The sequence below is a fragment of the Diaphorina citri genome, unplaced genomic scaffold (genome assembly GCF_000475195.1).
Source record: "Diaphorina citri unplaced genomic scaffold, Diaci psyllid genome assembly version 1.1 scaffold1290, whole genome shotgun sequence".
In the NCBI taxonomy this organism is placed as follows: Eukaryota; Metazoa; Arthropoda; class Insecta; order Hemiptera; family Psyllidae; genus Diaphorina; species Diaphorina citri.
Genome location: NW_007378719.1, coordinates 233 through 72,321, shown reverse-complemented (window position 1 = coordinate 72,321; position 72,089 = coordinate 233). Strand labels below are relative to the sequence as shown.

The 72,089-nt window shown below is 39.9% G+C and overlaps 3 protein-coding genes across 3 annotated transcripts in view; all 3 read left to right on the top strand.

The window, feature by feature from the left end:
• The window catches only part of LOC103515180, a 1,127-nt gene extending 104 nt beyond the window's left edge, over window positions 1-1,023 (top strand). The window contains exon 1 of the mRNA XM_008480108.3: window positions 1-1,023. This exon is cut by the window's left edge and continues 104 nt beyond it. Coding sequence (XP_008478330.1) covers window positions 267-923 — 657 coding nt within the window. The 5' untranslated portion in view covers window positions 1-266 and the 3' untranslated portion in view covers window positions 924-1,023.
• Window positions 1,024-3,100: 2,077 nt separating this feature from the next.
• On the top strand, window positions 3,101-5,242 carry LOC103515183 (retrovirus-related Pol polyprotein from transposon 412). Its single transcript, XM_017446536.1, has 2 exons — window positions 3,101-4,592; window positions 5,214-5,242. The coding sequence occupies exons 1-2, from the start codon at window positions 3,101-3,103 to the stop codon at window positions 5,240-5,242; spliced, it is 1,521 nt and encodes a 506-aa protein (XP_017302025.1).
• A 37,203-nt stretch (window positions 5,243-42,445) lies between these two features.
• LOC103515181 (CD109 antigen-like) lies at window positions 42,446-70,777 on the top strand. Its single transcript, XM_008480109.2, has 21 exons — window positions 42,446-42,595; window positions 45,593-45,818; window positions 46,769-47,003; window positions 47,590-47,640; window positions 47,998-48,128; window positions 55,506-55,724; window positions 55,982-56,183; window positions 56,678-56,682; window positions 57,068-57,289; window positions 58,101-58,295; window positions 59,005-59,192; window positions 59,655-59,759; window positions 59,831-59,874; window positions 61,774-61,952; window positions 62,468-62,641; window positions 63,599-63,829; window positions 64,475-64,822; window positions 67,325-67,493; window positions 67,602-67,744; window positions 69,963-70,124; window positions 70,580-70,777. The coding sequence occupies exons 1-21, from the start codon at window positions 42,465-42,467 to the stop codon at window positions 70,775-70,777; spliced, it is 3,558 nt and encodes a 1,185-aa protein (XP_008478331.2). The 5' UTR covers window positions 42,446-42,464.
• Window positions 70,778-72,089: the final 1,312 nt, after the last annotated feature.

Sequence of the window (72,089 nt, the reverse complement as noted above, 5' to 3'; positions counted from 1 at the left end):
TAAGTCGATAAGAAAAAGGAAGAATTTTTTGATGAAAGTTTCGAAATTTGCATAGGTAATTATTAATTAAATTAATTACCCACACAGAGTTATTTGTTTCGCCTGTGTTTTTCTCTGCAGAATCCTAAATTGAAGACGTATTTGTCATACATAGCCGAAAATTCCAGTTTCTTCTCATTCAATTGACAAAGGTAAAAGTTAATTTTTCACTCCCCCATGTCCTATTCAAGCTGCTCTTAAACCTTAGAACTGAAGTTCCAATAAAAATGGTAACAAGGACCTCCATCCTCTCTAGAAATCTCCTAAAATCTGTATTCAGACCACAGAATTACAGTACAGCTACTGTTACAGAGGCTGTTGTCAAGGAAGTTCCAAACAAAACAGGAGATGTGAAAACAACAAGGGTAGGAAAGTGGATTCAGTACTGGAAGAATGTGTACAGGGACTACAAGACAGTCTTTATGGACATTGGAACTCAAATGAAAGAAAACCCCGGGAAATCTTCATTGAAAATACTTGGATTAAGTTCACTTGGATATTGTACATGGGCCAATCCTGATGCAGATAATTATTTCACTCAAGTGTTAGAGAACCACTTACGTCTTGTCATGGTACCCAACTCAATCCGCAATGCAAGTTCCGAAAAGTACATTCACACATTAGAAACCTATCACAATTTAAATCTCCTTCGTCATCAGACTTTTGGGATTTTTAGCATTGTATTCAAAGAAGATTTTAGTGATCACTTGGAAGTGTATAAAAAACAATGTGATTACTTGCATCCTAGTTATTTGGCTTATTTAAAAGAAAGAATAGTAGATGTAGGGTTTTTGAATCATTGGTATTTTATGGCCAAAGCCATGGAAAATTATGATGTCAATCCTGAAGAATGGAAGTCTACAGAATCTGAACTGGGTTCTTGAGAAGAAATTGATTTTGAAGAAGCTGTTCAGTTTCTTTCATATTTCACTGTAGATTGATGTACGTAATATCTGGAAGAATGGAAATCTACAGAATCTGAACTAGCTTCTTGAGAAGAAATTGATTTTGAAGAAGCTGTTCAGTTTCTTTCACGTACATCTTCTCGTACAACTCATTCTGAGGGAGAGGAAACGACAACGAAATTAACAAATGTAAGGTACAGTAGAACCTCGATTATTTCAACTAATTGGGACCGGGGGTAGTTGAAATGATAACTTTCTATACGATCTTTTCCTATAATAAGAGAGGATATCTTTTGAAAACAATGGATTTTGGAGTTGAAATAATCGAGGTTCTACTGCACTTTTTCCACTCTAGAAATTTACCTGCGCTGCGTTGAAGCATTTTTAACGATTAAATTTCCTTCGTTTTGAACGAATTTTTCCTTCGTTGTATTTCTGAGAAGAAGGAAAAAAAAAAAAACTTTTTCGGACTCAGGGAGTTTAAAAAGGGATATTTCCACTCTTTTCCCAATTTTGAAAATTTGGAGCAGAATCGCATCAGTTCATTTTTCCTTTGTTAGAACTGTACGTCCCCCCCAAGATTTCTGAAATACCTATTATGTTAGGGCGGTCTCTTCCTGATCCCTTGTGTGCCGCGTCCATTTTAGTTTGGGACTATTGCACGACTCCGAAATACGTCGCTACTGTATTATTATTGTTACTATTATTATTATTTTTTTTCAAGCAACTCACCCTTTCACTTCGAGTGTACATAACATTAGTGGAACTCGGGAGTCCACTTCTTTAGCTTCCGACAGGATGGGAGCCATGTTCCAGATGACAACACGCCCCGAGTCCTCCCCTGGAAAAATATAGAAAAAATAGGAGGAATTATAATAATTAAAAAAAAAAAAGAGCTATTGATAATAATTTTATATGAAACTGCAATTCTCAACTATGTACTTACTTATTGTACATTTATTTTTCACTTAAGATTTAAGTTCTCATATCTTTAGGTGTGCTTTCTTGCAGAGCATTAGTTAAATAACAGATCCTTGTTATTTCAAGATCAACTTACCTTGACCTCCAGTTGCAAATCGTGAACTATCAGGATGAATATCAACTGAAAATATGGCACATGACTCTATTTTCTCTGTAACATTAGAATAAGGACAGAATGAAATCAGTCAATTAATAGAAAAGAAGCTAATAGTCTACACTGGTAATAAAAGTATGGCAGGATTGTACTACGAGTAAACAGTTAGACACACAGTGGTGGACACTTCAGGCACAAGAGTTAGGCCAGCCATTCACTATCAGGTAGATCTGACGGGTTGACTGAAAGACTTATTATTGCTGCAATACTCTATCAGGTAGACCTGATGGGCACATTGGTTCAGGCCTACCTGATAGGAAATGGGAAAAAGATTCCATTTTGTTCTCAACCAAGGCGTAACAGCAGAGCTGCTGAAAGCTCCTACAGTAACAACCACTGATAAGGTCAGGTACTAGTGACAGTCAGTGCAATATTAGTCCTAAACTAAAATGGACACGTCACACAAGGGATCAAGAAGAGACTGCCCCTTAGCCAAATTTTGGATTGCCTTAATTTTGGACTTGGATTGCCTGATGCCTTGGATTGCCTTAGCCAAATTTTGGATTGCCTTAATTCTGGACTTGGATTGCCTGATGCCTTGGATTGCCTTAGCCAAATTTTGGATTGCCTTAATTCTGGACTTGGATTGCCTTAGCCAAATTTTGGATTGCCTTAATTCTGGACTTGGATTGCCTTAGCCAAATCCCCTTTAGCCTTAATTCATGGGATTTTTTTTTTTTTTTTTTTTTTTTTTTCAAAAAATGAGTGAGCGTTGTGCAATATGCAGTTAACCATAAAATCGAAGTGAAATAATTATCGAACTAGGGATAGCGATGATTGAAATCGATTTTTTCAATCAAAGTTAAATATCGATTATTGAAATCGATTTTTTTTTTAAAGAAGAGGCGGCAATCGGTAAAAAATTTCCAACAAAAAAAAATAAAAAATAAAAAAATCAAATTTCAGTTTCAGTTCAGCAAACAGGACAAACTTCTTTTGGGAAAAAAAAGCCCAATTGACAGACAATGAATTACAGGACTTGCTGGACAACAAAACCGTACACAGCCTGTTCCTCTGTAAAATGCACATGGACAACATTGAACTGTATTGCGATACATCAACCGGTGTACCCCGTCCATATGTGCCATCCAATTTCCGTCGCGCCCTGTTTTCACAGCTTCATGAGCTCTCTCATCCAGGTGGACGCGCCTCTGTTCACCTTGTTTGTTCAAGATTCGTGTGGCCGAATATGAAAAAGGACATCAAGTTATGGGTTAGACAGTGCCATAAGTGTCAGATCTCAAAGGTACACAAGCACGAACGTTCACCTTTGGTTCACTTCCTAGTACCAGATGAACGCTTCGCACACGTTCACATAGATATTGTTGGACCGCTTCCATCCTCTAAGGGTTATACCTACCTGTTAACATGTATAGACCGCTTTACCAGATGGTTCGAGGCCATTCCCCTCACTGATCAATCTGCAGAAATAGTGGCACAAGCATTTTTCAATGGTTGGATTTCTCGATTCGGCACTCCAGTTTATCTCGTAACTGATCAAGGACGCAATTTTCTCTCCTTCCTATTCAAGGAGGTGTCTGCACTTCTTGGCATTGAATTAAAACATACAACAGCCTATCACCCTCAGGCAAATGGCCTGATAGAAAGGTGCCACCGTACCCTGAAGGCAGCTCTAATGTGCCGCATAGACTTCAGCACAGGTTCCTGGTTCAACGAACTTCATGTAGTTCTACTCGGCCTGCGAACCATGTTCAGAGAAGATATCCAGACTTCCTCGGCCAACTTGGTCTATGGGACAAGTCTAAGGCTTCCAGGCGAATTCTTTGACTCCAGTATTGTCAGCACACCTATAAGTGACTATGCCAAAAAGCTTCACTCTGTCTTTGAACGGCTCCGCCCAAAACAAACTGCTTGGCACACACAGCTCAAGTCATTTTGTCATCCTGATCTGGACAAATGCACCCATGTCTACTTGCGAAGAGACGGTGTTAAACTGGGTCTCCAACGCCCATACAGTGGACCTTACCAAGTTCTTTCCCGCAGCAAGAAAACAATCAAGTTGTTGATTGGTTCCCGGGAGGTCGTCGTCTCTCGTGATCGTGTGAAGCCGGCCTTCACTACTGAAACTGGTGAGAGTGATGAAATAACCCCACCACCACAACCAGACTCGGTTCCATTACCTTTGGAACCATTACTGCCACCTCCATCATCAGCTCCTTTGGTACCACTACCTCTAGTACCCTCAGCTCCGCCACTGGTACCTCCTCCAGTACCTACAAGCCCGGTACTCCAACAAGTTCCTGGTACTCCTGGTACCTCAGTCCCTTCTTCAAGTTCATCGGCAAGGCCGGTCACAGGTCCTCAGAATCCGCCACTGGTCCAGTCCGGTAGTCCTGTAGCTGTCCCACTCAAGTCACCCAAGAAGGTCACTTTTGGTCCGATCCGGGCTGCCAAGCCAAAGAGGCATGCTCTCCAGGACGCATCATACACGGTTGGTTCTCCCGTACCTACTAGTGCTTCTCAGCAATCCATAGTCAAATCGCCTAAACCAGGTAATAATATCCAGCCAAGCAAACCCACTGGTTCTGCATTCAAACCTTCAGTTGTGCCATTGTCTCCGGGTTCGAATCCCGCTACCAGCCACCGAGGTTCAAAGCCCGTAGTCAACCACCCGGGTTCGAATCCCATTACAAACCATCCAGGTTCGAATCCTGTTACCAACCACCTGGGTTCGAATCCCATTGTCAACCGTCCGGGTTCGAATCCCGTCGTCAGTTCAAAATTGTCTAAACCGACCAGTAATAATTTACCTATTAATAATGTACCCCAGCAGGGAAAAGCTCCCAATGTTGAGCCTAGATTAAGTTCTCGTAACCGTAGATCACCTTCTTACTTGAAGGATTATTCATGTAAATAGTTAATCTGATAAGATACAACTTGTAGTATTGTAAAATTTGTACATAACTTTTAGGTCTTTATTCTGTTGTTCAAAGCTACAGAAAACATACTTTCTTTTCCGCAACTTTCATTTTATTCAATTTTCAAAATTAGCATATTCTTTGTAAATTGCAACCTATACCTAGGTTTATATTTTATGTTTATATAATATTGTTACCCAACTAACGTAATTTTTCCTTACTAGCCGAGGGTTCGAACCCCTGATCTCCTCACAGAAATGCTAAGTGCCAAGCATTTTCCGTAAGAGGGGGAGTGTGTGGTGACCGTCGTGTGTCACCATCTTTTTGTCTTGTGTCCGCGGCTTATCGCACCGTGTGACACCATCTTATTACCACAGCCTATTGGTTGTTTGTTTACATTTGAAATGTTGCTAGCTTCACTCCGGTGATTTCCCCTTTTCTGATTTTTCCTTTGTTCAGAACTTCTGAGTAGCTTTTCCGGAATTCCGGCGTCCCTCGAGTTTTCCCTAGGCATTTACTATACTAGGCGCTTTTCCTGGGTTTTCCCAGCGTAATTTGTATTTTTCCACATCTAGTGCGTATAACAATAAACCAAGTTCGTTTGTATCTACTGATTTACTTGTGTTTTCCATTCAATCTCTTTCTCTTGGTGTCCGGGGTGTATCCAACAGAGTCACATACACACACTCCCGCCAAAGTTTTTTTGAAAACTATCGATAACTATCGATGGCGCCGACTATCGATAGTTCTCCTCCTCTATAAAAAATATTTCACTGTAGATTGATGTAATAGGTATCTGACAAGTAGTAATTAAAATAATAAAACTATAGTCTGGCTAAACCTAATTAAGCTTCTTTTTTTCCTGTTCCATTTCCACAATGGCTATTTAAGTATTATTATAGAAAAAAGTTCAATACTTTTTGCTTATAAACGTTACCACTTTATGTGTTATGTTACATGTGTATAGTACTTACCTTACCTAATGCCTACCTTCTTTTATTTGGGTTGTACTAGAGTTTATAACCAAATTTTATTTTCAGTAAAAGAAAGAAAGGGTAAATGGTTTTTGACACCCATCCATCCTTCCATGTTTTTTTATTATTATTATTATTTTTTTTTTTTTTAGGAACATCAGAGAACCCATCTTATCGAATCCTGAACCTCACTTGCCTCATTAGGACTGGGAAAAACCAGCAGCATGCAACTGCCCAAATGGTCACCCATTTGCATAGCAACCATGCACAACGTTGCTTAACTCCAGTAGTGCAACCAATATTCAATGTGTTACTGTTACTGCTACAATGGCAATAGATGGAGTATTTTTTTTTTTTTTTTTTTTTTTTAGGGGGGACTTTTTTTAATATTGAGGGAAAAAAATGGGGGTTTTTTTTTTTTTTTTTTTTTTTTAATGAGTGAGCATTTTGCAATATGCAGTGAACCATAAAATCGAAGTGAAATATCGAACTAGGGATAGCGATGATTGAAATCGATTTTTTCAATCAAAGTGGAATATCGATTATTGAAATCGATTTTTTTTTAAAAAAGAAGAGGCGGCAATCGGTAAAAAATTTCCAACAAAAAAAAATCAAATTTCCGCAAACCAAACAGGACTACAGGACAAACTTCTTTTGGGAAAAAAAGAAAAAAGGAATGTGTTAAACCGATTTGAGCTCTATTACAGTGGTTTGAATTCAAAGGATTACAATGAAGATATTCAAACCAGCTTGGGTCAGTCATGGACATCCCAAAGATGGTAAGTTCTCTTCGTTAACAACCATCTCAGACCTATTGATTAGACAAGCCTATGCCGTTACAGGACAGTAGCTATTTTACCACTTTCCTATCTTATGGGTACACAAAAACCCCACTCCGAGACGTAGGTGTAGGGACAAACAGCCCTAAAGGTTGAGATATGTTTACACAAATCTTCCCATCTCTTGTAGTTATGAAGCAGTTATTGCTATCTTAGATTTAATACAGGCCTGTGTCATAGCATGCCCATACCTTAGGCTGACTTTTATCAGATTGAGGAAGAAAATACTTCCTATTTGAGGGCTGGGTCAACCCTAGGATGCCAAAGAGTAACCACCTGCTCTGAAACTACTACCTGTTAAGGCAGTCTCTTCTTGATCCCTCGTGTGATGTGTCCATATTAGTTAAGGACTATTGCACTGACTGTCACTACTACCTGACCATATCAGTGGTTGTTACTGTAGGAGCTTTCAGCAGCTCTGCTGTTATGCCTTGGTTGAGAACAAAACTGGTAGGTACCTTTTCCCTGTTCAGTTCAGGACAAGCCAATTTAATATGGCTAGAGACTATCACCCCGGTGTATAGCAGATACAAAAAGATATCTTTTCTTTATTCTGCTATTGCCATTTGGTGAAAGCTAAAGCCACGAAAACAACAACAACAACAACACCACCAATAATAAGTCTCAGGCAACCTGTCAGTTCTACCTGTAATGAATGGCTGGCCTAACTCTTGTACCAGAACTGTCCAATCCACTGTATTTCATAAGAGACTTGTTGTGTGTTTACTGTTTACTCACAGTACTTAAGTCACAGGAAACTCTCATAGGTAATAAAGGTCATATTTATTACAAGTGTGCACTTTTAGTTTCTTTTCTATTAAATGACTGATTTAATTTTGTCCCTTATTCTAATGTTACAGAGAAAATAGAGTCATGTGCCATATTTTCAGTTGATATTCATCCTGATGGTTCACGATTTGCAACTGGAGGTCAAGGTAAGTTGATCTTGAAATAACAAGGATCTGTTATGCTCTGCAAGAAAGCACACCTAAAGATATGAGGAGAACTTAAATCTTAAGTGAAAAATAAATGTACAATAAGTATGTGAGAATTGCAGTTGTTTCCAGTTCCAGGGTTTTCTTTATTTGATAGGGAGAAGACTACTAAGTTTCATATAAAATTATTATCAATAGCTCTTTTTTTTATTATTATAATTCCTCCTATTTTTTTCTATATTTTTCTAGGGGAGGACTCAGGGCGTGTTGTCATCTGGAACATGGCTCCCATCCTGTCGGAAGCTAAAGAAGTGGACTCCCGAGTTCCACTAATGTTATGTACACTCGACAATCATCTGGCTTGTGTGAATGCCGTACGTTGGAGTAATAGCGGGAGATATCTAGCTTCAGGAGGAGACGATAAGCTCATTATGATATGGACCATATCTAAGAGTCAAGGTAATGAACTTGCTCTGTTGTATGTATAGCCCTCCATCTCTTTATACTCATTTTCATAGGTCTGGTTCTGCAGACTACTACATGCTACTCAAAGTTGCACGTCTATGTGTGCAGTGTGAGACCAGCCTCAATCTATCCCACACTCATATTGTCTCTTTCATTCACAGCAGGTTCCACAATATTTGGACTACTGTACCTTACATTTGTTAATTTCGTTGTCGTTTCCTCTCCCTCAGAATGAGTTGTACGAGAAGATGTACGGGACATGTGTTAAGCTAAACACATCACTAGGGCCAACAGGTGGTGGTGCGGGCAATCTACTTATAGAGAACTGTGAACTACTACCGGAAGCAGAACTCAAGACAGTGTCCAGTAGGAAAGATCAGGAGAGAGAGAAATCGGCTGTTGGCTAGCCACCGCCTCCGTAGATAACAACATAATCATTTGGAATGTGGAACGCTTCCCTGGTAAGTTATTAAGATAGCAACACACTACTGTCACATCACGTAACGTCACGTGACTTGATAGTTGTGTGGCTGTCCTGAACCAAATTACGCAAAATATTATGGGAAAACTTTGAACTAAGTACGTCTTTCTGCCCCGTGACGTGATGGTAGTGTATTTCTACCTTTAGTATTCGTAGAAATAATTCCTAATCAGAGTATGTTGCTAGCAAGCCTAGTTAGCTTGAAGGGTACCTGCCTTGTAAGTGCTAGGTCGCGGGTTCGAATCCCACTCGTGGAGCGAACGTTATCCTAAACTGGTCAGATTCGTTCTCTGAACAGCTGGTTTTATTTATCCTGCCCTCAATCTCTCTTTGATTTTGGTACGATCTTGGCTCATGGCAGTGCGCCAGGCCAAGTGCCAGTAAGCATGCCTCTGTATCTTTACACGAACCGATTTGACAGGTTTTCACTAGCTAGTGCTGAGATAGAAACTAATGATGCGGGAGGGATCAGTGAGATCTATGAAATTACTGGCTAGAACATGGCAAAATTTTTGGTAACTTCAAAATGCACAAAAAAATAAATTTAAACCAGTTATAAAGACAAAAAAAACTCATTCCGACTTCCGACTACAGTCATTTGTGAATCAAGTATTTTCTTACAACCTGCTGAATTTTGTTTCTACCTTTGAAATTTCGATCCCGCTTCCTGCTCCAGAACTTTATCGTCAATTCCTGCTGTGAATTTTGACCATTTGATTTGATTTGAACATCCAAATACCTCAAGTGTAAAGGTCCTTCCGTATTTGAAAAGGAACGAAAAGAACAAAAAGCGAAGAAAAAGAAAGTTTGTACGTGCAGAAGATAGATCCGATTCTGTTGTAGATTGCGTAGGTATTGGAAAATGCTATTTAAAATCGCCAAACTCATCCTTCCAACAATTGGAATGGGTTTCGGTGAACTTTTCCGGATTGCCACCAACAAGATAAAAATAGCCATGATGATCGCCAACATTCGGAACGGATAGGCACTCAAAGAAGAAGAAGCTCTCATCTCTTCTTTCAAAAATTGTGACATAATAACACAAAGACATTGCATTTATTTTGGTTTCCAGAACCTCCCAACGGTCGTGAGGAAGTCAAGCCAGTATCCATACCAGTGGTGGATATCGATAGGAGTAGAGAGTCAGTGCCGGACGAGGTGCTAGAGAATGGGGTACTCGTGAGAACCTCGTCGTCCTCTTGCAAATCCTATCCGTCCCCCACTCGGAAACAAATAGAGACGCGCACCTCGGATGGAAGGAGAAGAATCACGCCCATCTATATACCTCCTACCCCGGATCAAGTGCACTGTGTACAGGTACATTTGTGTGTGTGTGTGTGTGTGTGTGTGTGTGTGTGTGTGTGTGTGTGTGTGTGTGTGTGTGTGTGTGTGTGTGTGTGTGTGTGTGTGTGTGTGTGTGTGTGTGTGTGTGTGTGTGTGTGTGTGTGTGTGTGTGTGTGTGTGTGTGTGTGTGTGTGTGTGTGTGTGTGTGTGTGTGTGTGTGTGTGTGTGTGTGTGTGTGTGTGTGTGTGTGTGTGTGTGTGTGTGTGTGTGTGTGTGTGTGTGTGTGTGTGTGTGTGTGTGTGTGTGTGTGTGTGTGTGTGTGTGTGTGTGTGTGTGTGTGTGTGTGTGTGTGTGTGTGTGTGTGTGTGTGTGTGTGTGTGTGTGTGTGTGTGTGTGTGTGTGTGTGTGTGTGTGTGTGTGTGTGTGTGTGTGTGTGTGTGTGTGTGTGTGTGTGTGTGTGTGTGTGTGTGTGTGTGTGTGTGTGTGTGTGTGTGTGTGTGTGTGTGTGTGTGTGTGTGTGTGTGTGTGTGTGTGTGTGTGTGTGTGTGTGTGTGTGTGTGTGTGTGTGTGTGTGTGTGTGTGTGTGTGTGTGTGTGTGTGTGTGTGTGTGTGTGTGTGTGTGTGTGTGTGTGTGTGTGTGTGTGTGTGTGTGTGTGTGTGTGTGTGTGTGTGTGTGTGTGTGTGTGTGTGTGTGTGTGTGTGTGTGTGTGTGTGTGTGTGTGTGTGTGTGTGTGTGTGTGTGTGTGTGTGTGTGTGTGTGTGTGTGTGTGTGTGTGTGTGTGTGTGTGTGTGTGTGTGTGTGTGTGTGTGTGTGTGTGTGTGTGTGTGTGTGTGTGTGTGTGTGTGTGTGTGTGTGTGTGTGTGTGTGTGTGTGTGTGTGTGTGTGTGTGTGTGTGTGTGTGTGTGTGTGTGTGTGTGTGTGTGTGTGTGTGTGTGTGTGTGTGTGTGTGTGTGTGTGTGTGTGTGTGTGTGTGTGTGTGTGTGTGTGTGTGTGTGTGTGTGTGTGTTTTTTTACAAGTAATAATTTTGTTTTTAATGATTTTTAGACCTTAGCAGTCACAGTTCCCTCTACCAAAGCACCTAAAAGGGAAACATATTTATAATATGTACCTACTTATCTGTACCTACCTATTATAAATAGGATTCCTATCATCAAGTAAAGGAATGAATGTTTGCAATGTTGCAGAAGTGGTGACTGTATTGCGCGGTCACACTGGTCTAGTCAAGGGTGTCACGTGGGATCCAGTGGGTAAATATTTATCTTCCCAGGGTGATGATCGAACCCTACGCATCTGGCGAACCGCGGATTGGCAGTCCGAAGCAGTCATTGAGGTCATTTTTTAAAAAAAAAAAAAAAAAAAAAAAAATGTTCTTTTGGGAGGGTAAGTGGGAGAGCGCAGGTTCGAATCCTCACTCAGGCATGGGATTCATCATTCTACTTTATAGTATCTCTAGTTCTTAAGTTAGCTCTTAAGTTTGACTTGTGTTTAAAAATTGTATGTAAATAACTCATCATCATCATCATCATCATCATCATCATCATCATCATCATCATCATCATCATCATCATCATCATCATCATCATCATTGGTTAACAGCCATTAGGCTGGTTTGCTGCAGTACGCCATGTTTCCCTGTCTTTTGCCTTCCTCTTGAGATCGTAGTAGGTTGTGACGTTCATATCCTCCAACAGAGCTGCGCGAACGACCTATTGTTGGTAGTGTTGAAGAGCCTTGAAGATATAAAATAACAAAGGTCTTATCATCCCGAAATCGAAGAGAGAAAAAAGACAGAATAGGAGAAAGCCAGCCGTTCCGAGAACGAACCTCATCTGTTGGGGAAAAGTTCGCCCCAGACAAGCATCGAACCCACGATCTGACAATTCAGGCGCTACTTTCCAAGTTTACTAGGCTTGCGGGTGTGACTTTGTTTGTTTGATGTTTCATAATTATAATCAACTATATCCTTGTATTTCACAGTTTGATGTTTCATAATTATAATCAACTATATCCTTGTATTTCACAGTGATGGCCCAGCTCCGTTCGGTTCAGAAGCTGTCTTACAAATCGGAGACCGCAAAACCAGCCGGTTCAGTTCGAGCAGTAGTATTGTTATTGAGAGACATACGGACATTACAGTACCACCTAGTGTAACCGGTGTATAGCAGATACAAAAAGATATCTTTTCTTTATTCTGCTATTGCCATTTGGTGAAAGCTAAAGCCACGAAAACAACAACAACAACAACACCACCAATAATAAGTCTCAGGCAACCTGTCAGTTCTACCTGTAATGAATGGCTGGCCTAACTCTTGTACCAGAACTGTCCAATCCACTGTATTTCATAAGAGACTTGTTGTGTGTTTACTGTTTACTCACAGTACTTAAGTCACAGGAAACTCTCATAGGTAATAAAGGTCATATTTATTACAAGTGTGCACTTTTAGTTTCTTTTCTATTAAATGACTGATTTAATTTTGTCCCTTATTCTAATGTTACAGAGAAAATAGAGTCATGTGCCATATTTTCAGTTGATATTCATCCTGATGGTTCACGATTTGCAACTGGAGGTCAAGGTAAGTTGATCTTGAAATAACAAGGATCTGTTATGCTCTGCAAGAAAGCACACCTAAAGATATGAGGAGAACTTAAATCTTAAGTGAAAAATAAATGTACAATAAGTATGTGAGAATTGCAGTTGTTTCCAGTTCCAGGGTTTTCTTTATTTGATAGGGAGAAGACTACTAAGTTTCATATAAAATTATTATCAATAGCTCTTTTTTTTATTATTATAATTCCTCCTATTTTTTTCTATATTTTTCTAGGGGAGGACTCAGGGCGTGTTGTCATCTGGAACATGGCTCCCATCCTGTCGGAAGCTAAAGAAGTGGACTCCCGAGTTCCACTAATGTTATGTACACTCGACAATCATCTGGCTTGTGTGAATGCCGTACGTTGGAGTAATAGCGGGAGATATCTAGCTTCAGGAGGAGACGATAAGCTCATTATGATATGGACCATATCTAAGAGTCAAGGTAATGAACTTGCTCTGTTGTATGTATAGCCCTCCATCTCTATATACTCATTTTCATAGGTTTGGTTTTACAAACTAATAACACGCTACTCAAAGTCACACGTCTATTTGTGCAGTGTGAGACCAGCCTCAATCTATCCCACACTCATATTGTCTCTTTCATTCACAGCAGGTTCCACAATATTTGGGGGCAAGGGTAAGGTGAACATTGAGCATTGGAAGTGTAGTCATACATTACATGGACATACAGGAGATGTGCTTGATATAGCTTGGTCCCCACAGGATGCTTGGCTAGCCACCGCCTCCGTAGATAACAACATAATCATTTGGAATGTGGAACGCTTCCCTGGTAAGTTATTAAGATAGCAACACACTAGGTACTGTCACATCACGTAACGTCACGTGACTTGATAGTTGTGTGGCTGTCCTGAACGGAATTACGCAAAATACTATGGGAAAACTTTCTGCCCCTCCATGACGTGATGGTAGTGTATTTCTACCTTTAGTATTACAGTTTTTTTTTTTTTTTTTTTTTTTTTTTTTTTTTACATCAATTATATCATAGGTACATATTATGTAGGTTACATAGCAGGAGGAAGCAGTTAATGGGACATAACTAGCCAGTCGTAGGTATTTAACAACTGCTAGTCAGCTCCCATGGTGTAGTGGTCACTGCGCTCGCCTTGCACGCAGGAGACCTGAGGTCGAATCCTGGCAGGGTCAAAAAATTGTATCATGCAAATAATTGATTCCGTGACTGGCTGTAGCGGGGTCCACTCAGCCTCGTGAGGGAAATGAGTACCTAACTATGAAATATAAATGCGCATAGCGACCGTTGCCAGCATGGTAGGTAAATAAACATTGTGTGTTAGGATTATTGAGATATTTGGAAAATCCTGTAATGCTGCAGGGAGCACCAAAAATTGTGACATAATCTTCTTCCTTCTAACCTTTTCCTACTTATATAGGGTCGGCGTTTCTTGTCAGTCCTTTCCAGGCAGCCCTATTGTGTACCTCATGTCCTGTTAAATGTTTCTCACCCAGTTCTTGATTCACACAATCTTTCCACCTTTACTTCGGTCTCCCTCGCCCTTTTCTCCCCCTCACTTCCATTCTCTCCACTCTTTTCCCTTATGTAGCTCTCATCTTATTGGTTATCAGGCTAATTCTCCTACGCGCGTCCCAAAATTTTCTCACAATATCTCGACTAGCTTCCACGGTAAGACAAAAAAATGATGATGAAATTTTAACGCCTCAGCTGGGATTGAACCGACGCCCTCCTGTTAACAAGGCGATCATCTTGACCACTACACCAACCATGCAGGTTTCTGTCATTGTTCAGTTTATTCCACCAAAACTGTTAACATAATGGGAAACCTTGTTCTAAACTGACAGTGTAAATTAAGAACTAGGTACTTAATAAGTAGTACTTGTACTTATTTTGTTAATTATCTATTGCAGGTTACCTAATGGTGATAACAAGCATAGGTGAATGTTATGTATGGAATGTTAACACACACACTGCCATCTTGTCCAAAGTATCTCTTGCTCCTCTCTTCAGTCAATGTTCTATGGATAAGAAACACACGGGTAAGTCGAACTAAATAGAATTCGTTCTTGGAACGACTGGGGTTCTCCTATCCTATCCTCTTTGATTTCGGGACGATAAGACCTCGGTTGTTACATCTATCGTTCAGTTTTAGTTATTCAAAATCAAATCCTGAATTTATTTATGTTTAATCAGAGTGTTTTGACAACTTTTGTAAATATCACAGCATTACCAAGTTCCTCCTTTTGCAATCAATTTCCATATTTCAATAATCTTTTTACACTGGTAATGCCGCCACTGGTCGCTACTCGATTAAAGTAGCTACTCAATTGTTCTCACGAGGCTGAGTACACCCCGAGCTTCAAGCACTGAGCCGAAAAAACTTCGACCCCGCCGGGAATCGAACCCGGTCCTTCGGTGTGCAAGCCTAGTGTGATATCTACTCAGTCACTGAGATCGTTCAGTTATTTTTATTTTATTTTTCTTCTTCTTTTTTCTTCTCTTTTTTTAAGATGAGTGTTTCACCGCCGTTTGCCTTTTCATTTTGATTTCAGACACAACCTCTATTCGTATCAAGTACGGCACGCTATCAGATGAGGGTATTCCGATGATAGCTCTGACCACAGGCAAGGCATTTGTATACAGCCAGGCATTTCAATGCTGGAGTCTGGTGGTAGATAACAACAGTGGTGTGGTGAAGAATATGTCACAGCAAATCAAACTGTCCAATAGTAGCAGAGTGAATTTGCCTTTGAGCACACTGCATGCTAGTTGTCAGAACAAGTAAGTTTATTCTTAAAGGTAAATTATCTAATGGTGGATTTCATCAATGACTAAATGGGAGATTTTTCTAATGGGAAAATTTTTAATGATCCAAATAGGAGTTTTAATAATCAAAAAAAGGAGGAGTTTTTAAAAACTCCTTTTCAGCTTATTAAAAACTCCTTTTTGGAAAATTAATAACTATTAGGGAAATCTCTCATTAAGTCATTGGTGAAATCCACAATAGCTCTTGATAATATTGTGAAGCTCCATACCAACAGTGTAGGAAATGGTAACTTTATCTGCTTTACTAAAAACTGTATGACTTGCGGACTTAAAATAGGGAGTAGACCGCCTTAAATCTGGCTGGGGGACTTTAAACAGGGAGGATACCAGCCTGAAATTTTCCTTGGTTGGTTGGTTGGTTGGTTGGTTGGTTGGTTGGTTGAATGCGAAAGGCATCCATTCACTCGTGAAATTTTTGTAGCCAAAACCAAATGTCAGCCCAGAAGCAGTCATTGAGGAACCGTTCAAACAGGTACGTGTGAAAGTCATCATTACTGGGTGTGTACTCTGGAGGTCCCGGGTTCGATCCCCGGCCGAGTAAAAAAAAGGCTCTTGTTCTTGGACTTTGACTTGTATTTTAGCCTCGCCTCGTGAAGAGTTGAGAATTAAGTACTTTGAAAGAGTAGCGACCTGTGGTGGCATTTTATGTGACAATTTTTTACTTCTTTAGAAATTTTAAGGAGTTGTATTGGAGGCACTTAATAATTCTCTGAGAAGTCTGAGATTTACGAAAGTTAAGAATTAGTTTCCTTCCTATTGCATATAGGGTAAGGAAAGTGAAAAACTTTCGAGCTTCATCACAAATAAATCAATATTTAGATTTCTGGTTAATTTTAATGTGCCAGCCTATTTAGCGTGTGCTTTGTAAGCGCTAGGTCGCGGTTCGATTCCCGCCCGGGGCAGATCTTATCCTAAACGGATAAGGTTCGTTCTCGGAACGGCTGGCTTTCTCCTATCCTATCTTTCTTCGCTTTCGGAATGATTAGACCTTAGCAGTTGCAGTTCCCTCTATCAAACCTATTGAAAAAAATGCTAATAAATAATAATAATTTAATAATCTAATGTTGCTCCTTGTCGGTTGTCGTTCTCCAGTGTGCAGGTTCTACAATCATGCTGCGCTGTGCCTGGTCTCCGGACGGTCAATACATTGTATCCGCACATTCTCTCAACAACGGAGGCCCTACTGCTCAAGTCATTGAGAGAGATGGTTGGTCTTGTGATAAGGATTATGTAGGACATAGGAAGGCCGTGACAGCAGTACGCTTCATACCTAACCTGGTGAAGAGGAAGTGTGGCCTGGGAAACCATCAGAAGGTAATTTATATACAGGATGTTTCATTTGGTGACGAAATTGAAGGGTGTATTGATGCACTGGGGAATAAATTAGTGATTGGCTGGCACAAGTTCGGGTGGAAGAACTCTATTATTGGGTTAGAGTTCCGAAACCCAGTCATGGGCTTCTCTAGTTTTTTCTCAGTGTGGGACAGATTTAGGGGTAGATTTTTTTCTGTTACTAATTAATTTTTAAATGAGTATGATCTGACCACTCTATGGAGTGAACACATGTCCGAACATGCTTCCTGTTGCCATTTACTTACTTGTAATTTTAATTCCTGCTCTTCGAATATTATTATTTTTATCACTTTTTGTAAGAATTTTCAATCAAATTTGCTGAAATTCTGCACTCTACAGATTGGTAAATTGACTCTTATAACAGATTTGAATAGACCATCACAAGAGCATGAAGATTTGAACTCAACAATTTATCTGATTTTATTCACTTCATTACAGACTCGGCACCTCAGTGTGTTAGCTATAGGGTCACGTGACCACGGTGTTAGTGTATGGTTAGGTGGCTACCCGAGACCTCTAGTCGTCATAGAGGACCTGTTTTCTTCCACGGTGCTAGATTTGGCGTGGTCCCCCAATGGCCTTGCGTTAAACCGATTTGAGCTCTATTACAGTGGTTTGAATTCAAAGGATTACAATGAAGATATTCAAACCAGCTTGGGTCAGTCATGGACACCCTAAAGATGGTAAGTCCTCTTCACTTACAGCCATCTCGGACCTATAGATTAGGCAAGCCTATGCTGTTACAGGACAGTAGCTATTTTACCACTTCCTTATCTCATGGGTACACAAAAATCCCATTCCGAGACGTAGGTGTAGGAACAAACAGCCCTAAAGGTTGAGATATGTTTACACAAATCTTCCCATCTCTTGTAGTTATGAAGCAGTTATTGCTATCTTAGATTTAATACAGGCCTGTGTCATAGCATGCCCATACCTTAGGCTGACTTTTATCAGATTGAGGAAGAAAATACTTCCTATTTGAGGGCTGGGTCAACCCTAGGATGCCAAAGAGTAACCACCTGCTCTGAAACTACTACCTGTTAAGGCAGTCTCTTCTTGATCCCTCGTGTGATGTGTCCATATTAGTTAAGGACTATTGCACTGACTGTCACTACTACCTGACCATATCAGTGGTTGTTACTGTAGGAGCTTTCAGCAGCTCTGCTGTTATGCCTTGGTTGAGAACAAAACTGGTAGGTACCTTTTCCCTGTTCAGTTCAGGACAAGCCAATTTAATATGGCTAGAGACTATCACCCCGGTGTATAGCAGATACAAAAAGATATCTTTTCTTTATTCTGCTATTGCCATTTGGTGAAAGCTAAAGCCACGAAAACAACAACAACAACAACACCACCAATAATAAGTCTCAGGCAACCTGTCAGTTCTACCTGTAATGAATGGCTGGCCTAACTCTTGTACCAGAACTGTCCAATCCACTGTATTTCATAAGAGACTTGTTGTGTGTTTACTGTTTACTCACAGTACTTAAGTCACAGGAAACTCTCATAGGTAATAAAGGTCATATTTATTACAAGTGTGCACTTTTAGTTTCTTTTCTATTAAATGACTGATTTAATTTTGTCCCTTATTCTAATGTTACAGAGAAAATAGAGTCATGTGCCATATTTTCAGTTGATATTCATCCTGATGGTTCACGATTTGCAACTGGAGGTCAAGGTAAGTTGATCTTGAAATAACAAGGATCTGTTATGCTCTGCAAGAAAGCACACCTAAAGATATGAGGAGAACTTAAATCTTAAGTGAAAAATAAATGTACAATAAGTATGTGAGAATTGCAGTTGTTTCCAGTTCCAGGGTTTTCTTTATTTGATAGGGAGAAGACTACTAAGTTTCATATAAAATTATTATCAATAGCTCTTTTTTTTATTATTATAATTCCTCCTATTTTTTTCTATATTTTTCTAGGGGAGGACTCAGGGCGTGTTGTCATCTGGAACATGGCTCCCATCCTGTCGGAAGCTAAAGAAGTGGACTCCCGAGTTCCACTAATGTTATGTACACTCGACAATCATCTGGCTTGTGTGAATGCCGTACGTTGGAGTAATAGCGGGAGATATCTAGCTTCAGGAGGAGACGATAAGCTCATTATGATATGGACCATATCTAAGAGTCAAGGTAATGAACTTGCTCTGTTGTATGTATAGCCCTCCATCTCTATATACTCATTTTCATAGGTTTGGTTTTACAAACTAATAACACGCTACTCAAAGTCACACGTCTATTTGTGCAGTGTGAGACCAGCCTCAATCTATCCCACACTCATACTCATTGAGAGAGATGGTTGGTCTTGTGATAAGGATTATGTAGGACATAGGAAGGCCGTGACAGCAGTACGCTTCATACCTAACCTGGTCAAGAGGAAATGCGGCCTTGGAAACCATCAGAAGGTAATTTATATACAGGATGTTTCATACGTTTGGTGACGAAATTGAAGGGTGTATTGATGCACTGGGGAATAAATTGGTGATTGGCTGCCATAAGTTCGGGTGGAAGAACTCTATTATTGGGTTAGAGTTCCGGAACCCAGTCATGGGCTTCCCTAGTTTTTTTCTCAGTGTGGGACAGATTTAGGGGTAGATTTTTTTTCTGTTACTAATTAATTTTTAAATGAGTATGATCTGACCACTCTATGGAGTCTATGCTATGAATACATGTCCGAACATGCTTCCTGTTGCCATTTACTTGTAATTTTAATTCCTGCTCTTCGAATATTATTATTTTTATTACTTTTTGTAAGAATTTTCAATCAAATTTGCTGAAATTCTGCACTCTACAGATTGGTAAAGTGACTCTTATAACAGATTTGAATAGACCATCACAAGAGCATGAAGATTTGAACTCAACAATTTATCTGTTTTTTTTATTCACTTCATTACAGACTCGTCACCTCAGTGTGCTAGCTATAGGGTCACGTGACCACGGTGTGAGTGTATGGTTAGGTGGCTACCCGAGACCGCTAGTCGTCATAGAGGACCTGTTTTCTTCCACGGTGCTAGATTTGGCGTGGTCCCCCAATGGCCTTGCACTACTCGCTTGTTCGTACGATGGAACTTTGGCTTGCTTCCTATTCACACAGTCTGAGATTGGACTGCCCATCAGTGGGAGTGAAAGGGTGAGTTGCTTGAAAAAAAAATAATAATAGTAGCGACGTATTTCGGAGTAGTGCAATAGTCCCAAACTAAAATGGACGCGGCACACAAGGGATCAGGAAGAGACCGCCTTATGGAAGAGACTTCCCTGGTAAGTTATTAAGATAGCAACACACTACTGTCACATCACGTAACGTCACGTGACTTGATAGTTGTGTGGCTGTCCTGAACGAAATTACGCAAAATATTATGGGAAAACTTTGAACTAAGTACGTCTTTCTGCCCCGTGACGTGATGGTACTGTATTTCTACCTTTAGTATTCGTAGAAATAATTCCTAATCAGAGTATGTTGCTAGCCATGGACATTGGAACTCAAATGAAAGAAAACCCCGGGAAATCTTCATTGAAAATACTTGGATTAAGTTCACTTGGATATTGTACATGGGCCAATCCTGATGCAGATAATTATTTCACTCAAGTGTTAGAGAACCACTTACGTCTTGTCATGGTACCCAACTCAATCCGCAATGCAAGTTCCGAAAAGTACATTCACACATTAGAAACCTATCACAATTTAAATCTCCTTCGTCATCAGACTTTTGGGATTTTTAGCATTGTATTCAAAGAAGATTTTAGTGATCACTTGGAAGTGTATAAAAAACAATGTGATTACTTGCATCCTAGTTATTTGGCTTATTTAAAAGAAAGAATAGTAGATGTAGGGTTTTTGAATCATTGGTATTTTATGGCCAAAGCCATGGAAAATTATGATGTAAATCCTGAAGAATGGAAGTCTACAGAATCTGAACTAGGTTCTTGAGAAGAAATTGATTTTGAAGAAGCTGTTCAGTTTCTTTCATATTTCACTGTAGATTGATGTAATATCTGGAAGAATGGAAATCTACAGAATCTGAACTAGGTTCTTGAGAAGAAATTGATTTTGAAGAAGCTGTTCAGTTTCTTTCATATTTCACTGCAGATTGATGTAATATCTGACAAGTAGTAATTAAAATATATTCTGGCTAAACCTGGTTAAGCTTCTTTTTTTTCTGTTCCATTTCCACAATTGGCTATTTAAGTTTTATTATTGAAAGTTCAATACTTTTTGCTAATAAAAAAATGTTACCACTTTATGTGTTACATGTGTATAGTACTTAACTAATGCCTACCTTCTTTTATTTGGGTTGTAGGTACTAAAGTCTATACCAAAATTTAATTTTCAGTAAAAGAAAGAAGGGATAAATCCGATAAATGTTATTGGACACCCATCCTTCCATGATTTTTTTTTTTTTTTAACAGAGAACCCATCTTATCAAATCCTGAACCTCACTTGCCTCATTAGGACTGGGAAAAACCAGCAGCATGCAACAGCCCAAATGGTCACCCATTTGTATAGCAACCATTCACAACGTTGCTTAACTCCAGTAGTGCAACCACTATTCAATTCAATGTGTTACAGCAGGCATGTCAAACTCAAAATGTATAGAGGGCCATTTTTGATATTTGTTGAACATTGGCGGGCCGCAGGTATTCACCCCCCCCTCCCCAGTAAAAAAATTGTTGTAAAAAAAAAATCATGGGATTCATTTGATTTTTAAAAAGAATACTGTGTGAGGGAGTCTCCAAATCTTGTACGTCTGAATTAGACCCAGCGTGCTAGTGATTTTAATCCAAATTTTTAGTATAAGTAGATACCCCCATACTCATTTTTTTTTTTTTTTTTTTTTTTTTTTCACTCAGTTTGGCAAAGTTCAGCAATAGGTCTATCGGGGAATACGTCCTGCGTAGCTCAGAAGGTGCAGTTTTCATCTGAGCGCACGGCATCGGTAGTCCCAGGAAGAACGTCTATGTATAAATTTACACGAATTCTTTCGCCTGGTTTTTCCCACCTTCATAGATTGGGTTCTTCTAAAGATAAACGTTTGAAATTCCGGATACATAGTTTTCATGTAAACTCTTTTTGATACGGCTCAGACTGCCACAGCTGGTTCAAAAACTGGCCAAGTATCAGGCCAGTGAAACAAAATCACATTGTTTCTCATTGAAGTGGAGAGAAGTGAGACCAGGGACAACTCAGTGATCAGACTTGGCCTTAATGCATGATAATATCACTACATTCATAGGCGCACTTTTTGAGGAGTAGGTCGCGGTCGGGAACTTGGCCCTTTGTGTGTGTGTGTGTGTGTGTGTTTTTTTTTTACAAGTAATAATTTTGTTTTTAATGATTTTTAGACCTTAGCAGTCACAGTTCCCTCTACCAAAGCACCTAATAGGGCAACATATTTATAATATGTACTTATCTGTACCTACTTACCTATTATGAATAGGATTCCTCTCATCAAGTAAAGGAATGAATGTTTGCAATGTTACAGAAGTGGTGACTGTATTGCGCGGTCACACCGGTCTAGTCAAGGGTGTCACGTGGGACCCGGTGGGTAAATATTTATCTTCCCAGGGCGATGATCGAACCCTACGCATCTGGCGAACCGCGGATTGGCAGTCCGAAGCTGTCATTGAGGAACCGTTCAAACAGGTACGTGTGAAAGTCATCATTACTGGGTGTGTACTCTGGAGGTCCCGGGTTCGATCCCTGGCCGAGTAAAAAAAGGCTCTTGTTCTTGGGCTTTGACTTGTATTTTAGCCTCGCCTCGTGAGGAGTTGAGAATTAAGTACTTTGAAAGAGTAGCGACCAATGGCGGCATTCTATGTGACAATTTTTTACTTTTTTAGACATTTTAAGGAGTTGTATTGGAGGCACTTAATAAATCTCTGAGAAGTGTGAGATTTACGAAAGTTATGAATTAGTTGCCTTCCTATTGCATATAGGGTACGGAACGTGAAAAACTTTCCAGCTCCATCACAAATAAATCATTATTTAGATTTCTGGTTAATTTTAATGTGCGAGCCTATTTAGCGTGTGCTTTGTAAGCGCTAGGTCGCGGTTCGCCCTAGTGTAACACAACCTACCACTATTGTATCTCAACCTGTGAATAGTGGAAGTGTGTTTGTCACTAGTACACCTACCAAGTAAGTAAGATTAAATCTGAAATTCTTAGTGGTAAAACAGAGCCTTTTCACAACTTTGGTGAATATCACAGCAATACTAAGTGCCTCCTTTGCAATCAATTTTCATATGTACAAAAAAAAAAAAAAAATCGAGTTGAAATTTATAACTCAATTCGCTCACTCAACTTCGTTCACAGAGAATCCTCACAGGCCCTGAGCATCAAACCCAGTCTGAAGCGAACCTCGGATTGTCAGTCCACTAGAGAACCGCACACTCAACTATCCAAGAGACAAAGACTAGATGATTTGGAGTCAGTGGTGCCCAAAATGTGTCAGGTGGAGAAAGAGGAGATTGTGACCGTAGTGAAGGGGGATGTGGGCAGTATTAATCTTCTGCCCCCCATGAGTATACAGTCCCTGCATGAGTTCAATGTAAGTCCCTCTCTAATATGTAGTGTTGTTGTCCAAGAAAATGTACATAAATACTTTTTTTTTCTAAATTAATTCTCAAAAATGAACTCTTCTATCCAACTACATTGTTAGTAATCTATGCCCCGACATTTTGTAAATGTTTTATAACATAAATAAGTGTATGAAAATATGTAGGTATTTATAAAAGATCTTTTTGAATTCGAAATGAGGTCTCTCCGTTGTTGAAGGAGGCGCCTAAAATGAACTCCAAAAATGCCCAAAGTCAAGATTTTTCTGATTTTAGAGCGATTCTTTTTCAACTTTACTTGGAATTCCGAGTGCACTTAATTCAAAAAGGAGGAATTTTAATTGTGTTAAGCATAAATGCTTCTTGTCACTTATGTCGTTCCCTGCTTAATACACTACGCTAAATTTCATGACTTGACTTGGACTCGAACCACCAACCTCCAGATCCGAAGTCCACCGCGCTAACCACTACACCACTGAGGTTGGTACTGAATTCAAATATAAAATATCGAATGTATTGTCTTTGTTGACAGGTATCGCCCGGAACTCAGCTGATCATTGATAACAAAGCATATAACCTACCCAAGGGAACCATAGTGTGTGTTAAACTTAGAAAGAATGGGATTGTGATATGGGAACATGTGTTTGGTAAGTGAAACAACATCTTTATATGCATTCGTCTTCAGTACAGAACATGCTCAATGACATATTTCAATTGAATTTAGGCTCTAGGGATCTCAAAACGTGTTTTGGCATTAAAAATTGACCATCAAAAATTTTGGCATACAAAAAAAAAGAAGAAAAAAATAAATGGAATCTGATACCTTCAGAAAGTCCAAATCCTTGATCCACAAATTCCCGCACGTTGCGGATTTTATCCTAAACAGATAAGGTTCGTTCTCGGAACGGCTGGCATTCTCCTATCCTGTCTTTCTTTTCTCTTCAAACTCTGAACGATATTAATTATTTTTCATTTTCCAGGTTACAAGATAGTGGGTGCCTCAACCTCAGACAAACTAGTAGCACTGGCACTATTAGACACATCGGTCTATGTACTGGACATACAGAAGGGTACATTCAAGATACCCACCCTGTATTTAGGAGCTCTCGTTACCCATATAGTATTGAACAATTCAGGTAATGAAATATCTTAATATCCAGGTTTGATTGCACTAGTCTCTTAGTATAGTCAAACGTGGATATTTTAGAAAATGTTTTCCCTTAATTTTTGTGCAAAAACTTCTCTAAATAAGTATTTACCTCTGCATTTGAGACAAAATACTCAAGCCCTTGAGTTCAAATTGCAAATTCCAAAAAATTTTTTTTTTTTTTTTTTTTTTTAATGGCTTTCTTTTAAATGGCAGGGTTCTTCTGGAGGAGCTCTTCCATCCAAGTTTTTCCTTTAAGGTGCATTATTTAAGACTTGATAATATTGTGAAGGTTCATACCAAAACAGTGTAGGAAATGATAACTTTATCTGCTTTACTAAAGACGGCATGGCTGGGGGACTTTAAACAGAGTGTAGACCAGCTTAAATCTGGCTGGGGAATTTAAAACAGTTAGTAGACCAGCCTGAATCTGGCTGAGGGACCAGCCTGAATCTGGCTGAGGGAGAATAACAGCCTGAAATTTCCTTCGCTAAAGGAATAGCAAAGGTTGAGTGCGAAGGGCATCCACGTGAAATTTTTGTAGCCAAAACCAAATGTCAGCCCAAAGCAATCACCCCAGGGCTGATCGAGAGGCTGACCAAAAACGCCGACCCCGTCTGAACACGGATGCTACGACACAGGCCACAAGCGTCTAATGTAGCAGTTGTTCCATTGCTACGAAATAAAAACGGCGGTGGAACACTCATCTTTTTAACAAAAAAAAAAAAAAATGTTCTTGTGGGAGGGTAAGTGGGAGAGCGCAGGTTCGAATCCTAACTCAGGCATGGGATTCATCATTCTACTTTATAGTATCTCTAGTTCTTAAGTTTGACTTGTGTTTAAAAATTGTATGTAAATAATTTATAAACATTAAATGAATATTTGATATTTAGTAACAGAGGTGCGCGAACGACCTATTGTTGGTAGTGTTGAAGAGCCTTGAAGATATAAAATAACAAAGGTCTCATCATCCCGAAATCGAAGAGAGAAAGACAGGATAGGAGAAAGCCAGCCGTTCCGAGAACGAACCTCATCTGTTGAGGATAAAATCCGCCCTGGACAGGCATCGAACCCACGATCTGTCACTTACAATTCAGGCGCTACTTTCCAAGTTTACTAGGCTTGCAGGTGTGACTTTTTTTTTTTCCTAAGCAGGGGAAAAGACCCACTTTGGCCAAACTTTGTTTGTTTGATGTTTCATAATTATAATCAACTATATCCTTGTATTTCACAGTGATGGGCCAGCTCCATTTGGTTCAGAAGCTGTCTTACAAACCGGAGACCGCAAAACCAGCCGGTTCAGCTCGAACAGTAGTATTCTTGCTTGCCATGCAGAAGGTCCCGGGTTCGAATCCCACCATCGACTAAAATTTGTGCTCGTTTTTCGATTGCAAATACTTCAACGGGTTACTTTCTGGTGTTCTCGTGTTGACCCAGCACCTAAATGGGAAGTATTCTGTTTTGACCATTTGATTTGATTTGAACATCCAAATACCTCAAGTGTAAAGGTCCTTCCGTATTTGAAAAGGAACGAAAAGAACAAAAAGGGAAGAAAAAGAAAGTTTGTACGTGCAGAAGATAGATCCGATTCTGTTGTAGATTGCGTATTGGAAAATGTTATTTAAAATCGTCAAACTCATCCTTCCAACAATTGGAATGGGTTTCGGCGTAAAAATCTACGGTACAGCTAAATTTGATCAACATGTTCAAGAGATCAATGCTGCCGTAGAGAAAATAAATCAAGATAAAAAATAAAAGAGGAGTGAGAAATGGGAGATTGAGGACAAAAATGGACAAATTGTTATTGAGGGAAGAGTTGTTGAAGAAAATTTGGAAAATCAAAATATTGTTGGGAGATTTGCTGGCAGGGTCAAAAAATTGTATCATGCAAATAATTGATTCCGTGATAGGCTGTTGCGGGGGCCCACTCAGCCTCGTGAGGAAAATGAGCAGCTATGACATATAAATGCGCATGGCGACCGGTGCCAGCATGGTAGATAAACATTGTGTGTTAGGATTATTGAGATATTTGGAAAATCCTACAATGCTGCAGGAAGCACCAAAAATTGTGACATAATCTTCTTCCTCCTAGGCTTTTCCTACTTATATAGGGTCGGCGTTTCTTGTCAGTCCTTTCCAGGCTGCCCTATAGTGTACCTCATGTCCTGTTAAACGTTTCTCACTCAAGTCTTGATTCACACAATCCTTCCACCTTTACTTCGGTCTCCCTCGTCCTTTTCTCCCCCTCACTTCCATTCTCTCCTCTCTTTTCCCTTCTGTAGCTCTCATCTCTTCTTTCAAAAATTGTGACATAATAACACAAAGACATTGCATTTATTTTGATTTCCAGAACCTCCCAACGGTCGTGAGGAAGTCAAGCAAGTGTCCACACCAGTGGTGGATATCGATAGGAGTAGAGAGTCAGTGCCGGACGAAGTGCTAGAGAATGGGGTACTCGTGAGAACCTCCTCGTCCTCTTGCAAATCCTATCCGTCTCCCACTATTTACCAGGCGAGCGCCTTGACCACTACACCACCGAGGTAGGTATTCCATACCTCGGCTGGGATTGAACCCACGCCCTCCTGTTTACCAGGCGAGCGCCTTGACCACTACACCACCGAGGCAGGAAAAGGCGAAGAAGAAGAAGACGTTTCTTTTTTTTTAAGATTGTACCTTCCAGGCACATTCTTTTACATCTATGCCTATCCAAGAACGGAAAAGTCTGGATAGAAAATTTCCGTCCTGACCGGGATTCGAACCCAGAACCTCCAGGTTGAGAGTCAGTGCTCTTGACCACTCGGCCATAGAATAACTGACCCTCTTCTTATTCCTCAGTTCCCGCGCTCTCTCAATTCACAATTCAGAAGTGTCTCCCCTCTGCACGCAATCTCTACTGGAATCTCAACTCAACGCCTGTATTACCCTGGGATCTCCATCTGAGTATCGCCAGTGGCTATTGACCTCCGTACATTATTATCTACAAGCTGGGGCAGAACACCGGCTCAGATGTCTCTGTGAAGATCTGTTAGGACCTAGTCATGGCTTTGCCTCGCTGTCTAGTACTTGGGACCCGAACATTATGGTAAGCATAAGAGAACAACTGTTAAGTAATATCCTCTTGGATTTTTTTTTTTTTTAGGGGGTTTGATAGAGAGAACTGTGTTTGTCTATTGACCTCCGTACATTATTATCTACAAGCTGGGGCAGAACACCGGCTCAGATGTCTCTGTGAAGATCTGTTAGGACCTAGTCATGGATTTGCATTGCTGTCTAGTACCTGGGACCCGAAGATTATGGTAAGCATAAGAGAACAACTGTTAATATATCTTCTTGGATTTTTTTTTTTTATTATTATTTATTTTTTTTAGGGGGTTTGATAGAGAGAACTGTGTTTGTCGCGGGGATTCCAACCTACGGTCAAAACTACCTGATTATGGTCAAATCCCAAGGGTTGACATCCAACCTGCGGTCAAGAATTTTGGGTCGGGTGAAAGCGACATCCAAACTGTTCTTAGATCTTATCGTCCCGAAAGCGAGAAAGAAGACTGGATAGGAGAAAAGCCAGCCATTCCGAGAACGAACCTTATCTGTTCAGGATAAAATCCGAGAACAACTTTCATCTGGTTACTTTCTTTAGGATATAGTTCGCCCCGGGCGAGAATCAATCCCAAGACCTGACGTTTATAAGGCAGAAGTTAGCAACTCGACTATTGAATAAGACCTCTAAATTCATGTTCAATGATGCAGTTTGTTTAATAAAGTATTTGTGTCAAAAATAACGATATACACTTTCTGTTTAATGAGACAAAGGCCATTTTGAAGGTCAAATTCAAAAACAAGCTATGTAATTCCTCTTCCTCTTGATTGCAGGGTTTGGACAAGCACAGCCTCCTAGATGAGATCCTAACTGAAGTAGGCAAGTCCATCCACTGTCAACGCCTGTATACAGAGTTCCGAGATCAGCTTACACACCTACAAGCCATGGCCAGTAAGCGTAAGCCCGGCTCCGAACCTATCAAATCCACCTATACCAGGAGTTACTCCGCTAATATTGCCAACATAGCGAATTCTGTGGCTACTACTGGGAGCTATTCCACTAATATTGCCAACATAGCGAATTCTGTGGCTACTACTGGGGCCTATTCCGCTAACATTGCCAATATAGCCAATTCTGTGACCACTACAGGGGGCTACTCTCCTAATATTACCAATTTAATCGATTCTGTGCCCACTAAAACGAACATAACTAGTGGGGCCTACTCCACCAATATATCCAACACACCCAACCCAATGGATATTAGTGGAGTCTCCTCTAACACAGCTAAGATACCGGGTACTGTAGGTACCACTGGCGAATTGACAGGGTCTACAGTACATCCGGGTATGCTAGGAGATCACATGAGTACAGTATCGGCACCTACAGGTGATGGTTCTAGGACACTGGTAATGCCGCCACTGGTCGCTACTCGATTAAAGTAGCTACTCAATTGTCCTCACGAGGCTGAGTGCACCCCGAACTCCAAGCTCAGAGTCGAAAAAACTCCCGACCCCGCCAAGATGTGAACCCGGGACTTCCGGCGTTTAGATTTTATTTTTACTGTGCATTATATTAATAAATATATAAATGCATGGTACAAAATCAATGTAAAACTTAAAACTTATTCTTTGATTTCGTCCACAGAGAATCTTCGCAGCCCGTGAGCATCAAACCCAGTCTGAAGCGAACCTCGGATTGTCATTCTACTAGAGAACCGCACACTCAACTATCCAAGAGACAAAGACTAGATGATTTGGAGTCAGTGGTGCCCAAAATGTGTCAGGTTGAGAAAGAGGAGATTGTGACCGTGGTGAAGGGGGATGTGGGCAGTATTAATCTTCTGCCCCCTATGAGTATACAGTCCCTGCATGAGTTCAATGTAAGTCCCTCTAATATGTAGTGTTGTTGTCCAAGAAAATGTTCATAAATACTTTTTTTTTTCTAAATTAATTCTCAAAAATGAACTCTTCCATCCAACTACATTGTTGGTAATCTACATTTTATAAATGTTTTATAGCATAAATAAGTGTATAAAAATATGTAGGTATTTATAAAAGATCTTTTTGAATTCGAAATGAGGTCTCTCCGTTGTTGAAGGAGTTGCCTAAAATGTGACGTCATCGCCTACGGGAGCGTATGCCGTGACGTCAAACTTCACGATTTACCTGGAGTCTCCTCTAACACAGCTAAGATACCGGGTACTGTAGGTACCACTGGCGAATTGACAGGGTCTGCAGTACATCCGGGTATGCTAGGAGATCACATGAGTTCAGTATCGGCACCTACAGGTGATGGTTCTAGTAATGAACTCCAAAAATGCCCAAAGTCAAGATTTTTCTGATTTTAGAGCGATTCTTTTTCAACTTTACTTGGAATTCCGAGTGCACTTATATCAAAAAGGAGGAATTTTAATTGTGTTAAGCATAAATGCTTCTTGTCACATATCTCGTTCCGGATACGTCCGTAATGGAGGTTGATAGCGTCCCTCAGGCACAAAATATAGCAGATACCACCAAAATTGTTGGACCTTTGGGAGATAATGTCACAGCTAAGATACCGGGTACTGTAGGTACCACTGGCGAATTGACAGGGTCTGCAGTACATCCGGGTATGCTAGGAGATCACATGAGTACAGTATCGGCACCTACAGGTGATGGTTCTAGGAACGATACGTCCGTAATGGAGGTTGATAGCGTCCCTCAGGTACAAAATATAGCAGATACCACCAAAATTGTTGGACCTTTGGGAGATAATGCGACTAAAACCATTGGACCCAGTGTTGAAACTATCGCCACAAGTGCTAAAACCATCGCACCAAACGCTGTAATTGATGGAGGATTCATCGCACCTAATGTAACTAGCATTGTGGAACAGGGTACAAAAATTTCATGACTTGACTTGGACTCGAACCACCAACCTCCAGATCCGAAGTCCACCGCGCTAACCACTACACCACTGAGGTTGGTACTGAATTCAAATATAAAATATCGAATGTATTGTCTTTGTTGACAGGTATCGCCCGGAACTCAGCTTATAATAGATAACAAAGCATATAACCTACCCAAGGGAACCATAGTGTGTGTTAAACTTAGGAAGAATGGGATTGTGATATGGGAACATGTGTTTGGTAAGTGAAACAACATCCTTAGATATTTGTCCTCAGTACAAAATATGGCCAGTAAAAATGTTGATACATGTTTAAATTGAAATGAGGCTCTACGGATCTCAAAACGTGTTTTGACATTAAAAATTGACCATCAAAAATTCGGGCATCATAAAAAAAATGGATTTTGACACCTTCGAAAAGGTCAAAAACTTGATTCACAAAAAGGAAGGAATAAGGAACTTAACCAGCAGCTCGTCAATTTCAAACTATGTATCCTATCTCAAAGGGCGGGTCATTCCAATAGGAAGTTTTTCTGTCAGCTAGGAGGGTAGCGTGTCTGCCTTGTAAGCGCTAGGTCCCGGGTTCGATTCCCACCCGGGACGGATTTTATCCTAAACAGATAGACACACTGCCATTTCAACAAACGTCCAAAGTATCTCAACCTTTAGGTCCTAAGCCAATTCAAGTATCTCAAACTTTAGGTTCTAAGCCGGCTGAACAAAATTTCAAAGTATCTCAGCCTATAGGTTCTAAACTTGCTGAATTTCAACCTTTAGGTTCTAAAACACTTGAACCTCTGGGTTCTAAACCAGTTCAAATTATACACACTGCCATTTCAACAAACGTCCAAAGTATCTCAACCTTTAGGTCCTAAGCCAATTCAAGTATCTCAAACTTTAGGTTCTAAGCCAGCTGAACAAAATTTCAAAGTATCTCAGCCTATAGGTTCTAAACTAGCTGAATTTCAACCTTTAGGTTCTAAAACACTTGAACCTCTGGGTTCTAAACCAGTTCAAATTACAAACAGATAGGGTTCGTTCTCGGAACGGCTGGCATTCTCCTATCCTGTCTTTCTTTTCTCTTCACACTCTGAACGATATTAATTATTTTTCGTTTTCCAGGTTACAAGATAGTGGGTGCCTCAACCTCAGACAAACTAGTAGCACTGGCACTATTGGACACATCGGTCTATGTACTGGACATACAGAAGGGTACATTCAAAACACCCACCCTTTATCTAGGAGCTCTCGTAACCCATATAGTATTGAACAATTCAGGTAATGAAATATCTAATATCCAGGTTTGATTGTACTAGTCTCTTAGTATAGTCAAACTTGGATATTGTAGAAAATGTTTTCCCTTAATTTTTGTGCAAAAACTTCTCTAGATAAGTATTTACCTCTGCATTTGAGACAAAATACTCAAGCCCTTGAGTTCATCATCAAATCTTAAGTCGTTCCGTCCAAGGGTACTGGTCGGCTGTGTACAAAGCCCTAGAGTTCAAATTGCATATTCCAAAAATATTGTTTAGGGACGAAAACAACTTGGTTATCAGGCTAATTCTCCTACGCGCGTCCCAAAATTTTCTCACAATATCTCGACTAGCTTCCACGGTAAGACAAAAAAATGATGAAATTTTAACGCCTCAGCTGGGATTGAACCCACGCCCTCCTATTAACAAGGCGATCATCTTGACCACTACACCAACCATGCAGGTTTCTGTCATTGTTCAGTTTATTCTACCAAAACTGTTAACATAATGGGAAACCTTGTTCTAAACTGACAGTGTAAATTAAGAACTAGGTACTTAATAAGTAGTACTTATACTTATTTTGTTAATTATCTATTGCAGGTTACCTGATGGTGATAACAAGCATAGGTGAATGTTACGTATGGAATGTTAACACACACACTGCCATCTTGTCCAAAGTATCTCTCGCTCCTCTCTTCAGTCAATGTTCTATGGATAAGAAACACACGGGTAAGTAGACCTCAATAAAAATTGTTCTAGGAACGACTGGGGTTCTCCTATCCTGTCCTCTTTGATTTCGGAACGATAAGACCTCGGTTGTTATAGCTCCCTCTATCGTACAAACACAAGGATGTTTTCACAACTCCATGGTCTATGGATATCACAGTATTACCAAGTGCCTCCTTTGCAATCAATTTCCATATTTCAATAATCTTTTTACACTGGTAATAATCTTTTTACACTATTAATGCCGCCACTGGTCGCTACTCGATTTAATTAGCTACTCAAGCGTTCTCATGAGGCTGAGTGCACCCCGAGCTTCAAGCACTGAGCCGAAAAAACTTCGACCCCGCCGGGACTCGAACCCGGGTCCTTCGGTGTGCAAGCCTAGTGTGATATCTACTCGGTCACTGAGATCGTTCAGTTATTTTTATTTTATTTTTCTTCTTCTTTTTTTTTCTTTTTTTTTAAGATGAGTGTTTCACCGCCGTTTGCCTTTTCATTTTGATTTCAGACACAACTCATAGCTAGATAGGTATTCCATTTCAAAATACACGCGAAGTTTACTTGTTTCTCTGAAAATTTATTGAGTTGTGTATTTCATATTTCGAGTGGGTATCACACTAGGCTTACACTCAGGAGCCCCGGGTTCGATACATACATACACACACACAGCCCTGTCATTTCTCATGATGGTATTTCTGTGTAGGTATTTTGTAAGTTTGCGTGATGTTGGTTTTTTACCCCCGTTCATTACCTTTGTTTCTTTTTACATGACTGGAATTTGCGGTGACATTTTACATGACTGGAATTTGGGGTGACATTTTCGTGTCGTTTTGCGTTGCCTTTTGAGTGGAGGTTTCCGATACGCTGGTTGACGGGTACTAATGTCCAATTTTGGGGGCTACGAACAGTTTTATTAGTGATCGGGGCAACACCAAGACCGCCATTTACGAATTCGGAGTTGGCTTCAATTTTGGTTTGAACTGGGTATTAGAGGGGAACAAAAAAAAAAAAACGAAAAAAATAGAAAGTAAAAAAATATTCATGCCCAAAGTTTGGGTTGCCAAAATGGCACCAGCATACTACTCAGACAAAAATTGTTACACTAAATTGTACTCTCAATCCTAGATTAGCCAGCCTAGTTAGCTTAGTTGGTAGTGCGTCTGCCTTGTAAGCGCTAGGCCGCGGGTTCGATTCCCGCCCAGGGCGGATTTTATCCTGATGGGATAGGTATAATGTTCGTTCTCGGAACGGCTGGCTTTCTCCTATCCTGTCTTCCTTCTCTCTTCGATTTCGGGACGATAAGACCATAGCAGTTACAGTTCCCTCTGTCAAACCTCTTAAAAAAAATCCTAGATTGATCTTAATTCTAATTTGGTAAACCCCGCTCTGGTTCTGATTTGAAACCTAGGGCTTACATTTAATAAAAATGTCTTCCGGCGGCACACCTTAGTTACCCTCACAAATCTCGCAAGCTTCACCCCCTAGTGTAACACAACCTACCACTATTGTATCTCAACCTGTGAATAGTGGAAGTGTGTTTGTCACTAGTACACCTACCAAGTAAGTAAAATTAAATCAATCAAATCTCGAATAGATCAGTTGCGCTTACTTGGGTGATATTTCAATCTCATAGAGCAGGAAAAATGAGGAGCAAGGGAATTTTTCTTTTTCTTCTACGGCTTCTAGATACCGAGTTAAATCGATTTAAAAAATACCGGTAAATCGTGAACTTCGACGTCACGGCATACGCTCCCGTACACGATGACGTCACATCAAATGTCCCGAGCAAATCTCCCTCGCAGGCAACACATTAATGTGTTTGTGCGACCAAACTGTTCTTAGATCTTATCGTCCCGAAAGCGAGAAAGAAGACTGGATAGGAGAAAAGCCAGCCATTCCGAGAACGAACCTTATCCGTTCAGGATAAAATGCGAGAACAACTTTCATCTGGTTACTTTCTTTAGGATATAGTTCGCCCCGGGCGAGAATCAATCCCAAGACCTAGCGTTTATAAGGCAGAAGTTAGCAACTCGACTATTGAATAAGACCTAAATTCATGTTCAATGATGCAGTTTGGTTAATAAAGTATTTGTATCAAAAATAACAATATACACTTTCTGTTTAATGAGACAAAGGCCGTTTTTAAGGTCAAATTCAAACAAGCTGTTCTGCTCCTCCGCAAGCGTGCTTGCATACTGGCGCTACCTAGCGGACGAAAAAAACAACTGCGTAAAGTCTGACGTCACACATTTTTAAACTCTTTCATTAGAACGGAAAATAAAAATTGAATTTTCGACTTTTTACATTTATTTTTTCGGAGTTTTGACCTCGGATTTGGATTTTTCCCAACTTTTTTACATAGGAATTGACAATTTATTTATAATTTTTACCCATTTGCAACTGCTCCATTCTTTGTGGTAAAGCTGAGCTTTTTCACAACTCTATGGATATCACAGCATTACTAAGTGCCTCCTTTGAAATCAATTTTCATATTTCAATAATCTTTTCACAGCCTCCTAGATGAGATCCTAACTGAAGTAGGCAAGTCCATCCACTGTCAACGCCTGTATACAGAGTTCCGAGATCAGCTTACACATCTACAAGCCATGGCCAGTAAGCGTAAGCCCGGCTCTGAACCCATCAGATCCACCTATACCAGGAGTTACTCCGCTAATATTGCCAACATAGCGAATTCTGTGACCACTACTGGGGCCTACTCCCCTAATATTGCTACAATGGGGAACTCTGTGGCTACTATTGGTGCCTATTCCCCTAACGTTGCCAATATGACAAATTCTGTGACCACTACTGGGGGCTACTCTCCTAATATTACCAATTTAATCGATTCTGTGCCCACTAAAACGAACATAACTAGTGGGGCCTACTCCACCAATATATCCAACACACCCAACCCAATGGATATTAGTGGAGTCTCCTCTAACACAGCTAAGATACCGGGTACTGTAGGTACCACTGGCGAATTGACAGGGTCTGCAGTACATCCGGGTATGCTAGGAGATCACATGAGTACAGTATCGGCACCTACAGGTGATGGTTCTAGGAACGATACGTCCGTAATGGAGGTTGATAGCGTCCCTCAGGTACAAAATATAGCAGATACCACCAAAATTGTTGGACCTTTGGGAGATAATGTGACTAAAACCATTGGACCCAGTGTTGAAACTATCGCCACAAGTGCTAAAACCATCGCACCAAACGCGGTAATTGATGGAGGATTCATCGCACCTAATGTAACTAGCATTGTGGAACAGGGTACAAGTGCTGTTAGTGAAGCCATGGAAATTGGTGAAAGTGTTACTCCAGATGAGGCCAAAAGTCAAACTCAAATAACAGAAACTAGTGCTGTAGAAACAAACGGAAAGAGCATTGTTGAAGAAAAAACTGCTGTTGGAACAAATACAGGCAGTAAAGTTGATGAAGAAACGGCTGTTAGAACAAACACAAAAATTGAAGGAACAACTAGTGTAAATACAAGTGTTATGGCTATGGATGTTAGCAAAGATGTAGTTGTCAGCAGTGAAAAAGATACAACTATCGGTAAACCCACCGAGGTAAATGATGGAGTCAACAAAGAAAGCAAACTTGTCAGTCTGCCTGCAGAAACTGCCAATGTAAATATTGTAAAGGAAGCCAACAGACTTGGTGGGGAAAATAGACAACCTGCTGTAGAAACTGGTATAGTTCAAGACAAATTAGATAAACCAACGTCTAAAGAGATTGAAGATGCATCTAGTGCTAAATCCAATGAAAAGTTACCAAGTCAGAGTGTAAGTAAGCCTTTAGAAGAAGTTAATATTAAAAGTAATAGTCATATTACAGCCATAAGTGATGGTCAAAATAAGACCAACCCTATCAGCACAAGTGTAACCGGTAAACCTGAAGACATCAGGAAACCCACTGATCTCAATATCCCCACTAGAATAACTTCCAGTGGAAGTTCTTCTAAATCTAGTACAACTACACCGATAGAATCTGTTCCTAAAACCCTGCCTGCTCAGAGTGAAAAAGTCATTCCCAAGGAAACGCCTCAAGTAACTCCCAACACACTGCCATTTCAACAAACGTCCAAAGTATCTCAACCTTTAGGTCCTAAGCCAATTCAAGTATCTCAAACTTTAGGTTCTAAGCCGGCTGAACAAAATTTCAAAGTATCTCAGCCTATAGGTTCTAAACTTGCTGAATTTCAACCTTTAGGTTCTAAAACACTTGAACCTCTGGGTTCTAAACCAGTTCAAATTACACCTTTTAGTTCTAAACCTACTCAAATTCTACCTATTAGTTCTAAACCATCACAAGGATCTCAAACCTCTGATGACAACTATGAAACAGTTAAGACGGCTAAAAATGTTGATTCGTCTGCGTTCTAAACCTACTCAAATTCTACCTATTAGTTCTAAACCATCACAAGGATCTCAAACCTCTGATGACAACTATGAAACAGTTAAGACAGCTAAAAATGTTGATTCGTCTGTACAGACATAGAGTACTTACTATTCTTGGTTTCTCCAATGATTCGCTGCAGCTATTGCACGTTCAGCAAGACATATGGCGGATTTCACCAACGCCTTAATGAGAGATTTCACTAATGGGAGAATTTTCAGTCATCCAAAAAGGAGTTTTAAATAATCCAAAAACGATTTTTTAACTATCCAAAAAGGAGCAGTTTTTTAAAAACTTCTGTTAAGATCATTAAAAACTTCTTTTTGGATCATTGAAAATTCTCCCATTAGTGAAATCTCTGATTGAGTCATTGGTGAAATCCTCCAATGGAGTGATGGAGCTAGATTTCCTTTAGGTTAAAGTGGATTTTTCCTGCCCAAGAGAGGGATGTTTAGGTATCTCGCCTTAATGAGAGATTTCACTAATGGGAGAATTTTCAGTCATCCAAAAAGGAGTTTTAAATAATCCAAAAACGATTTTTTAACTATCCAGAAAGGAGGAGTTTTTAAAAACTTCTGTTAAGATCATTAAAAACTTCTTTTTGGATCATTGAAAATTCTCCCATTAGTGAAATCTCTGGTCATTGGTGAAATCCACCAATACTACCAATAGAGTGATAGAGCTAGATTTCCTTTAGGTTAAAGTGGATTTTCCCTGCCCAAGAGAGGAATGTTTAGGTAATCTCAACTCTTATTGGCTGACAGAGCTAGTTAACTTTTCCTAACCTCGCTCTGGGAGCTGATCCACCAATCAGATTGTTCGATTGGTACGGATGACTAGTCGCTGTCTAAGAAAAATTTGGGAGTACCTATTTTTATCTCATGCCCGCCATACATGTTCAAAAATGCTTGATCATGTGTGGTGGGCACTGACCGGCAGATTGAATGATCAACAGGTGTTATTCAGGCAGCCTGAAATAGAGATAATAAAATAAAAAATCTCAACTCTTATTGGCTGACAGAGCTAGTTAACTTTTCCTAACCTCGCTCTGGGAGCTGATCCACCAATCAGATTGTTCGATCGGTACGGATGACTAGTCGCTAGTCGCTGTCTAAGAAAAAATCAGGCAGCCTGAAATAGAGATAATAAAATAATCATTAACCCTGAAATAGAGAGAACAAAAGGACTTCTGATTCTGAAGGGAACTAACCATATTTGTCGTATTTTATTATTTGACAGACTCTTCCTAAAAATGTTAATTTTTAGTATCTTTTTAGCCAAATCCCCTTTTCTCGATTGAAGCTAAGCTGAATCCCCTTATTTTCTTTCCTTTGTGTTACTTTTTTCGACAACTTTTTCCGACTTGGGTCGATAAATAATTTATTTAACTTTTTTTTTTACCTTCGATCTCTTATTTTCTTTTTTGGAGTAGATAGGTACATAGCTAGATAGGTATTCCATTTCAAAATACACGCGAAGTTTACTTGTTTCTCTGAAAATTTATTGAGTTGTGTATTTCATATTTCGTGTGGGTATCACACTAGGCTTACACTCAGGAGGCCCGGATTCGATACATACTCGTACATACACACACAGCCCTGTCATTTCTCATGATGGTATTTCTGTGTATTTTGTAAGTTTGCGTGATGTTGGTTTTTTACCCACCGTTCATTACCTGTATGTTTCTTTTTTACATGACTGGAATTCGGAGTGACATTTTCGTGTCGCTTTGCGTTACCTTTTGAGTGGAGTTTTCCGATACGCTGGTTGACGGGTACTAATGTCCAATTTTGGGGGCTACGAATAGTTTTATTAGTGATCGGGGCGACACCAAGACCGCTTTTTACGAAGTCGGAGTTGGCTTCAATTCTGGTTTGAACTGGGTATTAGAGGGAAACAAAAAAAAATAGAGAGTAAAAAAAATATTGATGCCCAAAGTTTGGGTTGCCAAAATGGCACCAGCATATTACTCAGACAAAAATTGTTACATTAAATTGTGCTCTCAATCCTAGATTGGTCTTAATTCTAATTTGGTAAACCCCGCTCTGGTTCTGATTTGAAATCTAGGGCTAAACATTTAATAAAATATCTTCCGGCGGCGCACCTTAGTTACCCTCACAAATCTCGCAAGCTTCACCCTTCACCTCTGAGTTTCAACCAATAAGTTGGGAATAGTTCAATACTCAACACGCTATGGCTTCACTAATTACAATAAAAACTAATAATTACAATACTCATACTCGATACTTCTTGTTCCTGCTTCCCTATTTCCCTTTGGTACCTACCTCCCTCTCAGGGCCGTATTTAGAGGGGATGCGAGGGGGCTCGACTGTGAAAATTTGGAGCTCTCGAACCTCCTCCTCGACAAAATCCTGGATACGGCCCTGATCCCTCTGACTAATCTTTAATCTATGAACATAATAACAGATACTAGGAACCTAGACCTACCTACTTCATAGGTTATCTCTAACTTTCAACCCCTTGTTTTCACTAAAACTTTGGTTGCTATACAAATAACCAGAGTACCTACCTGTACCTTATAGGTACAGTTCTTGGTAGTTCTAAGTAGCACTTTGTTTTAGACTGAAGAATCATATCCTATCAAACATCCCCACCCCCTGACTTCAATGTTCTAAAACTTTGTTATTTTGGTTGCTATACAATTGGAAGAGGTATAGTGTGTTTGTTTTAGACTGTCAGCTTAAGACTCATGTCCCATCCAGTAAATCCTACGTAGTTATAATAATAATAATAATAATAATAATAATAATAATAATAACTCTTTTATTGTAATAAATAATTACAAAATTACAATAGGGCGTAATTATTGCCTAAGGCAATCTCTGCCATCAAACCAATACTCATCACGCAAGAGCTTCACTAATTACAATAAAAACTAATAATTACAATACTTAATACTTGTTCCTGCTTCCCTATTTCCCTTTGGTACCTCCCTCCCTCTCAGGGCCGTATTTAGAGGGGATGCGAGGGGGCTCGACTGTGAAAATTTGGAGCTCTCGAACCCCCTCCTCGACAAAATCCTGGATATGGCCCTGCTCCCTCTGACTAATCTTTAATCTATCAACATAATTACAGATCGTACCTATAGGTATAGGAACCTAGACTTACCTACTTCATAGGTTATCTCTAACTTTCAACCCCTTGTTTTCACTAAAACTTTGTTATTCTGGTTGCTATACAAATAACCAGAGTACCTACCTGTACCTGTACCTTATAGGAATAAGTGTAGTTCTAGGATTCTAAGTAGCACTTTGTTTTAGACTGAAGAATCATAGGTATCCTGTCAAACATCCCCACCCCCTGACTTCAATGTTCTAAAACTTTGTTATTCTGGTTGCTATACAAATAACCAGAGTACCTACCTGTACCTTATAGGTACAGTTCTTGGTAGTTCTAAGTAGTGCTTTGTTTTAGACTGAAGAATCATATCCTATCAAACATCCCCACCCCCTGACTTCAATGTTCTAAAACTTTGTTATTCTGGTTGCTATACAATTAGAAGAGGTATAGTGTGTTTGTTTTAGACTGTCAGCTTAAGACTGATGTCCCATCCAGTAAATCCTATGATACGAGATGGTACAGGTTCTTCGCTACCACCAGGGTGATACCTATGAGTTGATAGATATTTCGTTCTTGGAACGGCTGGCTTTCTCCTATCCTGTCCTCTTTCCCTCTTCGATTTCGGACGATAAGACCTTGTACAGTTTCCTCTATCAATCCTCTTGAAAAAAAAAAAAAAAAAAAAAAAAAAAAAAAAAGGGAAAAAATTTTTTTTTTTTTTTTTTTTTTTTTTTTTTTTTTTTTTTTTTGTGGGGCGGGGATGTGAAAACTGCGTGAATCACTATGTGAAGCATTTGGAATTTGGATTATTCTTGGGAAAGAGATGCCTAAAGTTGCTTTTAAAAATTAAAACTTCAAAGTCAAGAAAGTTTGTCAAAATATATTTTATTTCTTGGGAAAGAGATGCCTAAAGTTGCTTTTAAAAATTAAAATTTCAAAGTCAAGAAAGTTTGTCAAAATATTAGTTATTTGGATCTTTGGGAGACTTGATTTTAAGAAATTCTCCGTTTTCAAAAAAAAAAAACTTCCCTCGATGCCTCGATGTTTCAACCAGCCATGTTCTGGGGTAGGTAGGTAGAAATTTAGAACACCCTGTATACTATTTTAGTAAGTGTGGGCTTCTTGCCTCACTTAGCACGCGAAATATACTAGACTAATAAGTTATACATAGCTATAATAAGTTATACATGGGTTAGCTAACACAGAAGGGTACATGAGTATCCGAGGTATCTTCTGTACAAATAGATCGTGAGTTTTTGCTGACGGAAAAAAAGTTCGAAAAAAATCGGTCGGCAAAAAAAAGTGTAAAAAATACGAAAAATATTTTTCTTAGTGTAAAATGTGACTAATGGAAAATCCGATTTTTTTTTATTATTATTATTTTTTTTTTACTTTCTATCGTTCCTATTGTGAATTTATTAGATAATGGAGCAGTTGCAATTGGGAAAATATTATTAATAAAAGGTCGATTCCTACGTAAAAAGTTGTGAAAAATTCGAATCTGAGGTCAAAACTCCAAAAAAGTAACTTTAAAAGGTCGAAAATTCAATTTTTAATTGCCGTTCCAATGACAAAGTTCAAAGAGTTGTGACGTCAGACTTAACATCAAAATGCGCAGAAACGCTTGCGCACAAACAAACGAAGCGGGAGTCATGAATTATGACGTCATCAAACTTCACGATTTACCTGTATTTTTTAAATCGATTTATCTCGGTATCTAGAAGTCGTAGAAGAAAAAGAAAAATTCCGTTGGTCCTCATTTTTCCTGCTCTATGACTTTGAAACATCACCCACAAGTAAGCGCAACTGATCTATTGTGGATGAATGAACTTATCATGTCGGTCTTTATATCTATCTACCTATTTGTCAACTATCTACTTTTTTCCTTACCTAAGATCTGATTTTTTTTTTTTTTTTACTTTACCTACCTATTAAAAAAGTCTTAATTCTTGATGCTCGAGTTTAGAGATACCTTTCAAATTTAATTCAATTTTTTATTATTCTATGAAGAAGCTACAAGTATGGTATGAAGATCATACAACACCTGCAACCACATACAAAGTCAATTAAACTGAAAATTACACTTAAATAATTATGAACCTCTTTCTCAGTGCAATTCAGTGAGTTGTGTTAACATGAGAGGTTTAGTTCCTCTCACACATAAGCCGATAGGGTTAGTACCTGTGGTGATTGTGATTCAAATATCTCTGGTACTGTGCATGGAGGACCCTGTGTTTACCTATGTGGCCGAACCTCATCATCATAAACCGTAAGTCAATCTGATAAATATTCCATCGAGAATTTCGCCTCAACCAACGATCCCAGCCCCGGTAACTCACAGAGGTATACCATATAGTAGCTTGAATGTAGGATTTTTGGTAATAATAATAATAGTGCTTATTTATACTGCTCGCATAGGACTGAAAAGTCCCTTTACTCCAGCAGTAGGCTGATGAAAGTCTTAATTCTTGATGCTCGAGTTTAGAGATACCTTTCAAATTTAATTCAATTTTTTATTATTCTATGAAGAAGCTACAAGTATGTATTATTATTATTATTAAGTATGGTATGAAGATCATACAACACCTGCAACCACATACAAGGTCAATTAAACTGAAAATTACACTCAAATAATTATGAACCTCTTTCTCAGTGCAATTCAGTGAGCTGTGTTAACATGAGAGGTTTAGTTCCTCTCACAGATAAGCCGATAGGGTTAGTACCTGTGGTGATTGTGATTCAAATATCTCTGGTGCTGTGCATGGAGGACCCTGTGTTTACCTATGTGGCCGAACCTCATCATAAACCGTAAGTCAATCTGATAAATATTCCATCGAAAATTTCGCCTCAACCAACTACCAGCCCCGGTAACTCACAGAGGTATACCATAGTAGCTTGAATGTAGGATTTTTGGTAATAATAATAAGGGTACTTCGGTCATACTATGAGATGGTCCTGGTCGTCTAGGCCATTTTCCGGACTTTGGTGCCGCGAGATCTGAGATCTCTTTTCATCAAAAATGGCCATACCTATACATAGGTAGATAGGTGCTAAATATTTTATTCTTTCTACTTAGGTACAAGGGGGAAAAATATTAGATATTTACCTATCCACCTTCTACTAAAATTCGCAAAATTATTGAACCTTGCAATTTTTACTTCTTTTTTTTTAACCATAATTCAGAATTCCGAGTTGGTATGAATTATTTTTTATTTGTTTGTTAACCGTGAGATTCGGCTGGGTTTGCGAATTGAATGAACTTGTGGTGAAAATTAAGAATTGTAATTTGCTAATTTTGGCTTAGAGTTCAAAGTACTTTAGATATCCGAATTCATTCAATGAACTTCATTGTGATTAGCAACTCAGGTGAATTGGATTAAGATCTCCATCTTGGTATTTCTGATATCTGACTGCCTGACTTTAAAGAGTTAGTAGACCCTGTGGACCAGCTTAATCTGGCTCGGGGACTTTGAACAGGAAGGATACCAGCCTGAAATTTCCCTTGCTAAAGAAATAACAAAGGTTGAGTGCGAAGGGCATCCTGAAATTTTTGTAGCCAAAAATCGAATGTCAGCCCAAAGCAATCACCCTAGTTGAGGCTGATTGAGAGGCGCTCGCCTTGCACGCGGGAGACCCGGGTTCGATTCCCGGCGGGGTCAAGAAATTTGTGTCATGCAAATGATTGATTCCGTGACTGGCTGTTGCGGGGCCCACTCAGCCTCGTGAGGAAACAGGAAAATGAGTAGCTAGAAATGCGCATAGCGACCGGTGCCAGCATGGTAGGTAAACATTGGATTTTAGGATTATTGAGATAGGTATTGGGAAAATCCTACAATGCTGCAGTGAGCACCAAAGTTGTGACATAATAAATTAATAACACAAAAAAACTACATTATAGGTACATATTATAAGGTAGGTACCTATCATAGTTTTCACACTTGAATACACACAGGGGGGTTACGCTGCACTGATGCAGATAATTCGGTGTGGCTGAATATTGTCCCTCATGATAACTGCATAATGCATGATTATGCAGTATGCATCTGTGTTATACTGGGATCTGTTAACGGATATACTCATATTATTCTGGGTGGGTTGGACTAACCTGTCTTATAGGTACTTATGCCCAAGGGAACCGCGGTTCCCGGTTTGGCCACCCCTGCTATATACTTTGAATTTACTTTCTCTTTCTTCAGGTGTTTGTAGATCTACCCAAGTACATTTCTGAGTCTGACACCGAACTGTCAGCCCAAGTCTATGCCATGTTCTCTACACAGAAGTATATTCGGGGCAAGGGTACTCTGGTGTGGTCCTCTAGGAATTATAATACAGGAAGAACTAGCAGGGTGGACAATGGAACTTCACTGGATATGTCAAAGTATAAGGAGATATCCAGGAGTGAGAAGTTTATAGTAAGTAAGAGACCTCTGGTCCGTCAAGAATTTTGTAATTAACATTTTTTCGCACTCATTTTTCTCCTGACTGTTGGCCAGACTTCGAAAATTTTAAGCATCTTTCATGATTGGAATTTTACCTGCTATAGTTTAGCTTTTAGCTGCTATAGTTTAGCTTTTAGCTGCTATAGTTTAGCTTCTAGCTGCTATAGTTTAGCTTTTAGCTGCTATAGTTTAGCTTCTAGCTGCTATAGTTTAGCTTTTAGCTGCTGTAGTTTAGCTTTTAGCTGCTATAAGTAGTTTAGCTTTTAGCTGCTGTCAAACCCAATGTTTGCGCCCTTAATTCTCCCCTTTTCCCTCTGATAAGGGGGCTCTTTTTTTTTTTTTTTTTTTTTTTTTTTTTAGTTTTAGTTTTTTATGTAGGTAATTTTATTTCAGATCTCATAACCATGATATGTGTTGGGCTCGTTATGATGATTTTCAAAATATCCGGTAGGTAGCTATGTAGGTAGGTAGGTAGGTATGTAGTATGTAGCTATATGTAGGTAAGTACCTATTAGGTAGGTATAATAGGTAATTTATCTACATAATGGAAACAGTAAAAAAATATATCACACTCATTATTTTATTTTAATCTGTTTCTGTATTTGTTTTGTTGAATTCATTACAGGCTTTCCTATTAAAAACCCGAAAAATCGTTCTAAAACCATCTCACTTCCTGCTTGAACATATTTTTTTTTACAATATAGCTGGATTTACATATCTATCTCGGTACTTTAGATGTACCGAACTACCTACCTAATAGCTACATTAATACAAATTATGTATGTAGGTATAGATTTCTATTATCTATTATCTGATGAGATCTTTATCAGGATATCAGGTTTATCTACAGTACCTAGTAGGCACTTACCTATTATGTGCTATTTACTAGTTGTTTATCCTAAAAAGTAGATAAGGTGGAACTTCCGCTCCGTGAGGGAGTGAGTATCACACTAGGCTTGCATACCGGAGGAATTCGATTCCCGGCGAGGTCTTTTTCGATCCTGCACTCTGATGCCTCTTGAGGACAATTGAGTAGCTAACAGTGGCGCATTACCACAGTAGAAAGATTAGTGAAAACCGGGATTGATTGCAAAGGAGGCATTCTTAGGCCAGCCACTCACTAGGAGTTAGACCAGACAGGTACACCTGATCAGGTCCGCCTGTCAGGTCTACCTGGTAGTGTCTGTGCTCGTCAGATATCAGGTAGAACTTACAGGCAGACCTTTTCAGTCGTACCGGTCAGATCTACCTGATAGTGTCTGTGCTCATCAGGTATCAGGTAGATCTGAGAGGCGGACCTTTTCAGTCGATCTACCTGATAGTGATAGTAGACCTGACAGGTCTTCTTCTTTTTCTTGTTTTTCAGCACCTACTCCATCTTGTTCAGTAAAATCCTGCGTCCTGCCACCCTCTATTCCATAGTAACCACATTCCACCAGTCAACTGATGAGCCCTACATGGTATCCCTAGATGAACCTGGAGACATGCTATCAGGACATACTGTGATAAAAGCGAGTATAGCATGCCATAGTGGGGAAGTAGTGGCAGGGAGCTTGGACATTTCGTCACAGACATCTACGCTTACGTTACGGGTGAGTTGGGTTCATAGATGTTTAGCACTTTTTGACCGAACTTTGGCGGTTTTCAGCTCTACTAACTAAACGGTTAGACGGTTAGAGATATCGAAAAAGTTATGAGAGGAGACCCCCAAAATCATACCTATGAAACCCAGCGAAGCACAGTTGTGTTGCGATGTGTCAAACCAGATTTTTTCCCCCTCTTTTTCATCGAGTGTTTCACCGCCGTTTTTATTTCGTAGGAATGAAACTACTGCTACATTAGACGCAGGTGGTCTGTTTTGTTGTAGCATTCCCAATCCGTAGTAGGTATTTCCCTCATCAAATGGGCCACACTTAAGGTGCTAAATCAACCAGAAAGTAACCCGTTGAAATATTTGCAAAATCGAAATAGGTATGAGTGCATTTCTTCTTCTTCTTCTTCTTCTTCTTCTTCTTCTTCTTCTTCCTCTTCTTCTTCTTCTTCTTCTTCTTCTCCTCCTTCTTCTTCTTCTTCTTCTTCTTCTTCTTCTTCTTCTTCTTCTTCTTCTTCTTCTTTTTCCGGTCTATAACATAAATTTATAAAAAATAAATGGAATAATTTTCAATTCAATTCAATTCTTCTTTTTCAAAAAATACCGGTAAATCGTGAACTTTGACGTCACGGCATACGCTCCCGTAGCGATGACGTCACATCAAATGTCCCGAGCAAAGCTCCCTTGCAGGCTTCTTCTTCTTCTTCTTCTTCTCCTCCTTCTTCTTCTTCTTCTTCTTCTTCTTCTTCTTCTTCTTCTTCTTCTTCTTCTTCTTTTTCCGGTCTATAACATAAATTTATAAAAAATAAATGGAATAATTTTCAATTCAATTCAATTCTTCTTTTTCTTCTTCTTCTTCTTCTTCTTTTATGTCGGATCCGGAACCTTCTGCACGGCAAGCAAGCGCGTTACCACTGGGCCAACTGTGTCCTCTTATTCTGTTATTTGCAGATTCCACCCAATATCAAGAACTCATCCTATAGTCTCAGAGTTCAGGGGGTGTCTACCGGCAGATCCACGTTATTTGAACACATCTCTCATCTCGTCTACTCCCCTAACTATCTGTCTATTACTGTACAAACCTCTAGACCTATCTATAGCTCAGGACAACTAGTAAAGTTCCGTGTTCTAATACTACAGACAGACCTGCTGCCTTACAATGATGATTTGGATGTGTTTGTTTTGGTAAGTTAAACCTAAATAGATATATCTTCTAGGCCAGTGTTCCTTAATTGGTGTTCCGCGGAACCTAGGGGTTCCGCGAGCTGACGGCAAGAGTTCCGCGCAGAGGTGTCCACTGGACACTGGTGTCCTAAAAGATCAAATTAGACGCTAGAATTTCAATTTTTCTCGATCTTTTATTTCATTATTTTGTTGAAATAAATAAGTAAATGGTCCACAACTCCACACCTATTTGCGAGCCAATCTTTGAACGAATAGGTAAATATTTAGAGATTAGAACGCCGCCTTTTCACTTGTAGTTTCTGCATGGTGAGTGATTCCTGCTGGCTGTTGCGGGGCCCACTCAGCCTCGTGAGGAAAATGAGTAGCTATGACATAGAAATGCGCATAGCGACCGGTGCCAGCATGGTAGTGGTAGGTAAACATTGGATTTTAGGTCAGTGTGATTTCTCAATTTGTATTGTACAAAAAAATACATTGTTTGTATTGTACAAAACAATACAGTGGATTTTAGGATTATTGAGATATTGGGAAAATCCTACAATGCTGCAGTGAGCACCAAAGTTGTGATATAATAAATTAATAACACAATCCAGATGGTATTATTATGAGGCGATGGATTTCCATCTACACCAATAATGGTAAGTTACTCACATAGTACACCAAGATTACCTTCTTATCTGCCTGATAAAACCATTGCAATCATTGCATAGGACGTAGGTATAGGTACGGAAAAGTATTTTTTCCGTAACTGCTAAATTATTTCAATTTTCTATGAACGCCTGGTATCTTTGTAATTATGCAATGTGCAAAGCTTAATTTCATTTAGTGTGGGGGGGAAAGGAGGAAGGAGTAGAAAGTTCCATTTGCCAAGTTCCCATTGTGACATTGAAGTTAAGCACTTTGTTCTGTGGCAAATATATGGATGTTTGAACAATCGGAGTATTTTTGTATTTACCTATTTACTGACTTATTCACATTGTATTGTTTCGTTTCAGGGGTGTCTAGTCTGTCGTTTCAGCTACCCAACTTAGCCAAGGATGGAACATGGTTGATTCGTACTTCAATTCAGGATCAAATAAACGAGCATAGGTTTCAAGTACAGACATACTTCACGCCTTTGTTCGAGGTAAGTGAGAATTCTAGGTGATAGGTACCTTGTAATAAATAATAATAATAATTACCTAATTGGACAAGATTTTAATTAAAAAAAAGAGGTTTTAAAGAGGGAACTGTAACTGCTATGGTCTTATCGTCCCGAAATCGAAGAGAGAAGGAAGACAAGATAGGAGAAAGCCAGCCATTCAGAGAACGAACATTATCCATCTAAGATAAAATTCGCCCCGAGCGGGAATCGAACCCGCGGCTTACAAGGCAGAGGCACCACCAATCAAGCTAACTAGGCTGGCCGAGAAACTCTACTCTATATACCAGGGGTGGCCAGACTTTTTTCGTTGCGGTTCCCTTCTTAACTTTCAAAAGTGTTCGAGGTTCCCCTCCCCCCCCCACCCAAAGAATAAAAAATAAACTCACCAATTTTTGTTGCTAAGCCATTTTTCTTCAAAATGGCATCTGCCAACTTCTGGAAATCCACTTTATACCGAACCCTCGAGCGGTTAAGCGAAAACTAAACTAAACCCCTTCCTCCCTCTCCTCCTCTCACGCTTTGCTTTCTTCTCTTTCCAAGAATCAGTGAACAGTGAATTTCTTAGGATTATTGAGATATTGGGAAAATCCTACAATGCTGCAGTGAGCACCAAAGTTGTGATATAATAAATTAATAACACAAAAAAAAAAACTGCATAATAGGTACATATTATAAGGTAGGTATATCATAGTTTTCACACTTGAATACACACGCAGGGGTTACGCTGCACTGATGCAGATAATTCGGTGAGGCTGAATATTGTCCCTCATGATAACTGCATAATGCATGATTATGCAGTATGCATCTGTGTTATACTGGGATCTGATAACGGATATACTCATATTATTCTGGGTGGGTTGGACTAACCTGTCTTATAGGTACTTATGATACACCCTGTTATTTTACTTTTTAGATAGGGAGAGAGAGAGAGAAAGAGAGAGAAGTGTAGGGGACTAACACCTGAGCTAAGGTCCCTTTTTTAAAAGGTTTGATAGTGGGAACTGTAACTTCTAAGGTCCCGAACGCGAAGAGATAAGGAAGACAGAATAGGCGAAAGCCAGCCCTTCCGAGAACGAACCTTATCTATTCAGGATAAAATGCGCCCCGGGTGGGAGTCGAACCTAAGGATAGGAGGAAAACCGTCGAAACCAGGAAGTCGCTTCCTTTGTTCCGTAATGCTTCTATGATTTACGGATGCGAATTAAAAATAGAAAAAGTAGCGAGTTAAAAAAAAAAAAAATGAGAAAAAAATAGCGTCACACGTCTGGTTGAAAAGAATTCCCTGAGGTTTTAATTAATAAAGGTCAGAGTTATGTCAGAATTATAGTTATGTATGACCTGACACGCCTTATTTTAATATGTGCATAATAACAATGATAGGTACTGAATGACCTATTATACCTAATGCTTGAAATACATACATACATATTTGCAAAAAAATAATTTTTACGTTATTATTAAGTACATGTTAATTTTTAAGTATTATTGTGCTTCACATTTTGTTATTTTATTTAGATTATTTTGCATTAAAAAAATAATAAATAATAATAAAAAAAATATGTGAGAGTGGAAATGTAGGTAGGTACCTGTTGTTTTAGCTTCGCTGGAAATGGGATATGTAAGAAGGAAGAATGTTGTTTTACCCACTGAGCATAATAGAGCATAGGTAACATATTTGCAAAACTGTATCTATAGTTGATGATTAACATAATTTTAATAATTAATAATGCATGTTGAGGGCCGAATCAAAACGCTATACCCAGGTACAAATAGAGTATTTTAGGGAAAATGTGTGTTTTTTCCATCACAGTTGAATTGAACTCGAACCATCAACCTCCAGAATACTCCAGATTCATCGCCCACTACCCTACTGAAATTGGGTGGGTAGCACACCTACCTTGTGAGCTCTAGGTCACGGGTTCGATTCCCGCCCGGGGCAAACTTTATTAAGGTTGGCTCCCGGAACGGCTGATGGCTTTCTCCTATATCCTGTCTTCCTTCTCTCTGGGGGTAGGTAGGTACCTATTACTTTTCATTTGGCGACAAGCTACCGGCCTCCTTACATTAACCTCACCCAGTCTGAGTGTTCGCGGGAAAATCCAGCAACATGCGATTGCCCAGACGGTCACCCATCCGGAGACCAACCACGCGCAAAGTTGCTTAATTTCAGCGATCTAGTATGTGAATTGCGGTAGATTGATGGCGTCTAGGATTTACATTGGACATGGGAAGGCAGACTTTCCCAAAATTATAACTCAATCTGACAGCTCGAATCAAATAAAAATGCATTAACCGGAGAATTTTCAAAATCCATTAAGCAGAGAATTTTCAAAATACATTAAATACAGACTGCAGAATAAAATTTGCAAACGTTATCGGATTATCTTGATAAAGGAAGCTGTCAGACAAAGTTATGTTGGTGTGAAAGCAGTCCGGTTTACAGTTTACACTCGTATGTTATTAATCAATCAAAATCTCAGGGGCGGCGAAGGATTCAAATTTAATTGCTATTCAGTAAAATGTAGGTAGAACTAAAAAAAAGCTTCGATCCCAAATTATAAATAAGAAATGTCCTGTGTTGAATATTGTTATTCTCGTTGTATCTCTCACATACCTAGTATGTAACTAGGAAAAGAAAAAAAAAACCAATTTTTCTCCTCCCAATTCGCCGCAAAATCTGTCCCGTCCAGGGAATCGAACCCAGGACCTTGTGCTTCTGCCCCTGGATCTCATTGACAGTCTATTACCATGACGAAGATAATGTCAGCAAGATATGATGCATTATTAATTTATGTGGCCACCTACGACACTTAATTGTCCACTCTAAATGCTGACAAGTTGCCAAAATCAAGTTCCATGTTAGGTCGGCCATAAACGCTCCAGAATTCTTGTCAGGTATATATTGATGCCTTATACTCCTTGTAGCAACCTCCGTGGTCTAATGGGTATCACGCGACTTGCATGCCGGAGGTCCCCGGTTCGATTTCCGGCGGGGTCGAAGTTTTTTTCGACTCTGTGCTTGGAGTTCGGGGTGCACTCAACCTTATGAGGACAACTGAGTAGCTATTTTAATCGAGTTGCAACCAGTGACGGTATTATGGAAATTGATGGCTTACTACCAACTACAACTACCTTCCAACTAACTAAACTGGCATGAATGAAATAGATGATAAATTAATAAAATAGTCAATCCTGTCTGATTGGGAATCCAAGGGATTGGCAAGTTTTTGCTTATCCAGGTTTCCCATTTAGACGAGTCCCAATTTGACAGGACTGTAATAATAAAAGATGACTAAGTACCTGTAGGACTGCTGTTGTCATGTCTAGGTAGTTGTCTGGTCAAACTCTATCCCATACCGTCCGTGTCAAAAATGTCAAAATAGGTATTTGCTTCCCGAGTGACATCTGTTATGACATCAGATGATTAGACATTTACATATCTTCAGAAGTACAGAATAGCTGATAATTGCTAATTTAGATACTAGGAGTTCGGAATTCATTCCTCGCCTTGCACAAACTTCCCAGGTCATGGAGCACTTAAGTGTGCAGGGAGTACTTAAGTGTACATCTGTACATGGAGCACTTAAGTGTACATTGAGTAGGTACTTAAGTGTACAGTGAGTTATTAAGTTATTATTCAAGTGTCAAGTAGGTGACTAAGCAATGTGACAAGTCTGGGGACGTGGGTTCAAATACCGGGTGATGCAATATTTTAATGATTTAAATAAAAATCGATCTGAAAGCCTTGAATTTACTGAGAAACTTTCCTCCTTTATAGCTTTATTATAAACGTGTTTCTCGCCCGGGTCGGATTTTATCTTCAACGGATAATGTTCGTTCTCGGAACGGCTGGCTTCAGTTGCCCTCTATCAAACCTCTTCAAAAAAAAGCGGGTTTCATTAAATTTCATCAATCAGTGTGGTTGCTGAGGCACTGGATTCACAATTCAGTAATCTCCGGTTCGAGTTCCAGCAGCGGCATAAAATAATTAAATCTCAGGAAGACCATCTTTGAACGTTATTGTACTTCGCTGTTTAGGACTGATTTCTTTGAGTTTAGACTTCATTATCTTCTAAACGAAATAGGAATTACTTTGAATTGGTACTTGCAGGTTTGTAGATCATAAGTTTTGACTTGACAAGGATGGTAGGTATCTATTTAAGACGTCCAGAGATACTTTTACTCTCAGTATTAATCTATTAAGGCACTTGGACTGTAGTCTGACATCTGAATGTACAAATAAGGTACCGAGACTGGAATATTATGGATGTCAAATTTCATTACCTGAATATCGAAATAACCTAATCTGTACATTAAGGAGAAATACCGGCTCACAAGCGCTAGTTTAGGTCTCAGGTTTGATTCCTGCTCGGGGATAATTTTATCCTAAACAGATAGGTAATGTTCGCTTTCGAAACGGTTGGCTTTCTCCTATCCTGTCTTCCTTCTCTCTTCGCTTTTGGCCTCTTAAAATATTTTTCAAGAGGTTTGAGGGTAACTATACGTATATGGCACAATTCGCAATTGGCACAGAGTACCTATATAGGTAAGTACCTACATATGTACATGCTGGTAGGTACTATTTAATAACAGGTAGGTACATACTGCACCCATATACTTATCTTATTAGCTTATTACATAGTAGGGAACATAATTATATTACACATGTAGTAGGTAGTAGAGAAGGTAGGTAACATGATTGCAGTGTAAATAGGGATACTTATTGAAATAATTAGAAATGTGTTTCACAATTTGTAGGTAGAATGGTAGATAGGTATCTCACTTATAGTTCGAGTAGTAGGTACAATGTACATCATATCTCGGTACAATGTACATTATATCTCGGTACAATGTACATTAAATCTCGGTAGAATGTACATCATATCTCGGTAGAATGTACATCCCCCGGGCGGGAATCGAACCCGCGGCCTAGCGCTTACAAGGCAGACGCGCTACCAACTAAGCTAACTAGGCTGGCAGGTACTATTTAATAACAGGTACATACTACATACTGCACCCATATACTTATCTTATTAGCTTATTACCTACATAGTAGGGAACATAATTATATTACACATGTAGGAGGTAGTAGAGAAGGTAACATGATTGCAGTGTAAATAGGGATACTAATTGAGATAATTAGAAATGTGTTTCACAATTTGTAGGTAGGTAGATAGGTATCTCACTTATAGTTCGAGTAGTAGTACAATGTACATCATATCTCGGTACAATGTACATCATATCTCGGTACAATGTACATCCTATCTCGGTACAATGTACATCATATCTCGGTACAATGTACATCATATCTCGGTACAATGTACATCATATCTCGGTACAAGTACATCATATCTCGGTACAATGTACTATATACCTATTTAGGTACTACTTGCAGTACTTACTGTTCATGTTATGTACTAATTACTAGTGCTAGGTACTTCGGTCATACTATGAGATGGTCCTGGTCGTCTAGGCCATTTTCCGGACTTTGGTGCCGCGAGATCTGAGATCTCTTTTCATCGAAAATGGCCATAGTTATACATAGGTAGGTAGGTACTAAATATTTTATTCTTTCTACTTAGGTACAAGGGGGAAAAATATTAGATATTTACCTATCCACCTTCTAATACTAAAATCCGCAAAATTATTGAACCTTGCAATTTTTACTTCTTTTTTTTTAACAATAATTCAGAATTCCGAGTTGGTATGAATTATTTTTTGTTTGTTAACCGTGAAATTCGGCTGGGTTTGCGAATTGAATGAACTTATGGTGAAAATTAAGAATTCTAATTGCTTTGGCTTAGAGTTCAAAGTACTTTAGATATCCGAATTCAATCAATGAACTTCATTATGATTAGCAACTCAGGTGAATTGGATTAAGATCTCCATCTTGGTATTTCTGATATCTGACTGCCTGACTTTAACCAGTTAGTAGACCAGCTTAATCTGGCTCGGGGACTTTGAACAGGCAGGATACCAGCCTGAAATTTCCCTTGCTAAAGAAATAACAAAGGTTGAGTGCGAAGGTCATCTTGAAATTTTTGTAGCCCAAAATCAAATGTCAGCCCAAAGCAATCACCCCAGGGCTGACTGAGAGGCTGACGAAAAACGCCGACCCCGTCTGTACACGGGAAAAGGCGAGGAAGAAGAAGAAAAAGAAGAAGAAGAAGAGTCGATGGATTGTCAGATAAGCTGTAGGTATTTTCCAGTGGTCAATTTCCCTAAAGGAAAATACACCTCTATTTAATACTTACTATAGTCATAACAGGTACATCATATATCAGTATTACCTCAGGAGTAAAGTTCCCTCTAAAAAAAAAAAAAAAAAAAAAAAAAAAAAAACTTAACTGAATTGTCTTGTGACCTTACTAATTATTGCAACAATTCGATGTGCTCATTTCACGCTCATCAAGTGACCGCTAAGGTCCGATTTCACGGCGCTTTATCAATCATATCCATATCTTGAGGGACGTATATTGCTACGACACAGACCACAGGAGTCCAATAGAGAGGTGTACGTCACATCTTCCTTCTGATAGGTGCGCTCTATTTTTTTTTTTTTTTTTTTTTTTTTTAGTTTTAGTTTTTTATGTAGGTAATTTTATTTCAGATCTCATAACCATGATATGTGTTGGGCTCGTTATGATGATTTTCAAAATATCCGGTAGGTAGCTATGTAGGTAGGTAGGTAGGTATGTAGTATGTAGCTATATGTAGGTAAGTACCTATTAGGTAGGTATAATAGGTAATTTATCTACATAATGGAAACAGTAAAAAAATATATCACACTCATTATTTTATTTTAATCTGTTTCTGTATTTGTTTTGTTGAATTCATTACAGGCTTTCCTATTAAAAACCCGAAAAATCGTTCTAAAACCATCTCACTTCCTGCTTGAACATATTTTTTTTTACAATATAGCTGGATTTACATATCTATCTCGGTACTTTAGATGTACCGAACTACCTACCTAATAGCTACATTAATACAAATTATGTATGTAGGTATAGATTTCTATTATCTATTATCTGATGAGATCTTTATCAGGATATCAGGTTTATCTACAGTACCTAGTAGGCACTTACCTATTATGTCAAACCCAATGTTTGCGCCCTTAATTCAAATTCGCACCACCTCAATTCAAATTCCCGCCAGTTCTGAACACCATTTTGAAATTTTGATAAATATAAATAAATAAATAATTCTTTTTCAGTCAAAAGGCCTTTGGTGGCATTTGTAGTAGCTTTAGAATTATACAGTCCATTAAACCATCCACCCAAATAAAAACCCCCTTAACTGACACATCTGACACAATATCATGCGAACTCAGACCCGTAATTTTTACCTTCATTTCCACAGAAAGAAGGCAAGAACACGGTCCTTCTCAACTTCTCCGAGCTACTCGAACCCGTGACCCCCGGATTAGAACTCCGTCTGGACGTGACCGTCACTGAATTGCTCAGTGGTGAATCTATGACTGGGTTCAGTAGCAGTCGTGTGGTGAACAGTCAAGTAGTGGTGGAGTTTGTATCACGCCGACCCCTGTACTGGCATGCCGGGAAACCTATACAAGGACATGTATGTATGTATTCCTCAACTGCACCATGTCATGATCTGTGCTTGAAGTTCGGAGTGAACTTAGCCTCGTGAGGACAATCGAGTAGCGACCAGTGGCGGCATTACCGATGTAAAAAATATTGAAATATGGAAATTGTTTTGAAATGAGGCACTTGGTAATGCTGTGATATCCACAAAAGTTGTGAAAAATCTCTCCTTACCACAAATAATTTGAGATTTTTTTTTTAGAACTAAACTTCATCTATAACTGTTCACAGGTGTCAGTCAGCTATTCAGATGGTCAACCATTGTCCGCGGTTGATCTCGAGGACTCACAACTCACGGTTCACATCTTACTGGATGGGGCGGTACAAGAAGACCAAACTATTCTGGTCAAGAGAGAGCATGACTATTCCGAGACTGAGAATTATATGACTGAACTGACAGACTCTGCGAGGTGGGATATGTTTGTAGAACGAGGTAAGTAGTCACCCGGTAATAGATAAGAACAGAACTTAGGTAGATATAGATATTAGTATTAGGGTATATTACCCTTTATTTTAGTCCCCTACAGTCAGGGCCGTATACAGGATTTTGTCGAGGGGGGGGGGCGAGAGATTCTGCAAATTTGCGGAGTCTGGTCTACAGTAAAGGAGAAAAATGAAGCTCGCCCCCTCCCCTAAATACGGCCCTGCCTACAATAGATCAGTTGCGCTTACTTGGGTGATGTTTCATAGAGGAGGTCGGTTCACATCTTACTGGATGGGGCGGTACAAGAAGACCAAACTATTCTGGTCAAGAGAGAGCATGACTATTCCGAGACTGAGAATTACATGACTGAACTGACAGACTCTGCGAGGTGGGATATGTTTGTAGAACGAGGTAAGTAGTCACCCGGTAATAGATTAGAACTGAACTTAGGTAGATATGTATACATATTAGGGTATATTACCCTTTATTTTAGTCCCCTACAGTCAGGGCCGTATACAGGATTTTGTCAAGGGGGGAAGGGGGCGAGAGATTCTGCAAATTTGCGGAGTCTGGTCTACAATAAAGGAGAAAAATTAAGATCTCCCCTCCGGCCCTGAGGGGAGATCTTAATACGGCCCTGCCTACAATTAGGAACCTGAAAAAAATATCCAGTAGAATCCTAACTTCAGTGATCCTATAGGAACTGGTCTCTTGCCGGTGGATAGAGGTTGACCTTCCTTTCTATGACATTAATTTATCCATCAGACTGATTTTTTTGCTCTCTCTCTCTCTCTCTCTCTCTCTCTCTCTCGTTTCCCCTCCCTCCAGGTCTCGTATTCTACGACTTCTCCCTCCCCTCCGCTCCCTCCCACTCCCCCTCCATTTCTCTCCAGGCCACGTTCACACGATCACCATCATCCGACCCCATCACCACCGTACGCACGGTATACACCTACGCCAACCCTGGCACAAACCAGGACCGGAGTCAAGAGGGCAATGAGACCCGAGCTGGAAGTATAGTGGTGTGGACCAACCCTGGAGAGGAGATAGGGGTGGAAGACTATGTGGTGGCTCATGTAAAAACGGAGGCCGTGCCTGATGGATTTACTAGTGTGGTAAGTCACCATAGGAAACCTGTAGGCAGGTAGGTGCGACATTTCGTGGCCATAATTTGGTTTCTCTCCCTTTTCACAAGGCTCAAGGTCTTAAGTTATTGGAAAATGGTTTCCTTTTCGTAATCAATTGATCTTTGCACATTGCATAATTACAAAGATACCAGGCGCTCATAAAAATTCAAATTCTTATTTCGCTAATTTGAATTTTTTAAATACCTACAAAATAATATTATTATATTGGTCATCTTATTAAGATGACCATAAACCGTAGGTAACTGTTAAAATCTACGCCACATAAAACCCTTTTTTGTAGAGACTTGGGTACAAATAGTAAATAAGTACCTACCTAAATAATTTCATTTTTTCTTTCTTTCAGGTTCTCTCCAAGAACTTGGTCCTTCGTTCGGCAAAAAAAAAAAAAAAAAAAAAAGTTCGGCCATGCCTTTTCCACAAGTTTGGCTGGCCATGCCTTTTCCACAAGTTCGGCCATGCCTTTTCCACAAGTTTGGCCATGCCTCGGGATGAACTAGGAACTAGCGGGATTCCGGAGCGAAGCGACGGAATTCAGCTAGTAGTAAATAAGTACCTAAATAATTTCATTTTTTCTTTCTTTCAGGTTCTCTCCAAGAACTTGGTCCTTCGTACGGACTACACAATAATAAGATGACCATAAACCGTAGGTAACTGTTAAAATCAACGCCACATAAAACCCTTACACAAAATTATAAAAATGTCCTTCTTTTGTAGAGACTTGGGTACAAATAGTAAATAAGTACCTAAATAATTTCATTTTTTTCTTTCTTTCTTTCAGGTTCTCTCCAAGAACTTGGTCCTTCGTACGGAGTACCACCCTCCCTCCCCCTCCCCCCTGATCACTTCTATATCCGTGCCTGTTTCTCCAGACATGGCCCCTGTGTTTACCTATGTAGTGTATGCTGTAACCAGGGCTGGTCATATCATCAGTGATAGTGTCACTGTGCCTGTATCAGGATTCAATAGATATGAGGTAAGAACTCCAGTTCCGGTCACCAGTTGAGATAGCAACCTTGCAAAAAGTTGCTTAACTTCAGTAAACAGTTGGGAATCGATGCACTCAAGGTTTCAAAGTATAATTTTTGCCAGTATAGTTAGCTTGAAGGAGGGTATAACGTGTCTGTCCGTATACCTTGTAAGCGCAAGTTCGCGAGTTCCATTCTCGCCTGGGGTGGATTTTATCCCAAAGAAATAAGTTTCGCTCTCTGAACATCTGGCTTTCTCCTATCTGGTCTTTCTTCTCTTCGCTTTCGGGACAATAAGGCCTTAGCCGTTCAAGTTCCCTCTGCCCTCTCTTATTACCTCTGATTGAGAAATCACATTACCTACCTCTGAATTCTGATTTCAGCAAACCATGACTTTGAATATGGGTAAGGATTATCGCGGGTTGCGTGTTGAAGGAATCGCCAGTGGAGATGAAGGGGCATTCATTGGATTTCACGCCATGAGATCCGAAAAATTAGAAAAATAAATGTGGGCAGGTGGGCCAATAAATGGTACGTTTTTTAGGTGGGCGAATAAATGGTACACTTACCCTAAATAAGTTTCGCTCTCTGAACATCTGGCTTCCTCCTATCTGGTCTTTCTCTTCGCTTTCGGAACAATAAGACCTTAGCCGTTCAAGTTCCCTCTCTTATTACCTCTGATTGAGAAATCACATTACCTCTGAATTCTGATTTCAGCAAACCATGGCTTTGAATATGGGTAAGGATTATCGCGGGTTGCGTGTTGAAGGAATCGCCAGTGGAGATGAAGGGGCATTTATTGGATTTCACGCCATGAGGTCCGCTTCGTATTTGATGCAAGCGGGCAATGAGTTGACACTGAGTAGAGTCATGCAGTCCTATGAAGATCTGGATACTAACTTGAAGTAAGTGGGTATCCTCTATACCTACCTGAAAATCGTTACTTGGTCTGTGGCGTATAATATCTCTAGTAGCGCTGTCAAAATTTCCTTAACTTGACGGGGTGGAGCAATGCCGCACTTCTTAATCAGTGGGCCTGCTTATATCTTACTTGTGGTTCAGTGAACTAAAGACCTCACCCAGAAAAAAGAACTCTATAGGTTCGATTTTCTGTGAGAGTTCCCCATTGTCCCGATTCAGCCCCAAATCTAATGAGCAAAATTTCCTTACGTAACGTGTAGGAGCTTTTTTCTCAATTTAGTCAAAATTGGAAAAACCATCCGAGAACTACGATAAGACAAACTAAAGGAAACATTCTCAAGTTAAAACTTACCCGTAAAACTCACCTTTCAAAAGAAAAGGAGAAAAACAACCGCTCGCTTCCAAGTGTGTGAAGAAATCCTCATGACCCGTGTTTGTATTTCCAGATTTATTGAAAAGCTCGAGAAGAATTCACGAGATGGGACGGTTGCTAGTGAACTGTTCTATCTAACCACTCAGAATCAAGCTAGAGACAGTATTGCCGCGTTCCATTTTATGAAACTTTTACTTTTAACAACTTCTAAGTAAATTCGATGGGTATCTTATCTTATTTATCCATTATTATACTCAACCTGGGCTTGTTTACTAATGCAGAGATAAACCAAGGTAACCTCATTCACAAAAATTTAACTCGGAGGATTAGGTGTATGGGCAAACAGCCCTAAGGATGGGTTAGTCTCCAACACTGGTGAGAAATTATTGGGACGCATGAGGGAGGATCACCTAATGGCCGGAAAATAAAAATTGAATTTTCGACCTTTTACAGTTATTTTTTCGGAGTTTTGACCTCAGATTTGGATTTTTCCCAACTTTTTTCATAAAAATCGACCATTTATTTATAATTTTTACCCATTTGCAACTGCTCCATTAGGAACCTTTATTTTAGTCCCCTACAGTCAGGGCCGTATACAAGATTTTGTCGAGAGGGGGGGGCGAGAATTCTGCAAATTTACGGAGTCTGGTCTACAATAAAGGAGAAAAATGAAGCTCACCCCCTCCCCTAAAAATGGCCCTGCCTACAATTAGGAACCTGAAAAAAATATCCAGTAGAATCCTAACTTCAGTGATCCTATAGGAACAGGTCTCTTGTCGGTGGATAGAGGTTGACCTTTCTTTCTATGAAATTAATTTATCCATCGGACTGATTTTTTGCTTTCTCTCTCTCTCTCTCTCTCGTTTCCCCTCCCTCCAGGTCTCGTATTCTACGACTTCTCCCTCCCCTCCTGTCCCTCCCACTCCCCCTCCATTTCTCTCCAGGCCACGTTCACACGATCACCATCATCCGACCCCATCACCGCCGTACGCACCGTATACACCTACGCCAACCCTGGCACAAACCAGGCCCGGAGTCAGGAAGGTAATGAGACCCGAGCTGGGAGTATCGTGGTGTGGACCAACCCTGGAGAGGAGATAGGGGTGGGGGACTACGTGGTGGTTCATGTGAGAACGGAGGCCGTGCCTGATGGATTTACTAGTGTGGTAAGTCACCATAGGAAACTTGTAGGCAGGTAGGTACGACATTTAGTGGCCATAATTTGGTTGCTCTCCCTTTTCACAAGCCTCAAGGCCGTAAGCTATTGGAAAATGGTTTTCTTTTCGTAATCAATTTATCCTTGCACATTGCATAATTACAAAGATACCAGGCGCTCATAAAAAAATTAAATTCTTATTTCGCTAATTTGAATTTTTTAAATACCTACCTACAAAATAATGAGATGACCATAAACCGTAGGTAACTGTTAAAATCTACGCCACATAAAACCCTTTTTTTGTAGAGACTTGGGTACAATGCAGAGATAAACCAAGGTAACCTCATTCACAAAAATTTAACTCGGAGGATTAGGTGTATGGGCAAACAGCCCTAAGGATGGGTTAAGAAAGGTATAATCTCCAACCTAATGGCCAAGTTCATTTTACGTTCGACAATGATGAAGACAATAACTAGCTAAAAAGAATAATCCGTTCTCGAACTTCTCCGAGATCCTAAGAGTAAGGCCGGCCATTCACTATCAAGTAGACCTGACAGGTATACCTACACATGAACAGGTGTACCTGCCCGGTCTACCTGATAGTGAATGGCCGGCCTAAAAGAGAGTCCACATTCCCCTTCCTTTCAAGTAGGTACAATACGAGATGACAAAACCTCGCCACAACGAATACTCTTTATAACAGACGATTTTCTTTTCCCTTGAACTTCTAACTATCGATGTTCAAGGGCGCCAGCCTAGTTAGCTTAGTTGGTAGTGCGTCTGCCTTGTAAGCGCTAGGCCGCGGGTTCGATTCCCGCCCGGGGCGGATTTTATTCTGATGGGATAATATTCATTCTTGGAACGGCTGGCTTTCTCCTATCCTGTCTTCCTCCTCTCTTCGATTTCGGGACCATAAGACCATAGCAGTTACAGTTCCCTCTGTCAAACCTCTTGAAAAAAAAAAAAAAGATGTTCAAGGGCTTCTAGGTAGGTACGGCATTCATAGTGAGACCTAAAGTATTTGTTTCCTTGATAGATTCATCATGTTCTGAGGACGAGGAGTATTGTGCTAGTGAAGGATGTTACAACAAGCAGAAAACATGTGATCATATACAAGACTGTGTGGATGGAACAGACGAAATATCGTGTACTCCACTCCTGACAGACCCTGATGACCGATATTTCTATTCGGTGAAGAGATCTTCCCGAAACTTTGTAAGTTCTTGATCCTCTTGAAATCAAATGTCCCAGTAGATAGGTACTGTAGGTAGGTAGTAGAGTTGCTAAAGCGTTGGATTCATATTTCATAACCTTATTTTTCATGAAAAATAATAATAAAACACTTTCATTTTCCTAATTTACACATTTTAGGGCTGGGAGCACACTTTGAGATGATCAATCATTAAAGTTAATCAATGAATCAGAAAGCAACATTTTTGACCAAAGCATAAAATATTGCATTCTGATTGTTTCATTATAACTTCAAGGTTCACAATCTTCAATCATAAATTATCTCAAAGTATGGTCCTGGGCCTTGGTATAAGAAGGGCCATCAGCTATTTAAGCCCTTTGTCACTGCGACCTTGTTGGATCTTTCATGACTGGTCATCGGCCTTACAAATAAGTTCAAACAAATGAGTTAATTCACTGTGGGAATCGAACGTGGGACTTTCTACATGGCAATCCCTTTACCACAGGACCAACCATACCCATAATTTTCATTTTTCCAGTTCACATTTGACGCAGAAGAAGGAGACTGGGGTTGGCGAGAGATCAGGAAAAATGACCACGAGGGAATCGAATTCGAACCCCTCTGGTCTCCGAGCACCGGGGATGCTTGGTACTTCACTGCATTCAGTGTCAGCAAAACTCTGGGCTTCAGTATTTTGAGTACACCGGAACTTGTAAGTACCTAACTATGAGGATGAGGAAACGATATACATAGGTACCTGAAAGTTGCTGCGATGCCTACCTCTTGTAGAATGATTTTCTAAATGACATTGTGGTTTTGACCGAGCTTAACCCAAAGATGAGAATAGATGGATTAACCCTACAGGAATATTAGGTACCATTGCACTTCCAATCTTCTTGGAAACTTTAAATAATTGAGAAGAGAAACAAGTTGAAATGCTGAATAGCAAAAACATGGCGGACCTCTGGGAGTTCATGCTGAAAACTATAAATTGAAATTAGGGGTCATTGATAGTCTCTGTCAGGTTACAATCAGATCAGACGATTCATTGAATTGTATGAGAAGATCTTCTCCATTGAACTCGATACTGTTTTCTGTGTGCAATTTAAATAGCACCTGCTGCCCTTCTGTGTCCACAATGTATACTGTGCCCTTCAACTCACACTGTTAAGTCAAATGGCTTCAGTATTTTGAATACACCGGAACTTGTAAGTATTAGTAGATATTTATGAAGAGAAACGGTAGACAAATCTGAATGTTGCTGCGATAATGCGATATACTAGTATCTAGTAGAAAGATTGTTTAAATGACAAGATGGCTTTGACCGAACTTAACCCAAAAATGGGAATAGTAGGTAGATGGAGCAATCCTATAGGTACTTTAGGTACCATTGCACTTCCTTGGTCTCTTTGAAAACTTTAGATATTTGAGAAGTGAAACATGTTGAAAACCAACTGCTGGCAATCGGAGACATTGCTGAAAAAAAGTAAATTTAAATTAGGGGTAATTGATTGTCTCTCTCAGATTACAATCAGATCAGACGATTGATTGAATTGTATGAGAAGAGCTTTAAATCGCATCTGGAGCCCTTCTCTGTCCATAACATGCACTGTGCTCTTCATAATATGCACTGTGCTCTTCAACTCACACCGTCATTTTCTCTTTCCAGTTCTCCAGTCGCAGACCCGTCATGGCACAACTGACCGGGGTAGCATCGTGTAAACGCGGCGAGCAAGTGTCACTCCGCCTATCCATACATAATATGCTGCACGAGCAAATGCTGGTTGAGGTAGTACTTCGAGGATCCTCGCAGTACAAATTTGTACATGTGGAGGAGAATGGGATAGTATCCAGTTATGGAGCTCGATTGAGCAGTGGGGATCACCAGATATTGATTTATGTGAGTCGAAAATCTTTTTCACTATAGCATTTTCAGTGGAAAAAATTCCTTACTTTTGAGGGATTTTCCATCCTTCCAAAGAATAGGTTGAAACTATGGTCCTATAAAGGTGAGGTTATCTAATATTGCTCTCCAGTGATTATCTTTCAAAATCAAAAGATGTGTCGACCGGCCTTCGATCGATGTCGAATGAACCGTCCACAGTGCCTCGACAACATAAATTTATCTCGTCGATCGACATTGATTGACAGCAGATCGACTATGTGTGTACAGTGGATATATCTTAATGGATTCATATATTCGAGTCGAAAATCTTTTTCACTATAGCATTTTCAGTGGAAAAAATTCCTTACTTTTGAGGGATTTTCCATCCTTCCAAAGAAAAGGTTGACTGTGGTCCTAAAGGTGAAGTTATCTAATATATTGCTCTCCAGTGATTATCTTTCAAAAGATGTGTCGACCGGCCTTCGATCGATGTCGAATGAACCGTCCACAGTGCCTTGACAACATAAATTTATCTCGTCGATCGACATTGATTGACAGCCGATCGACTATAATATGTGTGTACAGTGGATATATCTTAATGTACTCATAGATTCGAACATAAAACAGATAACAAAATTCCTATAATACCTCTTGTTTCAGCTAGATCCTCAAAGTCAAGAGAGAGTGGATATTCCGGTAGCTCCTGTCATAGATCAAGGTCATGTGAAGGTCACAGTAGAGGTCATTACACAGGCAGGTCACGTGATTCTACATCATGACCTTACTGTACTGGTAAGTAGTGAAGGTCATTATGTCATAGATCAAGGTCATGTGAAGGTCACAGTAGAGGTCATTACACAGGCAGGTCACGTGATTCTACATCATGACCTTACTGTACTGGTAAGTAGTGAAGGTCATTATGTCATAGATCAAGGTCATGTGAAGGTCACAGTAGAGGTCATTACACAGGCAGGTCACGTGATTCTACATCATGACCTTACTGTACTGGTAAGTAGTGAAGGTCATTATGTCATAGATCAAGGTCATGTGAAGGTCACAGTAGAGGTCATTACACAGGCAGGTCACGTTATTGGCCATTACGTACCATTTACGCCACATAAGTCTGAACTGGACGAACTTTTTCAAGATCCAATTTCATCAAAAGAAAGGGCTTAAAGACTGCTATCGAACCAGTGCTAATCAAAAATTGTAGTCATAAAAACAAAAATTAGAAAAATAAATGTGGGCAGGTGGGCCAATAAATGGTACGTTTTTTAGGTGGGCGAATAAATGGTACACTTACCCTAAATAAGTTTCGCTCTCTGAACATCTGGCTTTCTCCTATCTGGTCTTTCTTCTCTTCGCTTTCGGGACAATAAGGCCTTAGCCGTTCAAGTTCCCTCTGCCCTCTCTTATTACCTCTGATTGAGAAATCACATTACCTACCTCTGAATTCTGATTTCAGCAAACCATGACTTTGAATATGGGTAAGGATTATCGCGGGTTGCGTGTTGAAGGAATCGCCAGTGGAGATGAAGGGGCATTCATTGGATTTCACGCCATGAGATCCGATTCGTATTTGATGCAAGCGGGCAATGAGTTGACACTGAGTAGAGTCATGCAGTCCTATGAAGATCTGGATACTAACTTGAAGTAAGTGGGTATCCTCTATACCTACCTGAAAATCGTTATTTGGTCTGTGGCGTATAATATCTCTAGTAGCGCTGTCAAAATTTCCTTAACTTGACGGGGTGGAGCAATGCCGCACTTCTTAATCAGTGGGCCTGCTTATATCTTACTTGTGGTTCAGTGAACTAAAGACCTCACCCAGAAAAAGGAACTCTATGGGTTCGATTTTCTGTGAGAGTTCCCTATTGTCCCGATTCAGTCCAACATCTAATGAGCAAAATTTCCTTACGTAACGTGTAGGAGCTTTTTTCTCAATTTAGTCAAAATTGGAAAAACCATCCGAGAACTACGATAAGACAAACTAAAGGAAACATTCTCAAGTTAAAACTTACCCGTAAAACTCACCTTTCAAAAGAAAAGGAGAAAAACAACCGCTCGCTCCCAAGTGTGTGAAGAAATCCTCCTGACCCATATTTCTGATTCCAGATTTGTTGAAAAGCTCGAGAAGAATTCACGGGATGGGACGGTTGCTAGTGAACTGTTCTATCTAACCACTCAGAATCAAGCTAGAGACAGTATGAGACTGTGGTTACATCTAGATAACCATATAATTAACAGCTACCCTAGGTCCCGACAGGTTAGGGCCAATATTGAACAAGTTCTGCCGTTTTTGCCGAGCGTGTGAGATTTTTTCCCTATGTGCGTGTACTCACGGGTTAATGAAAAAACACGTTTTGAGGTCCCTAGAGGTTGTTTACTAATGCAGAGATAAACCAAGGTAACCTCATTCACAAAAATTTAACTCGGAGGATTAGGTGTATGGGCAAACAGCCCTAAGAATGGGTTAAGAAAGGTATAATCTCCAACACTCGTGAGAAATTATTGGGACGCATGAGGGAGGATCACCTAATGGCCAAGTTCATTTTACATTCGACAATGATGAAGACAATAACTACGAAGAGACACAATACTTCCCATTTAGGTGCTGGGTCAACACGAGAACACCAGAAAGTAACCCGTTGAAATATTTGCAATCGAATATTAATAGGTACGAAGAAATTTGGAAACATAACTGACAAACTCTAGATAAATAAAACGAGCGTCCCCCCTCCTCTTAAACCACGGCTGCTCTGCCCCGCTAGATCAGATGCTGGCTATGCCCATGCAAAAGGGTTGATATTGGTGGTGGGGGGGTGTTCCGTAAAATTTACAGCAGTCACATGGTGCTCCGCAGCAAATGAAGTTTGAAAATCGCTGCCATATAGTGACTGTAGCTTTTCAAGGTCACAGTAGAGGTCATTACACAGGCAGGTCACGTGATTCTACATCATGACCTTACTGTACTGGTAAGTAGTGAATGTCATTATGCCATAGATCAAGGTCATGTGAAGGTCACAGTAGAGGTCATTACCCAGGCAGGTCACGTGATTCTACATCATGACCTTACTGAACTGGTAAGTAGTGAAGGTCATTATATCCTGTCTTCCTTCTATCTTCACTTTCGGGACGATAAGATCACAAGACCCTAGCAATTACAGTTCCCTCTATCAAACCTCTTGGAAAAAAACTTTATTGAACAGTTCAGCCAGTCCTACTTCTGTCCTCTTATTGTAATCATTACTTTCTATTACCATTATCATTCTATGGTTTCGCAGGGAGAACGGGACTATAAGACCCTAGCAGTTTCAGTTCCCTCTATCAAATTGGAGCTGAACTTTACTACTTCTGTCCTCTTATTCTAATTATTACTTTCTATTACAGTCGAACCTGGATATAAGAGAATCCAGGGGATCACCTTTTTTTCTCTTATATCCAGGTTTCCACTATATCCAGTTCTCTTATACCCAGGTTCGACTGTATTATTATTTTTTGGTTTTACAGGGAGAGGGAATGCTCATCAATCGTCACACCTCGATATTCTTGGATCTGAAATCCCGAGCCTTAGTCCTCAACTATTTGGATATCTGTGTTGAGGAAACTCCCCTAGTACCGTATGAGATATGGAGACGATATGTGTACGGGAGTCCTGGAGCTTCTATTATGCTGTCAAGTAAGGGAATATTAGTGTTGAAGTGTTGTAGGTAGACTCTAGTGTATGCGTATGCTGTAACCAGGGCTGGTCATATCATCAGTGATAGTGTCACTGTGCCTGTATCAGGATTCAATAGATATGAGGTGAGTATAGTATTCATATCCATGCCTGTGTTTACCTATGTAGTGTATGCTGTAACCAGGGCTGGTCATATCATCAGTGATAGTGATAGTGTCACTGTGCCTGTATCAGGATTCAATAGATATGAGGTAAGAACTCCATTTCCGGCCACCAGTTGAGATAGCAACTTTGCAAAAAGTTGCTTAACTTCAATACACAGTTGGGAATCGATGCACTCAAGGTTTCAAAGTATAATTTTTGCCAGAATAGTTAGCTTGAAGGAGGGTATAACGTGTCTGTCCGTATGCCTTGTAAGCGCAAGTTCGCGAGTTCCATTCTCGCCTGGGGTGGATTTTATCCCAAATAAATAAGTTTCGCTCTCTGACCATCTGGCTTCCTCCTATCTGGTCTTTCTTCTCTTCGCTTTCGGGACAATAAGACCTTAGCCGTTCAAGTTCCCTCTCTTATTACCTCTGACTGAGAAATCACATTACCTACCTCTGACTGGGTTTCCCCTCGACCAGCTGCAGACACAGCGTATTGTCCGAGAATTCAATATGGCGCCAACGAATTCCCTCCTTATTCTATTCTATTCTATTCTATTCAAAACTTACTTGGCTTGATCATCCAGAACACACAGGAGACCATTGGGTTTCCCCTCGACCAGCTGCAGACACAGCGTATTGTCCGAGAATTCAATATGGCGCCAACGAATTCCCTCCTTATTCTATTCTATTCTATTCTATTCAAAACTTACTTGGCTTGATCATCCAGAACACACAGGAGACCATTGGGTTTCCCCTCGACCAGCTGCAGACACAGCGTATTGTCCGAGAATTCAATATGGCGCCAACGAATTCCCTCCTTATTCTATTCTATTCTATTCTATTCAAAACTTACTTGGCTTGATCATCCAGAACACACAGGAGACCATTGGGTTTCCCCTCGACCAGCTGCAGACACAGCGTATTGTCCGAGAATTCAATATGGCGCCAACGAATTCCCTCCTTATTCTATTCTATTCTATTCTATTCAAAACTTACTTGGCTTGATCATCCAGAACACACAGGAGACCATTGGGTTTCCCCTCGACCAGCTGCAGACACAGCGTATTGTCCGAGAATTCAATATGGCGCCAACGAATTCCCTCCTTATTCTATTCTATTCTATTCTATTCAAAACTTACTTGGCTTGATCATCCAGAACACACAGGAGACCATTGGGTTTCCCCTCGACCAGCTGCAGACACAGCGTATTGTCCGAGAATTCAATATGGCGCCAACGAATACCCTCCTTGTTGTATTCTTCCTGTTCGTATTGAAACACGTGCTGGTTGAAGTAGTACTGCAGGTGTTCGTTGGCGTAGTTGATGCACAGCTGCTCGAAACTACCAACGAAAAATTAAATGAAAGAAAAATTTTAGTTTGGAAAAAAATAAGCGGAAAGTAATTTAAGTAAAAAAATAATTGGAGTAAAAAGTACCGTAAAAAGTTAGAGAGCAACTAACTGCCAAAGAAAATTTGCGAAACAAAATTTGGTTGGACTGTGACAGCGAAAAATTTAGTAAAGAAAAAGAGTTTTGTTTTTTTGTTTTTTTTTTTTTTTTTTTTTTTTTTTTTTTTTTTTTTTTTTTTTAAGAGGTTTGACAGAGGGAACTTTAACTGCTATGGTCTTATCGTCCCGAAATCGAAGAGAGAAGGAGGACAGGATAGGAGAAAGCCAGCCGTTCCGAGAACGAACATTATCCCATCAGGATAAAATCCGCCCCGGGCGGGAATCGAACCCGCGGCCTAGCGCTTACGAGGCAGACGCACTACCAACTAAGCTAACTAGGCTGGCCAAGTTCCTTTTACATTCGACAATGATGAAGACAAGAACCATCTAAATATTCTAAATACAATATTCCGTTCTCGAACTTCTCCGAGATCCTAAGAGTAAGGCCGGCCATACACTATCAGGTAGACCTGACAGGTACTCATGTACATGTGCGCCTGCCAGGTCTATGTGATAGTGAATGGCCGGCCTATAAAAGAGTCCACATTCCCCTTCCTTTCAAGTACAATACGAGATGACAAAACCTCGCCACAACGAACACTCTTTATAACAGACGATTTTCTTTTCCCTTGAACTTCTAGCTATCGATGTTCAAGGACTTCTAGGTAGGCTATCCTGTCTTCCTCCTCTCTTCGATTTCGGGACGATAAGACCATAGCAGTTACAGTTCCCTCTGTCAAACCTCTTTAAAAAAAAAATCTTTTCCCTTGAACTTCTAACTATCGATGTTCAAGGGCTTCTGGGTAGATACCTACGGCATTCATAGTGAGAACTAAAGTATTTGTTTCCTTGATAGATTCATCATGTTCTGAGGACGAGGAGTATTGTGCTAGTGAAGGATGTTACAACAAGCAGAAAACATGTGATCATATACAAGACTGTGTGGATGGAACAGACGAAATATCGTGTACTTCACTCCTGACAGACCCTGATGACCGATATTTCTATTCGGTGAAGAGATCTTCCCGGAACTTTGTAAGTTCTTGAGCCTCTCGAAGTTCCATGTCCCATGCAGTAGGTACTGTATAGGTAGTACAATTGCTAACGCGTAGGAATCATTTTTCATACAAAATAAAAGAACACTTTCAATTTTTTTAAGATGAATTCCATTATAATTTTCAAATCTTAGGGCCGAGAGAAAACTTTGAGATAGTCAACCATTAATGTTAATCAACGAATCAGAATGCAACATTTTTGACCAAAGTTTAAAATGCTGCATTCTGATTGGTTCACAAACATAAATCATTGATTATCCCAAATCATGGGCAACCGTTATTTGTCACTGCTGGACAAAGGTCTCTTCTTCATTCCTCCACTGACTTCTATCCTCTGCTTTAAACAATTACTTTGTTGTGGGCATCGAACGCGGGACCTTCTGCATGGCAAACCCTTTACCACTGGACCAACGGCTGTAAATTTCACTTTTCCAGTTCACATTCGACGCAGAAGAAGGAGACTGGGGTTGGCGAGAGATCAGGAAAAATGACCACGAGGGAATCGAATTCGAACCCCTCTGGTCTCCGAGCACCGGGGATGACTGGTACTTCACTGCGTTCAGCGTCAGCAAAACTCTGGGCTTCAGTATTTTGAGTACACCGGAACTTGTAAGTACTAGTAGATATTTATGAAGAGAAACGGTAGACAAAGCTGAAAGTTGCTGCGATATACTAATATCTACATATATGTAGTAGAAAGATTGTTTAAATGACAAGATGGCTTTGACCGAACTTAACCCAAAAATGAGAATAGTAGATGGAGCAATCCTGTAAGTACTTTAGGTACTGGTACCATTGCACTTCCTTGGTCTCTTTGAAAACTTTAGATATTTGAGAAGTGAAACATGTTGAAAACCAACTGCTGGCAATCAGAGCCATTGCTGAAAAAAGTAAATTCAAATTAGGGGTAATTGATTGTCTCTCTCAGATTACAATCAGATCAGACGATTGATTGAATTGTATGGGAAGAGCTTTAAATCGCATCTCTGGTGCCCTTCTGTGTCCATAATATGCACTGTGCTCTTCATAATATGCACTGTGTTCTTCATAATATGCACTGTGCTCTTCATAATATGCACTGTGCTCTTCATAATATGCACTGTGCTCTTCATAATATGCACTGTGCTCTTCATAATATGCACTGTGCTCTTCAACTCACACCTCCAGTCGCAGACCCGTCATGGCACAACTGACCGGGGTAGCATCGTGTAAACGCGGCGAGCAAGTGTCACTCCGCCTATCCATACATAATATGCTGCACGAGCAAATGCTGGTTGAGGTAGTACTTCGAGGATCCTCGCAGTACAAATTTGTACATGTGGAGGAGAATGGGATAGTATCCAGTTATGGAGCTCGATTGAGCAGTGGGGATCATCAGATATTGATTTATGTGAGTCAAATCTTTTTCACTATAGCATTTTCAGTGGAAAAAATTCCTTACTTTTGAGGGATTTTCCATCCTTCCAAAGAAAAGGTTGAAACTATGGTCCTATATAGGTGAGGTTATCTAATATTGCTCTCCAGTGATTATCTTTCAAAAGGTGTCCACCGGCCTTCGATCGATGTCGAATGAACCGTCCAGAGTGCCTCGACAACATAAATTTATCTCGTCGATCGACATTGATTGACAGCCGATCGACTATGTGTGTACAGTGGATATATCTTAATGGACTCATAGATTCCAACATAAAACAGATAACAAAATTCCTATAATCCCTCTGGTTTCAGCTAGATCCTCAAAGTCAAGAGAGAGTGGATATTCCGGTAGCTCCTGTCATAGATCAAGGTCATGTGAAGGTCACAGTAGAGGTCATAACACAGGCAGGTCACGTGATTCTACATCATGACCTTACTGTACTGGTAAGTAGTGAAGGTCATTATGTTACCTATAGATCAAGGTCATGTGAAGGTCACAGTAGAGGTCATAGTCATAACACAGGCAGGT

Coding starts and splice junctions, on each gene's coding strand:
- LOC103515183 (XM_017446536.1), top strand. CDS start 3,101: ATGCACATGGACAACATTGAACTGTATTGCGATACATCAACCGGTGTA. Junction 4,593..5,213: donor AGTCAAATCGCCTAAACCAG/GTAATAATATCC, acceptor ATCTCCTCACAG/AAATGCTAAGTGCCAAGCAT.
- LOC103515181 (XM_008480109.2), top strand. CDS start 42,465: ATGAGAGGTTTAGTTCCTCTCACAGATAAGCCGATAGGGTTAGTACCT. Junction 47,641..47,997: donor TTCCATCTACACCAATAATG/GTAAGTTACTCA, acceptor GTTTCGTTTCAG/GGGTGTCTAGTCTGTCGTTT. Junction 67,494..67,601: donor AGCTTCTATTATGCTGTCAA/GTAAGGGAATAT, acceptor TGCCTGTATCAG/GATTCAATAGATATGAGGTG.